Source organism: Vicia villosa, unplaced genomic scaffold (assembly GCF_029867415.1).
Source record: "Vicia villosa cultivar HV-30 ecotype Madison, WI unplaced genomic scaffold, Vvil1.0 ctg.001476F_1_1_1, whole genome shotgun sequence".
NCBI classification, from domain to species: Eukaryota; Viridiplantae; Streptophyta; class Magnoliopsida; order Fabales; family Fabaceae; genus Vicia; species Vicia villosa.
In genome coordinates this window covers 71,500-143,588 of record NW_026705631.1, presented here as the reverse complement: position 1 = coordinate 143,588, position 72,089 = coordinate 71,500, and the positions used below count along the sequence as shown (strand labels likewise).

The following is a 72,089-nucleotide window of genomic DNA, read 5'->3' as shown; positions in this document are numbered from 1 at the left end:
ACTGCCTCATTCTCTGATTGATGAGGGATAACCATTGTGGCATCGTCCTCTTTTGACCTCTTGATGGAATAAGGATAATCATTGCGGTTTTGAAATCCCTCAACCTTTTGAAGGATAACCATTGTTGTATCCTTATGTGCACCTTTTGGTGAGTTTTGAACACTCGATTGAGTTAAATGAACACCACCCTGCCCCAAGGTTAAAATAAGGGTTTTTTTATGATTAGAAAAGAAACTCCTACTTCAAGGCTCAAAGGGGTTGACGAGGGTCTATCTCCCTTATATCTCCGGTGTTTGGGGATTTGAAACAATGCCTGTACATCCTCAGTAGGGTTTTATTCAAAAGCACATATTTAGAGATTTTTCATTTTTATCTTTCATCATTCTCCCTCAGCTTTTTGCATAGGCAAGCAATTAGTAAAGTTGGTATCGTAATGCCAAAACATTTTATGAGTGATAACGAATGGATTACTTCAAGACAAACATAAACAATGTATTATGATTTTCATTCAGAAATTAACAAGTTTTTACATGCTATTGATGCTTAAACACACAAATGAAAAATTACAATGAGAATGCAGTAAGAAACTAAATGAGTGTCGTTGTTGAGGAGACTTGACTCCGTCTGGACTTGTTGAGCTTGAATACTTTCTGCAGTTCCTTCCAAACACTTCAGATTACTTCAAAAGAGAACTCCAACAAAGTCACCCATGAGTTGTAAACTTTTGCCTTGCTTTAGGGATTCGAGCAATGCGAGTGATGCAATGCTCAAGATAAGAGTACGTCTTGCTTATCCCTCGTGCGGGAGCCCCAAGCATAGATGTTGAAGAAGTATTCGCCTTCATAAATGGAGAGAATCTGGTATGGTCATCAAACTCAAGAGAGCTACTTGTGGTGAAGAAGACCCAATATACGAATCTTAACCAACTGAAATTCCGACAAACAGGGAAGCAACTTGAGAATGAGAAGCGTTGTGTAGAACACTCTTGATTACCACATGGAAAGATATTGTGACAAAGTCACCCAGGAATTTGTAATGCTTTAGGGATTCGAGCAATGCGAATGATGCAATGCTCAAGATAAGAGTGCGTCTTGCTTATCCCTCGTGCGGGAGCCCCAAGCAACTTCCATATATGTACAAGAGATGATTACCACTTTGGCTTGCACGTCCAAACTATCCAGAGAGAGAATAAATGACCTTTGCAGCTTTTTGATATCAGGCACTAGGCATAAACCACACAATGTCTAACTCGAAGGAGACACGACTTTTTATGGCTTCCAAACATATCTCCAAGAAGTGGAGCTTTTGTCAATTTCAATAATCGGGAAGCTTGAAGACTTCAATTCCCACATTGTTCTCATGATGTAAAGTCTCCTTGAAAATAATAGGAATCTCAACAGTATTTTAGACATTCTTATTCATAAGACCTCCTTTTGAGTGAGATTGACATTTGCATTTGGCCTTTGAGGAACTTGTCTCAATTCTTCTTGTCAAAGAGAAAAGGCTTGAATAACCTCCATACATTGATTCATGTTAATCCCCATTTCCGTTCTTATCTCAGTCAAAAGCCCACAGAGTTGTTCCAATGTTGACTCTTGAGCACATAGCGGTAAGAAGCCAATTGTCTTGTTGATGTCAAAGTCTGAGTAGAAAAGGCCCCCACAAGCTTCTGATAGAACCATGAAATGCATGATAGTATGAATGCATGTTTCATTTATGAGAGATCCTAAAGTCTTTTCACACACTTTCATTTTTCTTTTTTGGAATCAAAGCTTCTCTTTTTTTTTTTGTATAGAATATCTTTTCTTTTCTTTTTTGCTTTTTCTTTTTTTCGGAATCAAGGCTTTGTTTTATATGGAGTATCTTTTCTTTTCTTTTTTCCTTTTCTATTTCCTTTTTCTTTTTCTCCTTCTTTTTTTGGAAATAGACTTTAGGATCTTTCATAAATGGAGTGGATAAAACAATGATGTTATGCAATGCAGAGACATGGGATCAAGGTCCATATAATCTTAGTAACCACTGTACAATCCTCTGAATAACTGATACAGGTCAAATGTCACAGGATCAAAGGTCCGACACCTTTTTGAATACCAGGAGAACCAATAGTCACCAACAGAACAGAATAGTCACCAACGGTACCTGTCATGTATATCCCACCCCACTCACAGGTGAATCTAGGTCAAGGTAGGTCAATGGCTTCCAGCGTTATCAGTTCTCCTGAAACACCATCATTGTCGCAAATACATGCCAACAACGGTATCTCATTTGAACCTCGACTGGTCGTGGGTCTCATGATCGCAATCAACAGAACCTGACATTCTGTTGGCGTCATGACTATCCACTCTATCCTAGGTATCCTATGTGTCACTCTGGCCTGGGTATTGGGCCTTTTACCTCATAAAACATCCCACCCAACCTGCAAAACAGAACAGAAGACCCCAAGGAACACAGAATATAATCCATATGCATGATGTGCAAACAGAAATAAACATGATATGCAAGCGGGAAAGTAAACAGGATATGCGAAACATAAAATAAATACATAAAATAAATAAATGCACGTATAGACAAAACATAGCACACCCAGTAAATAAACAAACAAACGGATAGGCTAGGATCGACTCACTAAGGATGGACCAGCAACAGGTCTAGCAACTTCCCCAGCAGAGTCGCCAGCTGTCGCACGCTCGCGAAAAAATGAACAAAGTCGCCACCAATATATTTATCCCATAAGGGAAAGGAATACCAGGAAACCTAACAAAGGAAAGAACAGGGTCTTGCGACCAGAGAATCAAGGTACGGGAGTCGGTTACGCAAGGGGAAGGTATTAGCACCCCTCACGCCCATCGTACTCGATGGTATCCACCTATGTTTGTTTCTATCTAAAGGGTGTGTACTATGTCTATGTCTAAATGCGAAATGAATGCAAAATGTAGGGAAAATAAAGAATTGTACTCGCACGGGCCCTACCCCGCTGCCTACGTATCCTTTTCAGGAATCAGAGTTACCGTAGCTCGGCTCACGATTTTCTGTTTGTTTTTGTGTTTTTTAATTGGGCGGAGTCAACGTTCACGTTCTTGCATAAGGGAAGACCTACGATGCGTACGAACGGAAATGACATTGCCCTTAGGTGCCAACGAGGCAAAAGAAAAAGAAATGCTTGATTTGTGTCTTTTAGGGTAGATGAGTGATGAACAGTTCCCAATACCGGGCCACTCACCACTTTCTCTACTTTGCTTTAGTCTGAACCATTGTTAGATGTTTTAAAGTGTTTTTGGTTGTGTATTTTTTAAGGGGAGTTTACTTCACGATTCGAATCACATAAAATGTATAATGATCGAGAAGCAGATTAGGGAATGAATCCCACTCACTTCCATCCCATTATGTAATGTTTGAGAAACAGATTAGAGAATGAATCTCACTCATTTCTCTCCCATTAATTAATGTTTGAGAAACAGATTAGGGAATGAATCCCACTCGTTTCTCTCCCATTAAGTAGCGACCGAGAAACAGATTAGGGAATGAATCCCACTCGCTTCTATGTCACTAAGTGATTGAGAAATAGATTAGGGAATGAATCCCACTCATTTCTCTATCACTTGCTTAATGTGATTCGCATCTTCCTTTTATTAATGTTTTAAAGAGTTGAAAAAGAAAAAGAATGCAATAGGGAACTAGATCTAACATTCTAATCTATGTTATTCTAATCTACAAATGGTCCTAAGGTCGAGGATAACTAACCTATCTCGATTCCTCTTAACAAAGAAGGAAGAGTCTAAGGGAACATGGCAAGCAGTAGCAAGATGTAATCAAAATCAAAGTAAGAAATGAGAGGCTAAGCATGGAAACAAGAGAAAGAAGCTCCAAGTCAGTAGCAAAACAAGGGATTGAATGTCCCAAACCAAATGCAAAAGCATCACGGTACCCTACAAAAACATCCACAAGAAGTCGTCAAAGCATCGCATGCATCGTTACTTACCAATTAGCGGGCAAACATCAATTAATCAAAACAAAAGCAAGTGAACACATGGTCTAAGCTTGAAGTCAGTAGCAAACTCATTCATTTAGTTCCAATACCCTATGTTAATCTATATTAGTCAATTAGCATGAAGCAATACAAAACTCTAACCAAAACTAGACAACACTAGGTTAATACTAGCTAAGCGGTTTCAAATTGTGAATGAAGTTAGAAACATGCAATCAAATGGTACAAGTCAGTAGCAAATAGCCTATACTAGATGCCTAAACAACTACAAAGTCATGCCAAGAAGTTTCACACAAAATTACGGGTCATTTGTACAAGTTACGGTGCAATCGTCAACCAAAAACAAGTTATTTACATGTGATAAAGAAAAATCGGGCAAAATAGGAAAACATGATCTAAAATTTTCAATTTCAGGTCTTAGGACCTCTAGACATCCCTAATTATATGTACAAAAAGTAACCAACATCATTGCATGAATGAAAATCGAATTATAGATCAAATTCACATGGTTAACCACTTAGAAGAACACATCAATCGGGTAAAAGAAACCTAATGAAAATCTAATCAAGACATGGAATTGCACTTTTATTTTTTATACACATGAAGATATAGGAGCCTACTGATATCACACAAAAAATGGGAATTAAATTCTGATCCTAAGGTATTAAACGAAATTACTTTGTAAAACCTAGCGAAACATGAAGAAATATGAACACATCTAAGAAAATGATTTATTAAAATAACAAACTAACTTCTAAAAATATACAAAAAATATCACAATTATGTACACACACAAAACTATCTAAAACATATTTTTAGTTATTTTTTATTGCATGGAAAAAAGGATTTAGTGAGCACAAATTGGAGAAACAAAGCAGTTGAAAACAAAACTAAAAATCTGTCAGCCAGAGGTGGATAGTGAATTAAAGGTGTCAAGAGCAACAGGGCGCATGGCCCACCATAGTTAGGCCCAGGGGCGTTTTTTGTTCATATTTTCAGCAAGGAAAAGATAACGTGGGCCAAAAAAGGGGGGTGCGGTTAGCAGTTGGCCCAAGAGTTGTATTGATCCATTTAAATCTTATTATTCACGTTAATCCTGTTTATGACCCGTTAATCAGATTTTATTTGCAATTAAGAAACAATTATCACTTAATACCAATTAACAGAAAGATAATTAAAATAGAGAAGTTAGGGTTAGCAAGGTGTGACAATCAGACTTACGTGAACCCTCTCTCCTCTCAAATGGCGAACGGTGCGGCGGCCATCACTTCCACCTTTTCCGACGACGTCGAAGCAAACACCACCGTAAACCGTCCAAACGCGTCCTCTCTCATCTCGTCTCTGTTTCAGTTCCCTTGATCTTCTCCGATGAGAACGATTCGACGCCCCGATCAGTTCTCCCTTCCCTCGCATCTATCCGATTCAAACATTCGTTGCGGCGGCCGGAGGAATCAACCTTCTCCGACGAAGACTCGATCTACTCTGACGTGAACTCAAGGACGAAACCAACGCCTCACCTCTGCAACCTTCTTCTATTTCATTTCTCGATTCGTTTCTATTGTGCAATTCCTGATGCGGATGATACTACCTTGTTGATGTTGTTTACAGTGATGAAGATTCACTAGAAATCGGAATGATGTTCGTGAAGATTGAAGAAAAAAACTGAGATTGTGCGGGTAGCAAGAGAGGATTGAAGTTGTGGTTGAATTGACGACTGAAGGTGAGGTTGAAGAACGGTGAAGATTGTTGTTATTCTCTGCAGATTTTCATGATGAAGGTTCAATGAAGACTAAAGAATTCTGTCACGGTTTCGGTTACAGGTTCGTTTCAATTCTTTTCTTTTTCGCATTTTTTCTGAATTTTTGTGATGATTGGAGATGAAGATATGGTGAATGATTGAAGGAGTTGAAGATGAAGAATTTAGAGAGAATGAATCGGTGGAAAGATGAAGATGGTGTGGGTGAGTGAGAGAAGAGTGGAAGAAGATGAAGATGGTGAAGAGGTGTGGTGGAGAATGGAGATGAAGGTGGTGAAAATGAATGTGAAGTTGAAGATTATGGAGGGAATTGAAGATTATGGAGATAAAGAGCACTGTTGAATTGAGAGGGGAAGATTGAAGAGATTCAATGTGAGGAAAGGATGAGGGTTGATGTTGAGGTTATGGAGAAGGTTGAAGATGGATGATTATGAGATTTGAGAATGAAGATGAAGAAGGGTGATGAAGAATCAGAGTGAAGATCGATGAAAAAAAAGAAGTGAAGGTGCTGCTGACTTATATAGATTGAAAGGGCTGAGAATTCAGTTAGAAGTTGGAGGATAGAAATTGGTTCAAAGGTTAGTTATTCTGTTTTTCAGTTATTTCTGCTTGTAACCGATTCTGTTAGCAACTCAGTTAGTTTGTTAACTGTGGTTAGGGTTGGTTAGAGAATCTGTTTTGGTGGTTAAAGGTGGTTATTTCTGTTTTTTTGGTAGTTAGGTGGTTAAGAGGTGGTTTAGGTTTGTAACTGAATTAGTTACTTATTGGTTATTGGTTTGAAAGGTGGTTGGAATTCTGTTATTGAATGGTTTAAAAGTTTGTTAGGAATCTGTTAGGTTAGTTAGGAAAATAGATTGAGAGTTTAGTGAAAAAACATAAAATAATTGTTATAACTGTTAGTGAAAATCAGAATGAGCCAGTAGGGTTAATGGAAGGTGTTTGTGTATGACTGCAGGTCTGTTCTGAAGATGGATGCAGAGCTGAAATTGGTGGCTGAAATAGCATGGCTTTAACTCTGTTACTGCAGGTGTGCTGAAAGTATTCATTTGATTTTCTTATTAATCATGTGGAGGTTGTGTGCTTTTGAGATGGTCAGAAATTAGGAAAGTATTTTGAATCTTCTGCCTCTGTTATTGCTATGGGCTGACCCTTTTCAACGAATGAAGCTGATCCATAATTATGTTGATTCACACATCGCCTTGATCACTCTTTAATTTCTGATGCCAAACTGTTTCGATTTGTGTGCAGGGCTGGCTTTGGTATGAATTCGAATGCGCAACTGTTAGGAATTATTGGTGATTCTGTCTCTGAATTCGTGAACCGAACCGAACTGGATGCAAGCCTTGCATTGTTTGGACAGGTATTAAAGTTGAATGCCTCCTTGCAATCTGATTTCAAACTGTGTGATATATCTGTCTTAGAGTGATAGAGCTATTACAATTCGAGATTCTGTTTGATTCAGGTGTGATGTACATAGAATGTCACGATCCTTTCTGACTCATTTTTGCTTTTCTGAAGTGAATTTTTCTGTGAGTTAGAGATGCTGCAGATCTCCTCTTGTTAATGTGAGTTTGTTTATTGATGACTATGGACTGTATTTCATGGAATAAGCAGGGACAGTTTTGGTGTGTGTAAAGTACAAGATCACATGGCTGAATTGATGTGTTTTATTTCTTATGCAGCTGGCTTGGTATTGGAAAAAGGATGGAAGGCATGGTTAAGAAATCAAGGAATAGTTTTAGGAACTTTGGATCATAATGTATTTTATGTAAAATATGTAAATTTCAAGGTGTTTGTATTTGGCAATGTGTATACTTGAAAGTGAATGACTTTTTTTCTTTTGTAATGGACTTTGACTTTTGAATAATGAATGGTGTGATGGATTTTTGAATTGGAATTTTGCTGCATTTGCAATTTGGACATTTGAAATTGGTCTTGAACTTTTGAAATTGGATGAACGTTTGAACTTGGAAACCTTGAATTCCATTTCATATTTTGAATCATGAATCATGATGAGCTTTGCTTTTGTAATCTGAACTCCAAGCAACTCGCGTCTTAATCCAATCAAACTTGTACATTAAAATCCCATGGCCCCAAGTAATCACTTGAAACGAATATTTCGTGATAACGAATCCAATCTCAATTCAATTTTTGGCATCCACTTGCATCGAAAACAATAAGCAAATACCTTGATAATAGTGAACTCACCATTTCATATTTTACACCATGACAAAGTCTTTCATCAGTTGATGCCCTTCATATAACCATAATGCTTAGGGGCCTTTTTGATGAAGATGAGGATTGAAGCACAGAAGGACACCTTAACATAAGATCCAATTACCCTTTGCTGGTGAACCTTGTAACTTGATTAATAAGAATTTCATGAATCAAACCCTAATTCCTTGATCCCCGTGCTCAAAGAATAATCAGGTGAATCAAGTTTATCTCAAGTAAGAGCCTCAAACCAATAGAACCCTAATCCACTAGAAGACCTCTGATCCCATGCCTCAAATTATTGGTTAATGAATGCATGGGTTATGTTAGATGACCTAGTGGAAGGTATGCAGATGAGACTATGAAATGCATAAGCCTAAGCCAGTTAGAAGTTAAGGGTAGGACAAATTTGGGGTATGACACCGCCCAAGTGATTCCTCCGATGGAAGAGAAAGAGATGACTAAGATTTTCCTTAAGACTCTTGGTCCGTTTTACTATGAGAAGATGATTGCAAGTGCTCCTGTAGACTTCACCGAAATGGTGGTATGGGTGTCAGGTTGGAAGAAGCTGTGCGAGAAGGTCGTCTGGTTCGGAATGACAATTCGTCTGGTGGTGCAAAGAAGTATGGTTCTTCATTCCAGAAGAAGAAGGAATCAGATGCTAATGTTGTTTCTCATGGGAGGAATAGTCGATTCAGAAATCAATCTCAACAAGTGGCGTCAGTAACTCCTGTTGTGAATTCAGTGCCTGTAGCTCCTGTTAATCAATAACCAGCAAGGCAGAATCCGTATCCTCGAGTTAATATTGATCCTATACCTATGACGTACACTGAACTGTATCCTGCTCTAATTCATAAGAAGTTGGTTCAACCAAGGTCACCACCTCCTGTTCCAGAGAAACTCCCTTGGTGGTACAAAGCTGAATCCACTTGCGCTTTTCATCAGAATGCTCCTGGGCATGATTTGGAAAACTGTTGGTCCCTGAAGAATGAAGTTCAGAGATTGGTCCGTTCAGGTATGCTTTCCTTCCGTGATATTGGCCCAAATGTGCAGAACAATCCATTGCCAACTCATGAAGCATCTGTTGTGAATATGGTGTATGAATGTCCTGGGAAGACTCCTCCAGAAGTGAACGCTATTGTTGAAGACGAACCAGAGCCAGAAGTGCCAAACTTTGTGACCCATGGAAAGATGATTAAGAACTGGAACACCATTGACATTCCTGAGTGTGCTCATGCTTCAAAGTAATTTGCTTTTATGTTTTTCAAAAATCCTTTCATTCTGCCCAAGATGAAAGTGAAGTTGTTGGGGCTTTTTCCTGTTTGTTTTAAACATTAAAATCATCAATAAAAGTCATTTTGTTTCTGCATATACATGCTTTTTATCTTTTTGCTTTTTCTGGAAAGTGGTAACACAAAAAACCTTAAAAAATGTTTTCATTTGCCATAATCTGCACGATTACATATTTGCATATATCTTTCCTTTTTCCTGAAATAATAATCACTTGTGCAGATTAATCAATAAAACCGTTGAAAGTAATGACCCTGCACCCTCTCCCAACTTCGAGTGTCCTGTGTATGAGGCGGAAGAAGAGAGTGATGAATGTATTCCTGATGAGATTTCCCGACTGCTTGAGCACGAGGAAGACACCATTCAGCCATATAAAGAGCCGTTAGAAGTCATCAACTTGGGTTCTGAAGAAGATAAAAAGGAAGTCAAGATTGGGGCACTACTTGGTCAAGATGTTAAGAAGAGGATGGTAGAGCTTCTTAAAGAGTATGTTGACATTTTTGTGTGGTCCTACCAAGACATGCCTGGGTTGGACACAGATATTGTGGAGCATCGTTTGCCGTTGAAACCTGAATGCCCTCCTGTCAAGCAAAAGCTAAGAAGACGTCATCCTGAGATGGTGGAAAAGATTAAGAATGAGGTCTTGAAGCAGATAGACGCAGGTTTCCTTGTCACTTCTGTATATCCTCAATGGATTGCCAATATAGTGCCTGTTCCGAAGAAAGACGGAAAAGTTCGTATGTGTGTTGATTATAGAGATTTGAACAAAGCCAGTCCGAAAGATGATTTTCCTCTACCTCACATTGATATGTTGGTAGATAGCACGGCAAAGTTTGAGGTTTTCTCCTTCATGGATGGTTTTTCAGGATATAATAAAATTAAGATGGCACCTGAAGACATGGAAAAGACAACCTTTATTACGCCATGGGGGACATTCTGTTACAAAGTGATGCCTTTTGGGTTGAAGAATGTTGGCGCGACGTATCAGAGGGCCATGACCACTCTTTTCCATGATATGATGCACAAAGAAATTGAGGTTTATGTGGATGACATGATTTCCAAATCCCAGTCAGAGGAGGGGCACATGGAAGACCTGTTAAAGTTGTTTCAGCGTTTGAGAAAGTATCGTCTCCGCCTAAATCCAAACAAATGTACTTTTGGTGTCCGTTCTGGAAAATTATTGGGCTTCATTGTCAGTCAGAGAGGAATTGAAGTAGATCCTGATAAAGTCAAAGCAATTCAGGAAATGCCAGCACCAAAGACTGAGAAACAAGTGAGAGGTTTCCTCGGACGTTTGAATTATATCTCCAGGTTCATTTCCAATATGACTGCTACCTGTGAGCCAATCTTTAAGTTGTTAAAGAAAAATCAGGGATGTGTGTGGAATGAAGATTGTCAGAAAGCTTTTGACAACATCAAAGAATATTTGCTTGAACCTCCCATTTTGCTCCCTCCAGCTGAGGGAAGGCCTTTGATTATGTACCTCACAGTACTTGAAAATTCAATGGGATGTGTGTTGGGTCAGCATGACGAGTCTGGTCGAAAAGAGTATGCAATATACTACCTTAGCAAAAAGTTTACCGAGTGCGAAACAAGATACTCGCCGCTTGAGAAAACTTGCTGCGCTTTGGTGTGGGCTGCTCGCCGACTAAGACAGTATATGTTGAACCACACCACCCTATTGATTTCCAAAATGGATCCAATTAAGTATGTATTTGAGAAACCTGCATTAACTAGAAGGATCGCTCACTGGCAAATGTTGTTATCAGAATATGATATTGAATATCGAGCTCAGAAAGCTGTGAAAGGAAGTGTGTTGGCAGAGTACCTCGCTCACCAACCAATTGAGGATCGTCAATCTATCAGAATGGACTTCCCAGATGAAGATATAATGTATTTGAGATCTCAAGATTGGGATGAACCATTGCCAGAAGAAGGACCAGATCCTGAATCCAAGTGGGGTTTAATTTTTGATGGAGCTTCTAATGTTCATGGCCATGGAATTGGCGCCATTATTGTCACTCCGCATGGGTCACATGTACCTTTCACTGCAAGGATATGTTTTGATTGCACAAATAATATTGCTGAGTATGAAGCTTGCATCATGGGACTTGAAGAGGCCATTAATCTGAGAATTAAGATTCTTGATGTTTATGGAGATTCTGCGCTTGTGATTAATCAGATTAAAGGAGAATGGGAAACTCGTCATCCTGGTTTAATCCCTTACAAAGATTATTCCAGAAGGCTGTTGACGTTCTTTAACAAAGTTGAATTCCACCACATCCCTCGAGATGAGAATCAGATGGCTAATGCATTAGCCACATTGTCCTCCATGTACAAAGTGAACTTTCATAATGAGGAACCTCGGATTACAATCAGGCGTCTTGATAGACCCGCTCATGTATTTGCCGTTGAAGAATCAACAAATGAAAAGCCTTGGTATTTCGATATTAAGCATTTCCTTCAAACTCAAGAATACCCACTTGGGGCATCAAATAAGGATAAGAAAACTTTGAGGAGATTGGCTGGCAGTTTCTTCATCAATGCTGATATTTTGTATAAAAGGAATTATGACATGATTTTTCTCAGATACGTGGATAGACACGAAGCAGACATGTTGATGCATGAAATCCATGAAGGTTCTTTTGGTACTCATGCCAATGGACATTCGATGGCTAAAAAGATGCTTAGAGCAGGTTACTATTGGCTGACAATGGAATCTGATTGCTACAAATTTGTAAAGAAGTGTCACAAATGTCAAGTGTATGCTGACAAGATTCATGTGCCCCCGACACTTCTCAATGTCATTTCCTCTCCATGGCCTTTCTCTATGTGGGGTATCGATATGATTGGCATGATTGAACCCAAGGCTTCGAACGGACATCGATTCATCCTAGTAGCAATTGATTATTTTACCAAGTGGGTAGAAGCTGCTTCATATGCTAATGTGACAAAGCAAGTTGTGGTCAGATTTATCAAGAACAACATCATCTGCAGATATGGGGTACCGAGCAAGATCATCACTGATAATGGCTCGAATCTGAATAATAGCATGATGAGAGAACTGTGTGAAAGTTTCAAGATTGAACATCACAACTCTTCGCCTTATAGGCCAAAGATGAATGGAGCTGTTGAAGCAGCAAATAAGAATATTAAGAAGATTGTGCAAAAGATGGTTATTACGTACAAGGACTGGCATGAGATGCTCCCATTTGCTTTGCATGGGTACCGTACATCTGTTCGTACTTCAACCGGGGCAACCCCCTTTTCTTTGGTTTATGGTATGGAAGCAGTGCTCCCCATTGAGGTTGAGATTCCATCACTGAGAGTTTTAATGGAAACCAAGTTATCTGAGGCTGAGTGGTGTCAGAGCAGGTTTGATCAGTTGAATTTGATAGAAGAAAAGAGAATGACGGCTTTATGCCATGGTCAGTTATACCAGAAAAGAATGAAGAAAGCTTTTGACAAGAAGGTTCGACCTCGTGTATTCAGAGAAGGCGACCTCGTGCTCAAAAGGATCTTGTCTTTCACCTCCGATTCAAGGGGCAAGTGGACTCCTAATTTTGAAGGACCATATGTTGTTAAGAAAGCCTTCTCTGGCGGTGCATTAATTCTTGCAACTATGGATGGAGAAGAGCTCCCACGTCCCGTGAATGCTGATGTAGTCAAGAAATACTTCGCCTAAAAATAATAAAAGAACAGCTCGCTAAGTTTAAAACCTGAAAGGGCGGCTTACGCAAAAAAGAGCGTCTCGGTGGATTGAAAACCCAAAAGGGCGGTCCAGGCAAAAATTAGAGACATAAACAGAATAAAATACCCGGTGGACTGAAAACCCGAAAGGGCGGTCCAGGCAAAAGTTAGGGATTCATGGCAAGTAACTACATCAGACAAGACTTGATCATCAGCAGTCATCTGTTTATCATAAAGAAGTTCAACACATTTCAACGGAAGCCTTTGCTCAGGAATTCCAAGTTGAGAGAGAGGATAGGGTCATTACATTTCAATGTACCTTTTCCACATAATTACCACTTTCCAAACTTTGTAATAATCCATGGGGTCTTGCCTTTTGCAGGCTACCATTCTATTAAAAAAAGTTTGAGCCTTTACCCTTTATTGGCAATCTTTTTCTTTCGGATCTCTCAAAATGTCATTTATTGTTGATAGTAATTTTTGTAACAAAAAGAAAATTGATCTCAACAAAATCTTTTTTGAAATATATAAAAAGGAAGTTTTACTTTGATTCATGAGTGCATTACAAGGAATGGATATGTTGATATATTCATGTGCAAAAGAAGAAGAATGTGTTCCACTCAATGCACCTTTGGCCTGGTTCGAATATGGTGTAGAACTCAGTTGTTTTGTTCTCTCAGCTCCAATGTTCCCTAGTGTTGGGTAGCATTTATTCTGAAGCCATCAAAAGATTGTTATTACAGTTTCTGCTCTGGTGTTCAGCTTGAGACATGCTTGATTATGTTATCTTCGTAATCCATCTCTTGAGTTAAGTTTTGGAAGCATATGCATCATTAACATGCATCAAAAACAGTCATACATTCACATTTGCTATCATGAAGTTTACTGTCAAACAGACTGCTCTTTCATTTAGAGTGTCTTAAGCAGAAAAAGCTCACTTTCCTTGAAAATTCCCATTGAATTTGTTTCTAGGTGGATAATATGTTTCAGTTATTCTGTTCAGATGTCTACGAACAGAAGACTAATGAGTTCCTCCCTCACTTAGTCCAGTCTTTTGGCAGCTTCTTTCCATTTGGTCATGGATTGAATTTTGGTTGTTGGACGATGAATATTGAGATTATGCATTTGTGTTTGCATCCTCAAATCTTTGAAAAAGTTTTATTGATTGCTCTTCACCGTCATTGGTACAAAGGGGCATCTCTTCATACCTTCGGTAGAACATTGGTATTTGTTATCGTCAGTGGTACGGCGGTACATCTCTTTCATCGTCAGTGGTACGTCGATGAATTATCTCTTTTTATATCATCAATGGTACGGTGGTATATCTCTTCATACCTTCAGTGGAACGTTGGTATGCGTTATCGTCAGTGGTACGGCGGTACATCTCTTTCATCGTCAGTGGTATGTCGATGAATTATCTCTTTTATATCATCAGTGGTACGGTGGTATATCTCTTCATGCCTTCAGTGGAACGTTGGTATGTGTTATCGTCAGTGGTACGGCGGTATATCTCTTTCATCGTCAGTGGTATGTCGATGAATTATCTCTTTTATATCATCAGTGGTACGGTGGTATATCTCTTCATACCTTCAGTGGAACGTTGGTATGTGTTATCGTCAGTGGTACGGCGGTACATCTCTTTCATCTTCAGTGGTACGTCGATGAATTATCTCTTTCTATATCATCAGTGGTACGGTGGTATATCTCTTCATGCCTTCAGTGGAACGTTGGTATGTGTTATCGTCAGTGGTACGGCGGTACATCTCTTTCATCGTCAGTGGTACGTCGATGAATTATCTCTTTTTATATCATCAGTGGTACGGTGGTATATCTCTTCATACCTTCAGTGTAACGTTGGTATGTGTTATCGTCAGTGGTACGGCGGTACATCTCTTTCATCGTCAGTGGTACGTCGATGAATTATCTCTTTTTATATCATCAGTGGTACGGTGGTATATCTCTTTCATACCTTCAGTGGAACGTTGGTATGTGTTATCGTCAGTGGTACGGCGGTACATCTCTTTCATCGTCAGTGGTACGTCGATGAATTATCTCTTTTTATATCATCAGTGGTACGGTGGTATATCTCTTTTTACCTTCAGTGGAACGTTGGTATGTGTTATCGTCAGTGGTACGGCGGTACATCTCTTTCATCGTCAGTGGTACGTCGATGAATTATCTCTTTTTATAGCATCAGTGGTATGGTGGTATATCTCTTTTTACCTTTAGTGGAACGTTGGTATATGTTATCGTCAGTGGTACGACGATACATCTCTTCATATCATCAGTGGTACGATGGTGTGTTAACGGAAGATTGGCATTCTGATTCAGGATGCATACTTTCTCATCCCCAATGAAAGAGGATACCCCATTTTCTCACCTCCAGCGAAAGGTGATGCTTTAACCTCTCTGGTGCGAAATGTTTTCCCCAGAGAAGTTTCTTTTCCCACCAAAGTTTCGTCTCTCCAACAAAGTCTTGCCTTCCCCAGTGGAGTTATGCCAGCAAAACATTTGTTTCCCCAGTGGAGTCCCTTTTTCTCCCCGGTGTTGCCATGTTTTATCCTCACCATATGCATTCATTAAACATTGCATAGCATCTTAGGTTCAAAAATTGTGTTTTATATATTTAAGTCTCTTCGATTTCGTCAAAACGAAGATTTCCAATCATCGTATCTCCAAATCGAAGAAACTTAAATAGGAGCATCTGTCATACCCCAATGTTTGACCCTAAGATCCTATATCATTCATATCCCGATCATTAATCAAGAGTTTCACGTAGAAGTTTTGTTTGTGGTGTTGCACTCACCTCATCAATAAGAGGGACCATCAAGCACCAATGATTGTTTATCTTGTATGCATATTGTACTAACCCAAATACCAAAAATATTGCTTTGTTTCTTTGTAGGCTTTTGTTTTGTAGGTACCAAGCCAAGACATGCAATAAACAAGGCATTTTTCATATTTTGGACTGATGAAATCGATTTCCCTACTGGGTAAATCGATTTCCCTGCAGCAATCTTCAACAAAATCACATTCTGGACAGCATGAAATCGATTTCCCTCCTGGGTAAATCGATTTCCCTAGTGTAGTTTGCGCCAAATTCTCTTCTGGAACAGTGTGAAATCGATTTCACTCCTGGGGAAATCGATTTCCTTAAGGCGAAATTCAAAAAAAATATGAGGGAAGCTTGACATCATTTTGGCACCTTTTTATTTGATCATTTTACCAATTTTCCACCTCATCAAAATTAACCCCTTCATTAAACCCACTTAAACCTCATTTTACCATTTTTTACCATTTAAATTCCACTTAAATACCAATTAACCACAAATTAATTACCAAACACCAAAAAGACCAAACTACCACTACTCTTGCTCCAATTCTATAAATAGAGACCTCTACTCTCTCATTTCTCAAGCTTTGAGAGCCAAAAAACCCCTTGCAATTTCTCTTCTCATCCCTACCAAATTCACCAAAGCTCTTTGTTCTTTCATAAAGTTTGTGAGTCACACCTTGAACCTCACAAACTTTGAGCTAAGCCACCTTTCATTTCACTCTTTTTTCTTCAATTGTTGAGAGATCAAGATTTGTGTTGGTGATTCTTGAAGTGGATCTAAGTTTTGTTCAAGAATTGGTAATTTTCATCATCCTTTTTCATCTACCATATGTGATTCTTTTGTGCTTGTATGTGATGCATCTTTGATGCTATATTGATGATACTTGTTGGTTTTGTGATGGAAAATTCGTGCTCCAATTGATATGTGATCATAAGGTGTTTGTATATTTGTTCAAATCAAGTTTCATGCCTTTAAATGATGTTTTTGCTGAAATTTACACTGATGAAATCGATTTCCTTAAGGCTGAAATCGATTTCATGCTGTGCGTAACTTGTTTTTTTTGAAAACTGCACTATGGAAATCGATTTCCCCTGCATGAAATCGATTTCCTGCTGGCAGAATGTGGTTTTTTTGCCTTTTTTATGCTTGTTTTGGTTTCCTTTTTCCTCCACTTCGTTAATATCATTGGATCTAGGATGTTGATAGGTTTGAAATGACCAAATCCATAATATTAGATGAATGATATTAATGATAGTGTGAGTTGATTATCTTTTATGATTTTATTCTTCTTCTCCTTTTTTTCTTTTGATCGATGAAAGTCTTAATACTTTGAGAATTCTTATGGATTCTTAGTAAAGACTAGGTCGTTACCTATTTTCTTTTCGTGCGGTATTGCTTTCGGAGAATGATCTACATATCATTTCTCTCGCATGCATTAGCACATAAAGTTTTGACCGGCCTCGTTGTAGGGTGATTTCTATATAAATCACTTGGCGATCTGCTTAACATAACGCAATATTTCGTGTCCCGAATCAAAAAAAGATCAAATATGGAAGAGAATTGTATGCGGTTGATTTAAGACTTATGGAAATTTATCGTGTAGTCGCTATGATTTTATCAAGCTTCTGATAAAGTTCCATTGAATTTAAATCCGAGAACATCCTTCACTCACCATCGATCTTCCTTACTAACTTTGATAACATACTTGACAAGTTTCAAGATGGTTATCTTTAGCATCTAACAACTAACTTTAATTTCCGCACTTTATTATACCGCTCTTTATATTTCTCGCTTTATCGCTTTATTTTATCATTTCATCATATTTACATTCCGCTATTTTTCCTTTGTCCATTTGGACGTTTATATTCCGCTATTTTCTCTTTGTCCATTTGGACATATGTTTATGTTTCCGCTATTTTCTCTTTGTCCACTTGGACCATACTTTACTTTTATGCTAAAACACTAATAATCAACCAAAATCTAAAAAACACATAAGACTCTCTTTTGGACTATTGGTTACTATCCCTAGCATTTTGGAGATTCGGACTTAGGGACTTAGTGCCTCTGGACCCTTATTTTGTTGTTACTCTGCTGTTATTTCGTCTGTCTGGCATTGGATTGTTGTCTGTTTGTGTGTGCAGGTATTTCCTTGAAAGCCCTTGATGGTTAATTCCAAGGCATTGATATAAGGATTTTACCCGAAAACAGCCGTTACTCTGCCCGATTTTCGTCAGAATTTTAATGTGCTTAATGCAAAGTGGTGCTAAGATAATAAGTTCATCTGGATCCCCAAGTGATAATGTGTTGGTTTGGTATTGATAAGTCCAAAGGATGGGAAATCTACCTTGACTCATAATGTCAAGTGTTGGCTTCTTTTTTGGTTAGATCGTTTCTTTCCTTAGCTTTTATTTTACGCAATAGGATAGTCTCTTCATCTACTCCCATTCTTAAATTTTCAAAATCTTCTCCCTTTTTCAAAAACCTTCTTATGTTTGCAAACCTTTTCAAAACCTTTTTCTTAAAAAATATCTTTCGCCCTTAGTGGCCTTTTCCTCTTTTCTTCAAAAGTTTAGACACTATTAATTGTCGAAACGAGTGGTTATACCCCACGATTTTGAAATTGATTGATATAATGAGATCTTTTCCGCGTGAGAGAGCTAGTGGCATACTCGTTGATTTTATCCGAGTTGGAGCCCTTCTTTCATTTGCGATGCAAAGAACTCATTTGTTCTCATGCTCAAGATCAATGGCTGAGTATTTCTCTCCGACGACAATAAAGTGTTTATTCGTTTTTTAAAACGTTTTCCCCTTTTAAGCGGAACTACATTAGCTCTGACTTCTCCCTTGCACCGAGGAGGTATGTAGGCACAAAGCTTAACGCTTTGCCGAGCTTATTTTAAAAATAAAACAAACCCGTTTTTTAGCACACACACAACACATATTTTCAAAAAGGTTCCTGTGGAGTACCACAGATATGAGGGGTGCTTAAAACCTTCACTTTATATAATCAACACCCGTACCTGAGATCTCTTTCTTATTTTAAAAAAAAAACTTTGGGTTTTTCGTTCTTTTCCCTTTTCCTTTGAAAAAATAAAGCGCGGTGGCGATTTCAAACGAAATATTGAGTCGAGTCAATCCTATGGCTTTGATCTCAGATTTCCCCGCTACACCTTCCAAACCAAGACAAGATCATACACAATTTGTTTCACATAAACCTTTTTGTCTTTTATGACGCTTACTCTGTTGAATAAACCTTAAATGTTATGTTAAGTGAGTTTAATTTAGAAGTCAGTTGAAAGGCCAAGAGTTCTTGTAGTGGAATTGTAATGGAAAGGCCAAGAGGTTAGTGGTCTATTAATAAGAACTTAGTTGCATTTTAATTCCTAGAATAGCAGAACCTTGGGTCTATATAAAGACTTGTTTGTATTCTCATTTTAAACAAGAAAGTAAAAAGTGCAGTTTTAAACTAAGATCTCCACCAGTGGAAGTATAGTGAGAAAAGTGTCCCGTGCAGCTTGGCGAAGTCTGGGAGTTGCACGGCCCGTGCAAGTTGCGCGGACATAATTTCTATTTTTTTGGAATTTTCAAGTACACTTATCCGGAAGGGCATTATTGGCATTTGACTTGGCTGTAATTGACCTAGACTATTTAAGTTAATTTCTAAAATCGCCAGAGGGACTTTTTTGGCAAGGAGAAGACACGATTGAAGATTGGAGAAAACAAGGGTTTGGGAGAGAAGAAGGTTTTCATGAACGGAAGCGATTGAAGATCAACTTTCATCTCAATTCTTGTAATGTCTCTATTTTATATTTTGTTTTCTTTGAACAATATGAGTAACTAAATCCTAATGCTAGGGGGTGTCCCTGATTTGATTCTGTAATGATTTTGAATTCCTGAGTTCATCAATAGATTGTTTTCTTTTTTAATTTAATTGTACAAGGTTTTTATGCTTTCTTTGTCGGACCAACAAGATTGACTTACGGTTAACAACCAGCTGGACAGCGGTTGTTAAGGTTTTTGTACGATTAGACTATAGTAGATATCACCTAGGACTAGGGATACCCTATAGTTACCGGTTAACTCTTGATAACATAAAGGCTTGATTTCATCATAATTCTCTAAGGACTTAGGATTTAGGATGAATGTTCAAAGGTTTTCCCACTAAGGACTTAGGGGAAAATAATCTAAAGGGCGGTAATTAAAGGTTATGAACTTGTTGAAGAGATCTAAATCCAAGGTTATTACAGGAATAATCACACACTATACCCCTAGCATAATACTCATATTTGTCAAAAAGCCAATTTACTTTTCTGCTTATTTTAATTATTGTTTAGTGACAATTTGCAAACAAAACCCCCAATATTAGTTTTTGTTTAATTGATCTATAATTTGAACTCGATATTACTACGCAGTCCTTGAGATCGACATTCGAGGAATTTCCCTATTATTACTACAGAGGCAAAATAGTACACTTGCTATTTTACCGATCAAGTTTTTGGCGCCGTTGCCGGGGACTGCCAAAATAGAGAGTTTTAATTTTAGTTCAATTGAAATTTTGTTGCTCGTCAACTAAAATTTTGTTTTCTATTTTTGCTTATTTGAATTTGATTTTATTATAAAAAAAAAAAGAAAGAAAAAAAAGTCTGATTATTTTTGCTTCATGAATTCTTCTCTACTTTGCTATTGACAAATTGTCTGAGTTTTGTAGCTATGTATTGTTTTGATACATTGCCACCTATATCTCCTGCATGTTGGTCGCCTGATTCAGGAGTCACCTTGGAAGAGGCGACTAAAATTTTTAAATCATATAAGAGAGAGGTAAGAATCCTTATGAATGAATGTAAGGAAGCTAACTTTTATCCAAATAGGTTTATTTGGAGAAAGTTAGAGTTGGAAGAAGAATATGTGGAACCAGAAGAAAAATACATAACATCAGATGAAGAGGATGCAGTAAGAATCGAAGAATTTGAGGTAAAAAAGAAATGTGGGGAAGAAGAAACAAGGAAACGTGAAGATGACCGAGTTTTGGATAAAACCATAAATTTAACAATTTGTGAAGATGTGGACATCCAACAAGAAAATTTTCAACAACAGAGTATCCCCAAGAAATATTTTTATAACAAGGCAGATAAAAGACAAGAAATTGACAAAGTATTGGAAGAAATTTATGCCTTGTTCAATAAAATCAAGCTAAAGAGGATTTGGCAGCAACATCATCAATACTTTAAGTTCATGGGATTGCTACCAAACAAAAGAAAGAAAAAAGATGATGTGTTCTTTGTGTCATATATGCCACCCTAACAAGAGGAATGGACCGTCGAGCCATGCGACGTTAAACGAAGCGCTTAGTGGGAGGCAACCCATGCTTTTAATAACTTAGTTTTCTTTTTGTGTTTGTTTTTTTTCAGGAAATAAAAAAGGGGCCTTTCTGGTGAATGCTAAAAAGGTGCAGTTAGAGTTGCACTACCCTCTGTGAGTCACCCCTCTCAGGCTTGTTCTTAAACATTGGGGCCAATGTTTAGTTCAAGTTTGGAGGAGGATTTACTCTTGCATTTTTCTTTTTATGTTGTTGTTATGATGTGTAAAACTATACATCGAGTTCTTCCTAAATTTGACGGAAATTTTTAATTTTTGAAGAGTTTTGATCTTACAGAGCGATCGGGAATAGTATATAGAGATGAAGGGAGGATTGTTTGAGGACAAGAAGTTCGGAATAATGTGACATGAAGAGGTTTGTTTAAACACCCTTGGTTCCCTAAAAGAAATACGAGTCTAACGTGTAGATTTGCACCATAGTACTTGTCTCCTGAGAAGTACTCCTCGAGTAGTTGTTGATACAGTCTGGCATAATTCAGATTCACTTGCATGATGACTGGTTGAAAAAAAAGGATATAAAGTTAGCACCAAATGATGAAAAGGCGGTAAAAGGCAATCGGCTCGCTAAGTTGGGTAACCCTCACCCGGTTATTCAGCCCAAAGGAGATTGATCCCCAAACGTCGTCCAAAAGGACAATATATAACTACAAAGTTTGAAAATTTCATCGGTAATTAAAAGTAGCAAATGCTGCTACTTGGTACCAGGAAAAGAAAATAAGAAGCCTTGATTCGTCTCATGCAGGTGATGATTATTCTAAGAAGTGCAGTGCCTTAATATGATTGTCTGAATGAAAAAGGAGGAAAATCGGAAAGAGACTTAAGTGCAAAGCATAGTTGGAGAGGTATCCAAAAGGGGAGCTTGAGGTTTAATGTTGTAACAGAAACTCGTCGCGTCATGTGAATGCCGAACCAACTGTCTCTTGAGTAATACAAACGGATATCTCACGTATGAACACCAATATGCTCTGAAGGTCATTAACTCTTGTAATTGTCGCTTGAGGTCAAGCAACGGTTTAAGTTTGGGGGAGTTTGATTAGTAGTTTTCACACATATTTACCATTGTTTTTAAGTATTTTTAAGTTATATTATTTAGTGTTTTATTTCATTATTCGTCATTTTATGCTTTGGTTGTATGTTTTAATGTTTTCAGGCTCATATGAATAAATCGGGAAATAAGGAAGAAAAGTGGAGTTCTGAAGGCTGCACGGCCTGTGCAGACCTGCACGGCCCGTGCAGAATCAAATGACATCTCCCATACAAAAACCAGAGAGTTTGCACGGGCGCCCGTGCAGCTTGGCGAAGTCTGGGAGTTGCACGGCCCGTGCAGGTTGCGCGGACATAATTTCTATTTTTTTGGAATTTTCAAGTACACTTATCCGGAAGGGCATTATTGGCATTTGACTTGGCTGTAATTGACCTAGACTATTTAAGTTAATTTCTAAAATCGCCAGAGGGACTTTTTTGGCAAGGAGAAGACACGATTGAAGATTGGAGAAAACAAGGGTTTGGGAGAGAAGAAGGTTTTCATGAACGGAAGCGATTGAAGATCAACTTTCATCTCAATTCTTGTAATGTCTCTATTTTATATTTTGTTTTCTTTGAACAATATGAGTAACTAAATCCTAATGCTAGGGGGTGTCCCTGATTTGATTCTGTAATGATTTTGAATTCCTGAGTTCATCAATAGATTATTTTCTTTTTTAATTTAATTGTACAAGGTTTTTATGCTTTCTTTGTCGGACCAACAAGATTGATTTACGGTTAACAACCAGCTGGACAGCGGTTGTTAAGGTTTTTGTACGATTAGACTATAGTAGATATCACCTAGGACTAGGGATACCCTATAGTTACCGGTTAACTCTTGATAACATAAAGGCTTGATTTCATCATAATTCTCTAAGGACTTAGGATTTAGGATGAATGTTCAAAGGTTTTCCCACTAAGGACTTAGGGGAAAATAATCTAAAGGGCGGTAATTAAAGGTTATGAACTTGTTGAAGAGATCTAAATCCAAGGTTATTACAGGAATAATCACACACTATACCCCTAGCATAATACTCATATTTGTCAAAAAGCCAATTTACTTTTCTACTTATTTTAATTATTGTTTAGTGACAATTTGCAAACAAAACCCCCAATATTAGTTTTTGTTTAATTGATCTATAATTTGAACTCGATATTACTACGCAGTCCTTGAGATCGACATTCGGGGAATTTCCCTATTATTACTACAGAGGCAAAATAGTACACTTGCTATTTTACCGATCACTACCAAACATGGATTATGAAGGAAAGTTTTGTGAAGATTGTGTGTTTAGCAAACAAACAAGAACCTCATTTCAAAAGAAGGAAGAATATCAAGCTAAACATATTCTCGAACTGATTCATACCGACATATGTGGGCCAATCACTCCGGAATCTTTCAGTGGCAAAAGGTATTTCATTTCCTTTATCGATGATTTCTCACGAAAAACCTGGGATTATTTCTTGTAAGAAAAATCTGAAGCATTCGAGGTGTTCAAAAAGTTCAAAGTGATGGTAGAGAAGGCAACTAATAGACACATCAAAGCAATTCGATCTGACAGAGGTGGTGAGTATATTTCGACATCCTTTATGAATTATTGTGAAGAACAGGGCATAAGGAGATTTCTAACTGCACCATATTCACCTCAACAAAACGGTGTGGCTGAAAGGAAGAATCGAACAGTTCTCGACATGGTTCGATCAATGCTTAAAAGCAAGAACATGTCAAAAGAATTTTGGGCAAAAGCTGTACAATGTGTCATTTATGTTCAGAATCGATGTCCACATTTGAAGTTAGAAGATCAAACACCACAAGAAGCATGGAGCAGACAGAGGCCAACAATTTCTCATCTCAAAGTATTTGGTAGTGTGGCTTATGCACACGTACCATATCAACAAAAAACAAAGCTTGAAGACAAAAGTCAGAAGTACGTATTCATTGGGTATGCTGAGAAGACAAAAGGGTATAGGCTATTTGATCCCATAAGCAAGAAGGTGATAGTGAGTAGAGATGTTCGAATAAACGAAATGAGCAAGTGGGACTGGAACAATTCGATAGAAGTTATCGTCGAAGTTGGAGAAATATCAGTCGCTGTACCAACAAGCAATTCAACCGAACTTGAAGATTCTGACAATGAAGATGAACCTCTACAACCCAAAATGAGAAGTCTTCAAGATTTGTATGATATGAAAGAAGAAGTACACCTTGTATGTCTTTTGGCAGATACTGAAAACGTTAGCCTGGAAGAAGCGTTACGAGACAAAAAATGGAAAACTGACATGAACGAAGAAATTGAGGCCATCGAACGCAACAACACATGGGAACTAGCAGAATTACCAAAAGGAAGTCAACCCATCGGTGTGAAGTGGGTATTCAAGAAAACAATGAATGCTCAAGGAGAAACAGAACGGTATAAAGCGCGGCTTGTTGCGAAGGGATACAAACAGAAAGCTGGAATTGATTATGACGAAGTATTTGCTCCTGTTGCAAGAATGGAGACAATTCGATTACTTATCTCACAAGCTCCTCAATTCAAATGGCCGATATTTCAAATGGATGTCAAGACAGCGTTTCTAAATGGTGTGCTCAAAGAAAAAGTTTACATCTAACAACCACCCGGATACATGAAAGTCGAAAAAGAAGAAAAAGTGCTAAAGTTGAAGAAGGCGCTTTATGGGTTAAAGCAAGCATCATGAGCATGGAATAAACACATCGACGTTCGCTTCCACTTCGTTCGAGAACGTGTGAAGGAAGGAAGTGTCGAATTGAGGCATGTAGCAAGCAAGGATCAAGCAGCAGATATTTTCTCAAAACCATTATCGAAAGAAATTTTTGACAGAGGCAAGAAATTGATAAGCATGATGGATGGTAGAAACATTTAAGTTTACAGGGGAGTTTTGTTGAATAAACCTTAAATGTTATGTTAAGTGAGTTTAATTTAGAAGTCAGTTGAAAGACTAAGAGTTCTTGTAGTGGAATTGTAGTGGAAAGGCCAAGAGGTTAGTGGTCTATTAATAAGAACTTAGTTGCATTTTAATTTCTAGAATAGCAGAACCTTGGGTCTATATAAAGACTTGTTTGTATTCTCATTTTAAACAAGAAAGTAAAAAGTGCAGTTTTAAACTAAAACCTCCACCGGTGGAAGTATGGTGAGAAAAGTGTCCAGTGCAATTTTAAAGCAAGTTTTCCACCCGTGGAAGAATAGTATTAAAAGTGTCTAAAATTGTTACAACTGCAATATAGAAGTGGCAGTCAGTTTTTTACATACTCATGCTACAATTAGATTCCAATGGACCCAAAGATTGTACGAAGATAACCTTACTGACCGAAAGCAATATTTTTTGTTATAAGGTAAGGTCCCTCTCCCTCAAGAACGTTGGAGAGACGTACCGACAAATTATGAATAATATATTCAAAGATCAAAATGGGGGACATGTTCAAAGGTCCCTCGCCCTCTATTTGACCATATAATGTCATCACATGTTCATTGCATACTAAATTACTAATACTAGTTTTTGAATCATTGACTCAGGTGCCAATGATCAAATATGTTCCTCTTTCAAATTTTTAGTTCAATTTATAAAATTAAACATATTACTATGTTTCTTCATGGTAGTAATGCAAGAAACATATTTTTTTCTTCAAATTTGCATCTTATCGATGTTTTATATTCTCTTGATTTCAAATTAAATTTGATATTTGTTTTCAAACTATGTAAAACATTATCATGTACTGTCAAATTTTCCAATAATTATTGTTTTATACAAGACATTAACTGCTTAGCTCATAGTATTCATACTCATGTGACAATATCCTCTAAGTCATGGCTTTGAGAGCAGTTCTCTAGCTCTCATTTCATACACACATGATCATCTTCTAACCATGATCTTCCATTAGATTTCAATTTAACATGGAGACTAGGATGATTTACATTTGAAATTGAATGGAAGTTTGGTCAGCATACATCTATCATGAATTTTCCATTAGGAGTATCAGTTAAGTGCATTTGTGTCTTTAGTTTGTTTTACCTTTTGTTTGGACCTCATATTTAATCTTAATTAAGTTTGATAAATGGAGCAATTGGTTTTCTTTCTATTTTGAGCAAGAGAGATTGCATTTTTGTCCATTTCATCATCTTGGACATTGGAGTAATATGCTACAGAAATTTGATTATCATTATTATCATCATTATGAAATTACATTATGGATAATAAAGGTTACACTATAGTAGTAGTTGTTACCACACTCTAAAGGGTTCAAGGAAATAAACAAGTACTGTATATATAATCCATTACATTTTCTTGAAGCACAAGACTACTAACTAATGATTACATGTCACACAAGATATGAGTCACTGATTGCTCATTCCTCTTCCCTTCATGACATATCTCCTTAAACCTGGTATATGAATATTTGTGATGTAATCTTTCCAATCTATGCCCTTTACATCAAAGCCAAACTCTCTCTTTTCTTCTTCTGACATGATTTCCATCAATCTTTGTATATTACTATTGTCAAACCTGCATCACAAGTTACTTGTTTATTTTGTGACTGTGAAGTTAAGAATGAAGTTAAGTGAGTAACTAACCTTCCACCATAAAATGTGTATGGTTCATAAATTTTGGCCAAGTACTTTGCTTGCTCAACTGATTTTCTACAGATGTTTTCGAGTTTTTGAGACATCTTTCCCTTTGAGGAAGCCATAGATGTAAGGCCACTTTTCTGAATGGCATCTCTCCATAGGTGGCCAGAGAATTCTTCTGAGGAGCTAAACAGCTTCATAAGTGGAACTTGAATTGGGTTACCCTTTGAGTCAATGCATGGTGAGGTGGTGTAATGTTCATAGAGAAGCCTTGTAAGGTCTTGGAAGACTAAAGGGTTAACCACAGATGAAGCTATTTGGTACACATTGATATCTCGTTTCCGGGTTGTTCCGTGTTTTGCCATTGCTGCTAAGGTTGAATTAACAACCATGTCAGCTGGAACCTATATTGAGAACAAGTAGAGTCATATTAGTGTAAGAATTTTTGTTGGTATCATCGACACTTCAGATTGAAGACGTCTTCAGTGTCTGATACGTGTCTGTGTCTGTGTCTGTCATTGAAATTGTGAGACAAACTAATTTAGTGTTACTTACCACATCAAGGACTCCATTAGGATCAACCAAGAAACCTGATAACTGTCCTTTACCATAGCAAAGAACTATTGGATCCATCATCCTAGTAGTTTTACATGAAGAAGAAAATTTGTCAGTTCTATCATACAAATTTGGTTTTTGTTTCATTATAGGAAAGAGATTGTGACTTACCTATTTCCTTCCATCCATCCAGGAAATGGTTCACTCAAAGTGCTCTCAATAACACTTGGTCTAATTACAACGACCGGAATATCATCCCTCAGTTTGTCGATCATCATTTCTCCCATCGCCTTTGTAAACACATAAGTATCTTGCCATCCGAATCTTCTAGCTCTATATAGAAAAACCAAACTAAAATAAGCTCTTGAGTTTCAAGAATATTCACTTTCAACCCTTTGATTTTCGGGAAAAATAGTAATATTGAGTTCACCGGGAGATATGTAAAGTCTGACCAACGATTGTTCTAGTCGGGTAGAGCCTAAGGTGACTAAAATTACCTCTCTAGACCCATCTCCCTCATCTTTTGAGCTAGTTCATTGTCTTCAATGTTACCTTTGTTCTTTAAAACAAGATTGATTTCATTTTCAATGTCCAATGTAGGAAGGTATTTTGGTGGAACACCAGATATAAGTTTCTCTCTTGCAATGCAATCACCAATGCTAAATGGTCTTTCCATTATTCTACCTTGCCTTTGTCCATTCACATAAGCTACACATTTCAACCAATAATTTTGTCATCTTTAGTACATAGATAATTCATTTTGTATAAGTACTTTTTTACCTGTTGAAACATGAAGAAAGAGCTTAAGCTTCTTGCATTTTTTCGCGATCGCCATAAGGCGACACGGCCCTCGAGTATTTATGTTAATAGCAGTATCATATCTGATAAAAACAAAAGGCTACCCAAATGATTAAACTATATAACTCAAGAAAACATATGAGAATAAGCTTTTCTTTTTACCTTTCATCAAAAGTTGTATTTGCTGCAGAATTGACAATAACATCAACTTCATCAGCAATAACATGAGAAAAATCATCATCAAGTCCAAGATTATTTTCACAAATGTCTCCTACAATTGGAACCAGCTTGCTCAACATAAAGGACTGGTATGATTTTCCATGGATTTGTTTAAGGCATCTGAAAAGTTCTGTGTTTATGATCTATAAAACACAAATGAAATTTTAGTGACAGATAATAAGAAAGTTAAGTCATGAACTTTGACAAAATATAACATGAAAAGTACAAAATACTTCATTCTGTAATCTCTCCATTGCAGCTTCCTTATTCTTTGCCTTGATCAAGAGATACATTTTTCCCACATCAGGTTCTGTCCTTAGAATCTTCTCAATAAGTACTGAAAATTAACCAAATTATGACATAGTGTTTCTACAAAATTATGATATAGTGTTTAGCTGTATCAAGCAAGGACACCAGAAATAACACCGACACTAACACTATTTCTACAAAATTATGATATAATGTTTAGGTCTATAAAGCACAGACACCAGAAAAACGATACGGACACTGTTTCTAAAAAATTATGATATAGTGTTTGTTTAGGTCTATGAAGCACGGACACCAGAAATAGGACACTGTTTTTACAAACTTATCATATAGTGTTTGTAAATTCCATGAAATGAAACACGGACATTAGAAACACGACACCACATTAACACTCACACTATTTTTACGAAATTATGATATAGTGTTTAGGTCTATGAAGCGCACACACCAAGACACAGAAACACGCCACGGACTATTTCTACAAAATTATGATACAGTTTAGGTAAATTACCTTTGGCTAGAAATCCAGTAGCACCAGTAACAAAAAACTTCTTCCCTCTAAGAAACTTAACAATGCCAATTCCTTCATCAAGTCCAATCAAAGGAGTTGAAGTTGTTCCACCATAAGAAACCATATCCTTAACCACAATATCTGCATTCTGTGACAAAACCAAACTCCCAGCATCCATTAATGTTGTTGCACCATGATCCGTGCTACTAACCAACGGTGTTCTTTCAGTTATAACAGAAGACAAATTAGAAGACTTAATCACATTCCCACCACCACCACCACCTTGGTGACAGAAAACAACAACATTAGTTGTTGTTTTTCTACAAACATTGTTTTCATGCAGTTTAAGGAGCTTAGTGAGAAAAGTTGAGGAATGACTTATGGACAGGATTCCCATGACTCTTAAGCAGGGAAAAATAGTTTGAGAGAAAACCAAAGCTAGTAAAAAGAAAAAGGTTATGATGGTGAAGTTAAAATTTAGTTGACTTGTAATCTTGCTAATTTTGTTTATGAAATAATAAAGAAAAAAAGTATATAAAAAAAAAAAAACAAGTAAACAAACTTGAATCTATAAGTGTTGTTTGGTGCAAAGAGAGAATATGTATGAATGAGAAAAGAAAGAATTGTTGGGTGGATTTAAAGGTGAATGAGATGAGTGTTAGGTGCTGTTTTTTTGCCTTATTTTGTTGTAACTATGATGTAAAAAATTAAAGCTAGCTAAGAATTTGGGAGCTATCTTTTTTTCAAGTGTTTGATTATTATTATTTTGTAGATGTTATTTTTGTATGTTGTATTAATGTATTCTTTTGTTAGAAAATTTGTAGGGGAAGAAAAGGGTGTGTGTATGTGTGTGATAATGGTTATGGTTAGATTTAGTCACCATTGATGAAAGAAACTATAGCAAGCTAGAATTTATTAATTTATCTAAAGGGATAAAAATAATTAAGTGATTGAACTAAACTTGGCTTGTTGGGTTGTCTCAAGAGGTATCTTGTTGAAGAAAAATATACAAGTATATTGGATAAATTATTTGTAATTAATGGATGAGATTAATGTGATAAGAGTGTAAAACTAATCATATGTGCCAAAAGTCGAAACATATTAATTAAAATATTGTTAATTATTATTGTTAGTTTGATGTATCTAAATATTTTTATTTGAATATTTACTTAAAATTTAAGATTTTGATACACGATAAAAAAAAATATTGAACCTCTAAGTATATTTTAATTTGGGAAGTTTCTTTGAAATGAAATAGTTTTAATATATTTATATTTGTAAATATTATTTAACTATAATATTTTAGTTATTTTGAACTCGGACATAACATCACAAATCTTTCAAAGTATATGAGAAAAATTATCATCAATTATTTCAACAAACAATAAAGAATATAAAAGGATATCATCTCGGATATAGTAACCTTAACAAATGTAGTCATGAAAAGATTGTAGAGGAATTTTTAAATTCATTTGATTTGAAAATACTAAATTTATCTTTATGTTGTGTATGGATAAGGTAATTTAAAATTTAAAGAGAGTTTAAATTCTTCTGTTTGGATAGAGTATTAGTTAAAGTTTTTGGGTCATATTTAAAAATAACAATCAATTTACAAATTTTGAAAATTTGAAGGAATTAATTTATAAAATTTGAAAATTATTAAGGATTAATTTACAATTTCTAAAAATTTTATGGTCACTTTGAATTTTTTTTTTTAAATATGAAAGACCAATTTGTGAAATTCAAAAGATTAATAATAATCAATTTGACATTCATATTATATAAAGTAGAAAATAAATTTTAAATTTCTTTTAAATATTATTTGAAATTCATTAAATTTAATTTGGACAAAATATTTTATAGATTATCATCATTTTAATAAATTTTTTATATTTTTTTATCAATAGAATAAATCTTACCCAAATCATTTTAATTTCTTTCAAAATCAACATGTGAGAAGATCAAAACTGATGGTCTGGTTCAAAATGAACATGCTTATTAACACTTAATAACTTATGGTAGGTTTTATCATAGTAGATTAAGCTCCTAACTATAGTTAAACAAATCTCTCTTTAAAGAGAGAAGTAGATGTAGCAACCGTTTTGTGAACTAGTGTAGTTAAACCATTTTCTAATACATCTAAAGATCGAATTTCTGACCAGTTGCCTAAAGGACCTAACCTAAAAGGTCTAAATCTAATACCACTTGAACCAATCTTTTGAAGGCCACTTTCTAAACTTATGTACCTCAAATTCAAATATGCATTTCTAAACACATTTTATAGTATACACCCACTCTGATTTTTTTCTAAATTTTGTTTGGAGATGCATTTTTATATGAAAATTAGGTAAATTCGTAAATGCACTTTCGAAATAACCATAATTTCAACAATTGATAAGTTTTACGAAGATGCATTTCCGAGTGAATTTTAATTGAGATATACTGCACCAAACCTCTACATTCCTTCTTCCTCAATTGTTAAAATTTCAAAACACAAACAAAACACCAAAAGAGCCTAGGAGAAATTTTCAACTATGTCATTTTCAAGCTAGGACACTACTTCTACCTCATTTCATTCAATCCAAGGGCACACATTTCACTTAATTCAAGCTTTCTCGACTACTCACATTTGGTAAGTTTCTCCCCCCACTTCTTTTTTTTAGATTCGATGCATGCAATAGTTAATAGGTTTTTAAGGTACTTTAGAATATAATTACATTTGTAATAGGTAGTTTATTGAAACATGCATTCACATTGTTTGAAGATTAGGGCATAGGCCATGTTGGATTTATGCATTTTCTGCCATTTTTTGTGTTTCTGGTTTATGGAGATGCATCTCCAAAATTTTCCAGATTTTGATTTTCCCAATTTATAGAGATGCATTTCCATAATGTCTCTACACACTTAAACCTATTTGATTTGCCATGTCTGTCATCTGGTTTTGACTTGTTTAACTATGATATGATTTTGTAGTTTTATAGATACAATAGTTGAACACCCAGACACATTAAGGCACAGTCGAGTGGCCCAACATGCATCGGTTTGCAGGGAAAAGGCCAGACACTCACGACAACCACTTGGTGCGACTTCATTTGATCCAAAAGCGTCGACTTTCATAGCTCACATGTCTCTGAAGTCGCCTTCTATGAGGCATGTTCCCCATACTTCCCATGTAGCCCCTGAAGTTCAATAGGATAAACCCGTTGCTATTACTCCCATTCTTGATATTTTTCAAGAGGCCGTTATGACACCTCCCTACCCTTGATGGAATCTCATGCCTCCTACCTCTTCCAATCAGTGGAAGATTACTAAACCACTACAAAATCTCTAGAGTTAAGGCATTGGACATGATGGTGACCTATTTGAAAGTTGTCAGCCCAAATAGAGATTGATCTCACGAGAGGCATTTATGCTAGATTTTCATATTGGGAGAAGTTGTACAAATATCACTTGGATGCGGCAGTGGGAGCCGAAGATGATGAACATGTTTTGCACCACATAGAATGTGCATTAAGGTCATACCTTATGTACTTTGTTGGCATAACCATATTTGTGGACAAAAATGCAACCTACATCAATGTAGTCAACTTGACATTCTTCATTGACTTAGAGTTGATCCACGAGTACAATTGGGGGTGCATATTTGGTTTATTTGTACTCGAAGCTAGGTGAAGCTTGTCTTTGGAAGACAAGACAGATGATATGAAGCTGCACGCTGCTTACGGTAATATATTTGCACCTTCACTATTACTAATATGTCATAACACTTTTGCAACTCCATTACCAATATTTTATTTGAATTATTTTCAGACATGGATCATTTGTCACTTTCCTCGCATATCAGGATGGGAACTTGATGATAACTGCATTGAAGAATGACCAATTGTTTGCTCTTATATCTCGTCCAGAGATAATCAGGCCATAAAGTCATTCCATGTGTTTATTGATCGTAGTGTAGTAGAAGACATATGCTACTTCCTATAAGACGATGATTATTAAACGCGTTCCTTGGATGACATAACCTTCTTCTCCTGATGGTTGGCTTGTGGGTCGCACCTGATGTATCAACATCTGTCTAAGTGGGTCATGTGCTAGTTCGAGTTTTTTCAGTTTATTCCAAGATATCCCTCAGTGCTTGCTCCTCCAACAATCTGTCGTAGAGATCCTGATGTCATACTCAATGATTTCTATAATCATCTTGTATCAAATATAATGCATGTAGTGTTCCAGTTCCTAATGTATGGGATGTTGCATTCAACAATATCTAATGGTTCTATAACATGTGCCATTCTTACATGACATAAGATGCTCTGAGATAACCACTAATGTCAACTCGTCAGGAGATATTGGAAGAGGAACAAGTTAGGGACGATCATGCCTGGGAAATGTTGACGGTCTGCCAACGTATTGCGGCGCTTGCAACAGATGTCCTAGAGAGAGGAACGTGATGCGTTGCAATACAGGAGGCATGGGAGAAATAGTGGGGTTAGATATACACATTAGTTCATTTTTATTTGTATTTTGGTAAGAGTTGTATTATTTATATTTTCTGAACAAATTATGCACTGTGGTAATGTTTTTGATTAATTGAATAATGTTTGGATTCGTATTATTGTTGAATTTATATATGACATCCCTGAATTACATTGGTATGATAAGCACAGTGTTATCCTTAGTATAAATGGCTTAAAATATATTTTGACCTAAAAAAATATCAATTTTAGGACAAATTTACTGCCTAGGACTAATGTTCTAATCTATGAGGATTTTCTGGAGATGCACTTACGAACACACCCTCCAAAATTATGAAGATGTATCCTTGAACTAATTTTTGACAAATATGAAATTGGACGACTCACTTATGAAACGTTGGTGTGTATTTATTGTACATTTTTATAATATGAAAAGGACAAATTCGACTATCTAATGTGTTCACCCTCACCCGAAGTAAATAAAGTAATGTCCATTTTTGTTGGTTAATTGGCCAGATTTATTACTCATGTAGATCCCAATTTTAATAGATATGTCTTTAGACTTTTACAAACTCAATCTAAATATAATCTAGATATGTGTACTCGTCTCTCAAAAAGTAGATATTCACCCTTTAATAAACTATGAAAAATCAATAAATAAAAACAAATATTGATTAAAATTTCATTTGAAAATCTATTTAAATATCTAATTGATTGTAAAACATGACAAATAAAAATATTAAATTAATTAAAAATACAACATATGAGCGTATTAAATACAATGCATATAATATTATATAGAAATTATACAGAACAACATACTGATATATATTTTTAAACATAGAACAACATGTATCCATAAAACTTAGTGCATATCTTACCTTATTTATTTTATTGTTGATTAAAACATAATCTAGTATTCAGTCTTATCTTCATTTCAGAAATCCAAAGATAATTTCCGCTTAACATATTAGGGAGTATAAAAAAACAAATGAAAGGAGTTAAGTCGAATAAAGTATTAGATTAAAAGTTACACAGTAGAAACATGAAGCGTTTGTAGTCCAACGGTTAGGATAATTGCCTTCCAATCAATAGACCCGGGTTCGACTCCCGGCAAACGCACAGTTTATTTTTCATGGCATTTAACTCTACAGCTGCCAAAGCATAACCCTAACAACTTCAAATTGATGAAATATGGTCTTTTCAACGAGACTGTATAAATGTTATAACATTTCATGCTTCCATCAAATTGCTAGAATTAGACATTGCACTAAGCTTATTTCTTCTATCAAAGAGGGCAATAACCTGATCCGATCATTTGATGACGCATGAATGGTGTTTTGACTATGCTTCGCTTTGAAGAGTTGTTCATAGCTTGAATAAGGATGATGCCTCTGGGCCAGATGGCTCTGGAACCTTTTTCTATCAATCTTATTGAGAAATTATCAAACAGGGTGTCTATAATGCTGTTTTGCAATTTTTTTTCGTCAGGTTGGATGCCTCCAAGTTGGAATGCTAATACTATTTTGTTGAGTCCTTAAGTCTCTAATGTTGATTGTGTTGAGAAATACAAACCCATAGCCTTAGCCAACTTTAAGTTCCAGATAATTTCAAAAATCCTGGTTGATATATTTTCTCATATCATGCTTAACCTTATTTAAATTGAGTAGAGAGGTTTTCATCAAAGGTAGAAATATTGGAGATTGCTTGTGTATGATTTCAAAAGCCATTAATGTTCTACATAATAAAGCTTATGGTGAGAATGTTGTAGTTAAAATTGACATTAGGAAAGCCTTCAACACACTGGATTGGCAATTCTTGTTGAAAGTCCTGAGCAAGTTTGGCTTCAATGGTCTGTTTTGTTTTTGGATTAGATCTATCCTTCATTCTGCGATGCTTTCTATCTCCCCATCAATGGATCTCAAGAGGGATACTTCTCTTGTAAGAGAGGGGTGAGACATAGTGACCCTCTCTCCCCATTGCTTTTTTGTCTTCCAGAAGATGTGCTTAGCAGAAGCATTTCCAAAATTGTTCAAGGTGCACTCAAGCTCATCAAAGTGGGACCTATTCCAATCATAAGTTTGACTTTCCATATTTGTAAAGGGTTATAAAACTATTACTCCCTCCGTCCCACAATGAGTGACCCATTTGGAATAGAATGATGTCCCAAAATGAATGAGCCATTTCAATTTCCAATACATTTTTACCAATTTTACCCTCTAATTAATAAAATTTTCATCATTCTCAATACATAATAAGGGTACTATAGTAAAAATACTATCATCTCTCCTACTTTTAACAACTTTTCTTAATCTGTGTGAAATGGTGTGCTGGGTCACTCATTATGGGACGGAGGGAGTACCACGCATGAATCTAGGTTCAATTGTGAAAAATGAGCACAATCGCACAACATGAAGTATTGCCCATATTTCTATTGGTTTGTATATATGCTTCGATGCTTGTAAAAGAGGGTTTAAGAAAGGTTGCAGACCTATGATTGAATTGGATGATTGTTTTCTAAAGGGTTATGTTGGTGGACAATTGTTAATCGTTGTTGGAGGAAATACAAACAACCACATTTTTGGCATTGCCCATGTCGTAGTTGATATATATAGAAAATAAAGACAACTAAAAATAGCTTTTGAAATTGTTGCACGATGATTTAGTTGACTAAACCCAACATGGTTGGCGATTTGTATTTGATATGCAAAAGGTATGGTTTATGTCAATTTATTATAATTCATGATAAACTTCAATTGATCATAACTTGTACTAATAATAATTCTACGCCATTTAACTACAAACACTAATTCCAATTTCCAACTCTTCAAGAGGCTAGGCCTAGAGTAAAATGCAGGTTTTGTGTGATGCATTTATGGAAGAATTTCATAAAGTTATTCAAAGATAAATTGTTTGGATTTGTGCAAAAAATACCACACGCAACAATTCAACCCTGTGATGAAAAAATCAAAGGCAATGAACAAGAGTGTGTGGGATTATTTCACTAAGATGTCACAATGGCCACAATGGCTCATTGGAGCTTACGACTTGAAAATTAGTGAGATGCCTTGTAAACATGCAATTGCAACAATGGCTCATTGGAGCTTACAACTTGAAAATTTTGTCCATAATTGGCTTAAAATGTCAACTTATGAAGATTGTATTTGACCTTGTAAACTAAAGAATCATTATTCCAATGCAGTGTCGTTGATGTGGGGCATCATATGCGTCCTCAATTTGGACTTGAGCATCAAAATGAACCAGTTGAGATCAATTCGTCTCAAATTGCACCTACATCACAACTAGTAAGTATGTGAATTTACTCGGATGTAGTTCATTCTTATCGTGCCATATTCAACAACAAAAATTACTGCTTAATTTTATTATGTAGGAAAATGAAAGTCCAATGACACATGAATCACTGCAAGAATGACATAAGAAGCTGTTGCACCAATGCAAGTTACTGCAACAATGACAGAGCAAGCTGCTCCACCAGTGACAGTAAGTTGTTGCACCAACCCCATAACCTACACTTGGTAACTCCACTAATGTTTCTGAGGTAGGATTGTTTAGGAGGAAAAATTTAAACTTAGACTAGTAGTTGCTGTAAAAAAATTGCAATATGTCCATCGCTTGTAGATCTAATGGAAGCATACAACTGCACAAATGAGACAATGTCAATGAGATTCATACCAAACCAGGATTAAATTTCTTATTTAAGTGGTTTTCTGGTTTAAATTATTGCTTTATTGGTGTATTGGTTTAGTTTATGGATGTAATGGGTAAAAGAGATAGTTTAAGGATTAAATCAAGTGATTATTCATTGAATTATTGTGTTTGGCAGAAAGTTGGTCATGGTATCTACTATCTAAAATTCTAAATATCCAAAATTTGAGCAGGTTTACATCATAGCCTGTTTCCAACCACGTGGTATTTTGAAACCTAGGAGAATCTTTTAGAGAAAAAAACTAATCACCATGCAAGCATCTACTACAATTACATTGAAAACCAAAACCTTGAAACAATAGTTCTCGCCGAGCATCGCGGTCCATACTGGCATCAATATAGCAGATTCTCAGTTCTTCACCTGCAATATACCAAGGAGAATTGTAGCTGATCAATTAAATTCCAAAATGAAGGTACCAAAGGAAGCAGGTTTGTCGCCATAAACATTTCCTTCTCGATAAATGTGAGAGCAGAAGAAACACATTTGAGTAGATAGCATCATGCAGTTAGGCCAACTATTACACAATCTCAAAAGGATAAGTGAATGGTTTTCAAACGCAAAGACCACAAGAGAGGAGTCGTACTCAACCAAAGATTATGTCAACCTTCTCAAGTGTGATTTCAATAGCCAAAGTGACACCGATTAGATTGTCATAGAGAGCATTGCGGACCCAATGATGGGCAGCTAAGAAGCACGGACACCTCTAAGAGTAGGCGTGTCGCGGTGTCCGACACGCTTCGGTGTCCGACACTTGTATGACACCCGTACGACACATGTCGGAAAAGTCAAATAAGTGTCGGAAAAGTCAGACAAGTGTCCCCTAAAAAATGGTTTTTTTCTTTGCTTCGACACTTTTAATCAGTGTCCGACACTCGTATGACATTCATACCACATATGTCCGACAACTCAGACAAATGTTTCAAACAAATATTTGTTTTTTTTCTTTGCTTCAATACACATTTATATATTTTTTTGGACAAATCTCAGACACATCTAAAAGGGTTAAACATGTATTGAAACAATGTTCTTAATAAAGAATTAAAAGACATTAATTTTGATCAATATATGGATAAATGAAACTCAAATATTAGCTTATATGTAGCAGTGTCGGTGTCCTATGTTTTCAACATTATCGGTGTCGGAGTGTCCGTGTCGTGTCGTGTCGTGTCCCGGTGTCCGTGTCAGAGTATGTGCTTCATAGATGGGCAGCAAAGCACCCGAGGGATTTGGCTACATGGACCAAACAACACTACATGCTCCGTTAAAAACAATAAAATTATTTAGAAAAGGTTTTAGAAGGTACTCTCTAAGTGTTTCTATCAATGATTGATGTTATAAAGGATGAGTTGGGCAAAAGGTTTGCATCGAGTGTTGATTTGATTGCCTAATACCTAAGACATGCATCCTTTTTTATCCATGTTATGGACCAGGTTTTGGTAATAAAACGTGATATAGGCAAAAATATTCTTCCACTAAGTTGTCAGAAACTGTCACATGCAAATGCATCAAAATGAGTAGAACATTTTCAGAAATCATAAAATGCAATATATCTTGGACAAGCAAATCCACAAAACTAAAGGGGAAAACATTTAATCAAATAAAATGCAATTTAGAACAAACCTTCATCAATGTCCCGGAGAGCCTTCAGTTTTGCCTTTGCGTTATCTATCCATATAATGTGTGCATTAGGATCTGCAATACCAATAAGAGAGATTTTTTATTTCTCATGTTTAAAAAAGACGAGTAGAGAGGTCATCTGTGTGTAACTTTTCAGTTACCACTTCTCCTAAACATGGAATCCAAATATTAGCTAGAATTGAGATTTTCCAGTTAAGTCATCTGTGATTTATGAATAATTTAAGAGTATGTTTGGATATTGAATTTCGGAGGGCTAAGTTTATCTTTTGATATATATTTGAGAATTTTAAAAAAATGAAAGAATAGCATGACGGATGATCATATAACATTTCAATCACACTGCTCATGTTGGAAAATTTGATCAAACAATAAACAGGAGGGAAAAGGCAAAAACGACATATAAGCTCATGTTAATGACAGGTAGAGAAAAGTAAAAGAAAAATATACTGACCACAATCATGATTATAGAAAGAAGGGAGTATATAGACAGCATTTCCAACCGCAGCTTCAGCTTCTACAGATGCAAATGCTGAAGAAAGAAGATCTTCATATGATCCACCACCAGCCAACTCAATGCGAAATGCATTGATTCGAATCCGCGCCAAAACACCAATGTACCATTGCTTGGTTAAAACTTAAAATGTCAAGATAAGTAATCTATCAACTTATATCGGCGTTCTCTTTAAGCATGTGACCATGTGTGTGATGTAATGTGTATCTACATACAAAAATGTTCCTAAGAATAGGATACAAGCAATCTGTTCATCTGCAATAAGTGCCTTTGTGAAGGCATTCTTTAGCAGGGCGAACCCCTTTTCCATCTGAAAAATGAAGCTAAGCATAAACAGATTGCGGTAACAAAACACAGATGCCAAAACTTTATCACCTTGAAAATCACTTTTAGTTTTCATTATTTATAGAAGAAACCTGTCAATTAGCTATTGTCGTTAACCACAAACTTGTAAACTTTCACCTCTAAAATCATCTCAGGTGTCAAATTGGCAGGTTGAAGTATGTCAAGACTGTCACTTCTGGAAACTCCTGATATGATCATGCACGCCAACCGCTTTACCAGAAAGGGATATTTTAAACCTTGGTTCCTTTGAAAAGAGGTCAGGTATTTATCACTGATATATTTTCAGTGCAATAAAACTCTATATGATAAACCAAGTGAAAAATGACAATATTACATAAATTGGTACGCTACATCCAGTTTAAAACCACCAAAGAGCAAAACTAGTCCCATTAACACTGAGAAAATGTGAAGGTGTGTATATATCCTTATTCATGTGAGAGGTTTAAAGAATGTGGAAAAGCATGGCAATCGATAAATAACTCTCATACCGGCAATAGCTATCAAAATCTGTCCAATCCGCTTTCATCTCCACATCGTAGTATTCCTATATAATATCAAAATACCCAAAATAAGTACATATCAGCAGGGAAAAGAGAATACATGTTTGTTTCCATTTTACATGCATAGATGCGAACATTCAAGTTGAAAACCCATGCAGAACAAGTAGAAAATAGTCGAAAACCACAGCTCCACAAGTCAGATATCAAATGATCATTGCACATTGATATCATAAATAGTGTGGACAGTTGGGCTATGTTTGGATAGTTTAAAACTAACGGAGTGTAACGGAACTTAAACTCATTCCATTGTTGGGATATTTTATTACGGAGCGAAACTAATAACTCATTCCACTGTTTGAAAATAATTTAATATTTTACTTCAAAAACATTAATATTTTTAATTATATATTTATTTTCTCTAACATGGCCTTTAACAAGAACTCAATACTGGTTATTATAATGTGAAACTACAAAGATTTAATACACAAGTTTTGATCAACACCATAATTGATAACCATGAAAATTCATAAAGAAAATCAAGTCTCGCTCAAAATAAAAGACAGATATCAGTCCATTGTAGATAACAATATCAAGTCTTGCTAAAAAAAACAAATATAGGTCTATTATAGATAATGATCATCTTCTTTAAGGCTTCCAAAAACCTGCAAAATTACATAAAATAAATTACTCAAAATTTCATTCGTTAAATATACAAAAATGCATAAAAGTGATAAATAAATATGTTACCTTTAACAAAAAGGATAATATGGAACAATGAGAGGAATTCTATTAAAAGCTTTCAATACATCAACATTCTTCACAAGTTACAGGAGGCAAAGAACTTGCTTCAACGCCAATCTTGAACGATTGAACCCAAATATTTCCACCATTAGCATTCTTACTCTGTTTGACCAACTCCATTGTATTTATTTCAAACACATCAACTAGTTTTTTGAACATTATAGAAATTTCATTCATATTTATATCATCTTTAATAACCTACTTTCCTGGTTTCTTGGTTTCTTAGTTCTAGATGATGATACATCTTGAAAATTGGTAACACAAGACCTTTTAAAGGAATTGTTGAAATGTTGGAGAATTTTTTCTAACATTTATATCTTTTTGCTCTCATTTCAGCAATTCAAAAAATTTGGAGAATTGTTGGAGAATTTTTTCCAATGTTAGCATTTGAAACCATGGAAGAAATAGATCACCTCATTGAAACCAATAAACTTATTTTGGAGGGATTTGACAATGAAGAACATCATTCCAACAATTCTCTTAATTTCTTGAATTGTTGAAATGAGAACAAAAAAAACTGCAAATGTAGTGAAAAAATCTCCAACATTCCAACAATTCTCCTAAAAAGTCTTAAGTGTCAATTTTCAAGGAGTGTCATCATCTAGAACTAAGAAACAAGTAAAACATTTATTGAAGATAATATAAGCATGATTGAAATTTCTAAAACCTCAAAAAAAAATAGAAATAGTTGATGTGTTTGAAGTTGGTCAAATAGAGTAAGAATGCTAATAGCGGAGATATTTGGACTTAATTGGTCGAGATTGGCGTTGAACCAAGTTCTTTATCTCTTGTATACATGTAAAATGTTAATGCATCGAAAGCTTTTAATGGAATTTCAATTGATAAATGCAAGGAAATGTTGCATCACATTGTTCCATACTATCCTTTTTATTAATAAAAACATATTTATTCATCACTTTATGCATTTTTTGTATCTTTAACAAATGAAATTTTGAATAATTTATTTTATGTAATTCTGTAGGTTTTGTGGAAGCCTTAAAAAGAGTTTTATCATCTATAAATGTTTAGCAAGTCTTAATATCTTTATCTACAATAGACTTGATTACTGAATATTCAATTCTTATTGGTAAATAGAGAGGAAGAAAAAATGCACCTTACTGCGGTGGTGGCATTGGTGAGAGCAAAAGGGGGAGCATTGAGGAAGGGAGGCGGGGAGTCTGGTGAGGCAAGAGTAACAGACGGGATGGAGGGCGGAGGGTGAGGGATGACAGACGGCGGGTTCCGCGGTGTGGATGAGATCGCCGGTAGGGATTGGGCGAGTTGCGAAGACGGCGCGACCGGTTGAGTCAGTGAGAGAAACTTGAATTGGAGGTGGATTCGGCGGTGAGGTGGTGGAGAAGGAGAATTTGAAAAGGTGAAATGGTTTAGTGAAGCGTGAGGAAGAAGAAGAAGCCAAGCGGAGTCGAAGTAGAAGGAAAGGTGAAGCTGCCATTTTCTTCATCCCATTACTCATGGAAATTAGTCCTTACTCATACACCCAACACTTCAGTTCCATCGCAACAAAATTAATTTAATTTTTTTTGTCCAAATGACCTCATTGTTTACCTTATATATAAGTAAGATAGTTGCAAATATACATCATTGACCTTCCAAATAAATCAAATATTAGACCTAAGTCAAGGGCATTTTTGTCCAAATGATCTCACTAATTGGATGGCTGGTATATTAAGTAATTTTTGAGCCATCAAACCACTTCTTTAACTTAAAATATTAATTTTAACTCGGGGTCCAATTTGATCTCTTAACTTTAAAAAATATTACATTGATTCTTTTACTTTCAAAATGGTGTCATAGTTGTTCTTTCGATTATGGTCGTTAGTCAAAGCTATTAAATACATTCTATGTGGCATTTTTCGTGGTGACGTGGATATAACAAATAATATAGGGTTAAATATCTATAGAGTCTTCATAAATATGGCAACATTCAAGTTTAGTCCTTAAAAAAAAATTTTCAAAAGAATGATCCTCCTAAAATTTTCCGTCCACAACTTTAATTCCTACCGCCTATTTGGTCTAACGGAAGCTAACGTGGTAGCATGCCACGTCATTTAAAGTCAACATTGTGTTAATATGGCCTACGGCCACGCTAAATTCTTCCACAGCTCAAAAATTGTGGCTAAATATAAGCTTTGGCCGAGGTTTTCAAACCGTGGAAATATGTTTTGAAATATTGAACCCAGATTGTGAAACGACGGCCTTTTCTTAATTTTCCACTTTACAAAATGATATTTATATTTCTACCACAGTTAATAACCGCGGCTTATAAGTTTCACTTCAAACTGTGGTCGAAGCCCACAATTTTATACCCCGCCAAACTTTCCCTCTTTTATTTTTCAGTTTCCCTCTTTTTAATTATTTTCTTTTCTAATTATTTTTTATTAAAAAAAAGGAAAATAAAATTGAAAAACCAATTCCTAACACCGTTTCAGTTTCTCTCTTCTTTTACTCTCATATCATCGCTTCCCTCATCTCTTACCTTCACCTTCAATTTCAAACAAAGAAAACCTTCAGCCATCGCGCCGCCATGCCTCCGACGGCAGTCGCGGCCGCTCTAAACACAAAAACCAACGCAGAGATGATGAATCTCCACAGCGGCGATGAAGAAGACGATGGCGGCGGCACCGCACCTAGGTCTAATCTCCCATTTGTTTACATTTTCGAAATCCTCTCTCCCTTCTTCTTTCTAACCCGAGTGCGATTATTGCAGGAAATGGGTGGAAGGAGCCGGATCTGAAAGGGGTCGAGTGGAAATCCTAACAGAGAATCTCCAAAAAATCAAGGATTCTGCGATGTGAAGAACGAATCGAGCAACAAAAACCTTCAATCGGCGGAAGTGACGGTGGTGAGCGGCGGTGGAAAGCTTTTCAGGTGAGCTCTTCTTTCTTTTCGTTTTAGGGTTTATTCTTTGGGTCTGCAAAGACTATGAACGAACATGGATAGATTTTAGGGTTTTTTGGAAATTTTTGTCAAAAAGCTGCATTGGAATGTTTGTGAATAGCTATAGGTTCTAAAAAACATTTTCTGCTCGGTGCTTAGTTTGCTTGTTTTTGTAGGATGCTGCTGAGGTATTTGTTCATCTACTGTGCTCTTTCAGAGAAGAATCTGGAGGTTGTTATGCTCCAAAGATAAGTTCTTTAGCATACATTTTTGCTTCTAATAATAGAATTCTTACTCCAATACAGAGGGATTGGCAGAGTGAGCCAGAGAGATGGCACCGCCTCTATTTTGGACCCTTTGACGGGATTCTTTGTAGCAGCTTAACTTGTCAAAGTTGTTTGTCCCAGGTATAGGAGACTTTCTTCAGTGCAATCTAACAAACTTTTCCTCGTGTAGTTGATTGCATGCTCACTCTCTGGTTCTTGTTTGTAATTTTAGTCCGCCTTCATAAGAAAACTATGACACTCAAATCTGCATCTTTTGCTGATATGTATAATGTTTGAAATCATTCTATAACTGGCCATCAGGAGGACAGAGGACTATTGTAAGCTTGATGTTTTTACTGACTTCCTGTTTTGGTTATTATTGTTGTATTTGGAGGTAAAAAGTAGTAGTGTAACATTACAGCCACTTGCTGAAACATCTTGGAAGAATTAATGCCGGACATTTGAAAATGGTCAGAAATACGAATATAGGAATTTGGCTATAGGTTGGCTTGACTTGGGTTGGGTTCCTCCATTTCCTCTCTTCGTTAAACCCTTTTCTCTCTTCCACCGTTTCTTCCTCTCTTCATCTACGGGTCTCCTCCATTAAACCCTAATCTTCTCTGTTTCTCCCTAAACTTTCTCTGCAGTAAACCTAATCATATCGAAACGAAGAACCGCACGTCGCCGGGCAGGTCTTGTTTCTGTGCACCAGAGGTCCGGTCCTATTATTGTGCACAGCCGCTTGCATTGTTGTGCACCGCCGATTGCTGCAAGTGTTGTTGTTTTGTTACGGTTGTATTGATGTGTGTGTTAATGTATTGTAGGGACCCGCTTGTGTTGCTGCCGTCGTGTTGCTGTGTTTCTGTCATCTTCGTTTCTTCTTTTTCTGGTAAGTGTTTAGCCGCGACTCTGTATGTATATGAGTGTGAATGAAATTTGTGTGACTCTATATGTATGTACCGGTGATTGAATATTACTTTCGAATTCATGGTTTGTATGTTGGTTTCAACAATTGAATGTTGTATATATTAGATGCTGTGTCTGAAAATTGAAAAGAAAAAGAGATATAACTAAGAATGTGATTAGATTTAGCCTGTCGAGATGTCAAGAAAACAAGAGTTGGAATTGTTAGTTATATTAATAACAGAATTAAAATTGCATTTTACAAACTCTGATAACTGTTCTCATCTTCTCAATCTTTAGAGGTTGAATTTGAATGGTGTGTGTTAACAGAACATCTTCAACAATTATACAAATACTCATGTACACAGAACTTTTCCAGCAGAACAAGCTCCCTCTGCAGAAACTTGTATCAAATTCAACACACTATCCTTGTCAAAGAGTATACAAGTGAGACGATATGTTTGTTGTATTAAAAACATAATTTGTAGGCTTTGAATATTAAGTGTTTTCAGTTAGATCTAACAAGTGAATTGCAGTTAAATATGGATATATCCCTTTCTCATTCTTTTCATGTTGTTAATGTCCTATGAATGAGACTTTTCAAGAACTTCTTAGAGTGTATTTATTTATTTATTTGTTGGTAGGTACCTTAACAGAAACATTTGACTACAAATTAGGTGGAAGGTTGGGATGAATTAAAGTGTATTAGAAAGATATTCATATGTTTAATCTAGACTTCACATTACAATTAGTTTAGATGAGATATTGTATTACTTTAATGTGGTCCAACCATTCCCTAAATTTTGCTACAATACTACGTGTATCTTTTAACCATTAATAGTGTTATCAAAAAGATGTGAATGAGGTGGAAATACAGTTTTGACATGTATATGTATTTTATAAATTACAATTCTTTGGCACCAATAAAGAAATGAGTTCCTTTATAGTCCAGTATCACATCAAAGGTTTAAAATGAGATTAATATCTAAAGATATGCATCCATATCTAAATAAATGAGTTCCTGTAGTGAGCAGGGTATTGGAAATGGCATTGCTCTCGGTGCTGTTGTAACTACTCCTGAGATTGCAAAGGCTTTGACTCAAAGAAATTACTTTAACACCTTTGGTGGAAACCCTGTTTGTACAGCTGCAGGATTGGCTGTTTTAAAAGTAATAGAGAAGGAAAAGCTTCAAGAAAATGCATTTGTAGTGGGATCCCATTTGCAGCACAACCGAAGTGATGTTCAATTTCAAGTCCTTCTCACTAGTTTTCTGTTATGGGTTTTAGGAGGTGATGTTGCTGGTTTCTTAGACTGATGTGGTTATATTTTATTGTATGTTGTATAGATGACTGACATTCTGCTTTTAGTTTTAAGGCTTGTTTGGAATGGCCGATTTGAACATATTTGCCCGACTATTTGAAAGAGACATGCAATTGCGGATTGTGAGGCTGAACTTGCAGCCATCTGTTCAGCAATGGGAGAGCGTCCGATGCATATTAGACAGGTTGGCTGTTTTAATAATCTTATCTGCGGATTTTTAGGTGGTTTTTACTATGGGAAAATCAAGTTTCCTCCAGAATATCCATATAAACCTCTTGGAATCAGGTGCTCTATTGCTGTTAGATGATGACCTTGAGAAGGTAAAATTGATTGTTCTTTGCTTGATTTCTCTTCATGATATTTATCTGGTTCAGTGCTTGACTGCTTGTTAACTTGTTATTTCCATATTTCTCGTTAATTGGTTTTGAAACACTTTCGTTATATTTATATAGGCTGGTGAGTTTGAGATTGATGGGGATGAGGATGATAATGATGAAGAAGATGTAGAGGATGTAGAAGCAGAAGCCATATATGCAAGGTATTTATATATTTAGTTTGCCACAAACGAACAAAAAATATATTTGAATGTTGATTTCAAGCTTGCAACTTAATCAATGCTTTAAACTGCTTCACTCCAGTTTAACTACCTCTACATGCCTTTAAAAAAGTTGAAAGCTATCCATATGGGTTGTTTTTGATCAAATGTGGTGTTATGGCAATGGAAAATGCCAATGTTCTTTTTTTTCTCAGTTTGTTTGGAATAAAACTTAAACAACATGCTGTAAGTTGATCTAGTTGGAATTCGATTCCTCGAAAGTGTCTAATTTTTAAGGCACTCTAGTCAAGTATGTTTGGAGCAGAACCAGAACCGCAGTTACGAAAACACTAGTACATTATAGTTAACAAATTCAATGACTCAAATTACCATAATCTGGTGTAAGAGTTATTGTCTTCTATGTAACATTGCTTTCATAGCTAACTCTAACTAGTCTAGTTAGACAGGAGTCAGCAGCCAATGAAATCGAAAGCTATCCTCCACTGTCAAAGGATCCATCAGCATATCCTAAAAAATCAAGAAAATAGAATGATGATTGAAGTAACTATCAAGTTAAGGATCCAACGTATCCTAATTCTGATTGGTGTTTATATCCTAATTTTGAAATTTGAATTAGTTGCATATTTAGAATTGAATTATATCATATTTCTGATTGGTGTTTATATCCTATTTCTGATTGGTGTTTATATCCTAATTCTGAAATTTGAATTATATCCTAATTTAGAATTATTTGCATATTTATATCCTAATTTTGAAATTTGAATTGAATTGGTGCATATATCCCATTATGATAACTTAATGTGAATCTTGCCTTTTGAAAGAATGAGCATCCTCATGGAATATGTGTCTGTCATGAAGACTATTTTGTCCAATATAAGATTTATATTATATGCAAGTCGCTGCAATTTGATAGGTGACGAATTTCCCTTTGCTGCAGATTTGTAGTGATTTAATTTTCTTTTAATGCTACCTCAAATAGACAACTTATTTTGGTAGGATAATCAAATCATAGAATGCTGAATGATGTTTGGAATGATGTTTATTGCAGGGTGGAGACGAAGAAGATTGTGATGAAGATATGGAAGAAGCTTGTGATGATCATGAAGATGTGGAAGAAGGTTGTGCTCAAGATGTGGAAGAAGGTTGTGCCAAAGATGGTGGAGAAGATCAAGAAGAATAGTTGTGTTTTATATTATCTAGCTAGCTATGTCTTAGAACTTTTTTGGTTATTTTGGGATGACTCTGAGAGAGAAACTTGTGTTTAATTTTGCTCTTGTTTTGAATCCCATGGTTGTTTTGAATTTTGAATTTGGGATGACATCAAAACTTAGTATCCAACTATTATTAGTGGCACTACAAAAAAAACTTACTTTTGACCTTAATGTTAATTTATTTGTAATTAATTAAATTCTAATCATCAATATTATTGTTAATTTTATATATATATATATATATATATATATATATATAATGACATATTTATGTAATGATATAGAAATAAACCGTGGCAAGATAAATGGTTTAGAAAGTATAACTATAACAACGGTTTTAAATAGGTGGTCATAACCAAACCGTGGCTATATCTTGAACTAATACTGTGTCGTAAACGTTAAAATGAAATCGTTGCTTTACCATATAGCCACAGTTTTGCAGTCATGGCAAATACAAACCGCGGCCTTAATCAAGCTACCTAAACCGTGGCTTAAAAAAGCTACGGTTGTAAAAAAGGCGTGGTCTATACCAAAAAACCGTGGACTTTACTTTAGGCCACGACCGCATACTCCACAGTTGGATTTCTGTGGCCAAACCGTGGCCTAAGCGTTACGCCACGGTTATTTTGCATATAGCCTCGGTTTTCTGGGTGTGGCAGGAGACCTTTTTTTCTGTAGAGACTGCAAAAAAAATGTGTTATATTGCGGGGGTTAGAAACCTCCTTAATCACTTAAAAATTTAACAATTCTTAACACCATACTGTGAGCAAATATTGTCTTTGTTAATTTCAATTATAGACTATGAATACTGTTATTGATATTTTTATGCTAACATAGTATGTTCCAACATCATGAACTACATCACTTGCTTCACCTTTTTGTTAGAACAAGATTTATTCTGATCAATATTCTTAGTTTTGATAATAACAATGTATATGAATTTTGTATGAGATAATGTGGTGCTCTAATCCTATGCAATTTTCATTTCAGGAATCACATAAAGAGTATGTACAAAATCAGCGCAAGAAGCACTGACTCAGAAGGTTCAGCATGCAACATCAGAACATGCTCTGGCAAGACATCAGAAAATGGTCAAGCAGAATCAGAACATGGTCTATTGAAGCATCAGAAGAACTTGAGATCAGAAGCAGAAGCACTGAAGTTCTCATGGTATCACGCTAGAAGCACTTCAAGGTCAGAAGACAAGAAGATGCTCTGCACCAAGCTGTTTGACTCTGATGAAATTCAAACGTTGTTCACACAAACATCAGATCAGAAGCAAGTACAGGATAGCAGGCTACTCTGACTGACAAAAGGAACGTTAGAAGCTATTAACGGCAATGTCAGTAGATGCAGCAAAAGCAAGTCTCGAGGTAGTTGACAAAAAGTGAAACATTAAATGCAATGCTGTACGGATCACGCAACGCATTAAATGCTCCCAACGGTCATCTTCTCAAGTGCCTATATATAGAAGTTCTGATGAGAAGCTGAAAACAACACTTTGCGCAAACATACAGAAATGCTGTCAAATTCAAAAGCTCTCAAACTTCATCTTCAACCTCACTTCATTACTGTTGTAATATCTTAGTGAGATTAAGCTTAAACTTAAGAGAAAAATCACAGTTGTGATAATAGCTTATTAAGAAGTATTGTAACTCTTATAAGAATTTGTTTACATTAATTTTGTAAGAACTAGAGGAGATCAAGTTGTGATCAGATTCTCTAGAAAGTCTTAGAGGGTATCTAAGCATTATGTTCCTAGAGTGATCAGGTTGTGATCAGGATACTCTATTAGACTTAGAGGTTATCTAAGTGGAAAACCATTGTAATCTTGTGTGATTAGTGGATTAAATCCTCAGGTGAGGTAAATCACTCCAAGGGGGTGGACTGGAGTAGTTTAGTTAACAACAAACCAGGATAAAAATCATTGTGCAAATTATTTTTATCTTACAAGTTTTAAAGCTACACTTATTCAAACCCCCCCTTCTAAGTGTTTTTCTATCCTTCAATTGGCATCAGAGCGCCGGTTCTAAGGTGCAAGCACTTAACCGTGTTTAGAAAAGATTCAGGAAGAGAAAAACGCTTAAGTCAAGATGGCTGGTGAAGATCCAACACCTACATCTACATCTGGCTCTGCTGAGCAACATAAGGGAAATGGTAACAATGGTTATACTAGACCACCAGTATTTGTTGGTGAAAACTTTGAATATTGGAAAGATAAACTTGAAAGTTACTTTCTTGGTCTAGATGGTGACTTATGGGATCTTCTGGTGGATGGTTACAAACATCCAGTTAAAGCTAATGGTGTAAAGCTTTCAAGACAAGAAATGAGTGATGATCAAAAGAAGCAATTCAAAAATCATCACAAGTGTAGGACTGTTTTGCTGAATGCTATCTCTCATGCTGAATATGAGAAGATATCTAACACGGAAACTGCCTATGATATATATGAATCATTGAAAATGACTCATGAAGCCTTCAAGATGGAGGATGATGAAAACATTTAAAGAATGTTTTCAAGATTTTAAACGTTAACTGCTGGATTAAGAGTTCTTGACAAGGGATACACCAAGGCTGATCATGTCAAGAAGATCATCAGAAGCTTGCCAAGAAGATGGGGTCCAATGGTGACTGCATTCAAGATTGCCAAGAATCTGAATGAAGTTTCTCTTGAAGAATTGATCAGTGCTCAGAGGAGTCATGAAATAGAGCTGGATGCTAATGAACCTCAGAAGAAAGGTAAGTCTATTGCATTAAAATCTAATTATAAAAAATGCACTAACGCTTTTCAGGCTGAACAAGAAGATTCTGAAGAATTAGAATCAGAAGAAGAAGATGAACTGTCCATGATCTCCAGAAGGGTAAACCAACTCTGGAAGAGCAAGCAAAGGAAGTTCAAGAAGAAGGTCACATGCTATGAATGCAATGAGCCTAGCCACTACAAGAATGAGTGTCCAAAACTTCAGAAGGAGAATCCCAAGAAGAAGTTTCATAAGAAGAAAGGTCTTATGGCAACATGGGATGATTCAGAATCAGAATCATACTCTGAAGGCGAGCAGGCAAACATTGCACTGATGGCCACAGTTGATGATGGATCGGAATCTACATTAGAATCAGATTCTGAAGAGGTATTTTCTGAACTATCTAGAGAAGAGTTAGTTTCCAGTTTAACAGAACTTCTGGAACTCAAGGCTCATCTTAGTATCAAATACAAAAAGCTGAAAAAGCTATTTGATTCTGAAACTAAGAAGCTGGAAGTGGAAAATTCCGAACTGAAGGAAAAAGTTTTAAAATTATCCAAAAATATTGGATCTCCTTCTGAATCAGAAAAATCCATTCCTAGTCTTAATCATATTCTGAAAGAATATGACTCGAGCTTCAGAAAGTTTTTATCTAGAAGTATTGGCAGAAGTCATCTTGCTTCTATGATATATGGTGTTTCTGGAAACAAAAGGATTGGCGTTGGCTATGAGGGTGATACCCCACACAAATTTGAACCTGTAGATGATATGAAAATCACATACAAGCCATTGTATGATCAGTTCAAATATGGCCACTCACATGATATTAGGCTCACTTCACATGCCAAAAGCTTTCATGCTACACACACCAAGAAGCATGTGACACAACCTAGAAAATATCATGCTGCCAAACCTAAAGAATATCATGTTGTTCCTCCTGTTGTTTATTATGCTAAACCCAAGTTCAATCAGAACTTGAGGAAAACTAACAAGAAAGGACCCAAGAAGTTATGGGTACCTAAGGAGAAGATAATTTCTGTTGCAGATATCCTTGGCAGCAAAGAAGACAAAGCACAAAATATCATGGTACCTGGACTCTGGGTGCTCGCGACACATGACGGGAAGAAGGTCTATGTTCCAAGACCTGGTGCTTAAGCCTGGTGGAGAAGTCAAGTTTGGAGGAGATCAGAAGGGCAAGATAATTGGCTCTGGAACCATAAGTATTGGTAACTCTCCTTCCATATCTAACGTACTTCTTGTAGAAGGATTAGCGCATAACTTATTGTCCATAAGTCAATTAAGTGACAATGGTTATGACATAATCTTCAATCAAAAGTCTTGCAAGGCTGTAAGTCAGAAGGATGGCTCAATCCTATTTACAGGCAAGAGAAAGAACAACATTTAAAAGATTGATCTTTCTGATCTTGAGAAGGATAAGGTGACTTGCCTTATGTCTGTTTCTGAAGAGCAATGGGTCTGGCACAGAAGATTAGGACATGCTAGTTTGAGAAAGATCTCTCAGATTAACAAACTAAATCTGGTCAGAGGTCTCCCAAATCTGAAATACAAATCAGATGCTCTTTGTGAAGCATGTCAGAAGGGCAAGTTCTCCAAACCTGCATTCAAATCTAAGAATTTTGTCTCTTCCTCTAGGCCGTTAGAACTTCTGCACATTGATCTGTTTGGCCCAGTCAAAACAGCATCTGTCAGAGGGAAGAAATATGGATTAGTCATCGTAGATGATTATAGCCGCTGGACATGGGTAAAATTATTAAAACACAAGGATGAGTCTCATTCAGTGTTCTTTGAATTCTGCACTCAGATTCAATCTAAGAAGGAGTGCAAAATCATAAAGGTCAGAAGTGATCATGGTGGCGAATTTGAGAACAGATTCTTTGAGGAGTTCTTCAAAGAAAATGGCATTGTCCATGATTTCTCTTGCCCTAGAACTCCACAGCAAAATGGAGTTGTAGAGCGAAAGAATAGGACTCTACAAGAAATGGCCAGAACCATGATCAATGAAACCAATATGGTTGAGCACTTCTGGGCAGAAGCAATAAATACTGCATGTTATATTCAGAATAGAATCTCTATAAGACTTATTCTAAATAAGACTCCTTATGAATTGTGGAAGAACAGAAAGCCCAACATTTCATATTTTCATCCTTTTAGATGTGTGTGTTTCATTCTGAATACTAAAGATCATCTTGGTAAGTTTGATTCTAAGGCACAAAAATTTTTCCTTCTTGGGTTTTCTGAACGCTCTAAAGGCTACAGAGTATACAATACTGAAACATTGGTTGTAGAAGAATCAATCAATATCAGATTTGATGATAAGCTTGGTCTTGAAAAGCCAAAGCAGTTTGAGAATTTTGCAGATATAGATATTGATATATCAGAAGCTGTAGAACCAAGAAGCAAAGTATCAGAAGCTGAAGATCTCAGAAGCAAAGGATCAGAAGATCAAGTTGCTGCATCTTTAGAGAATCTCAGAATTTCTGAAGAGCCAGCATTTAGAAGATCTTCTAGACTCACCTCTGCTCACTCAGAAGATCTGATTCTTGGAAAGAAAGATGATCCTATCAGAACTATATCATTTCTAAAGAATGATAGTCAGAATCAATTATCAGAATTAGAAGATGAGAAGTTCTATTCTTCAACAGAAGCAAATACAATGCAACACAGCTGTCATCAAGTGTTTTCTGATGGTGAACACGTGTTTACACGGTTGGTAAAAGCGTGAGTGAAACTGATGGGACGCCGCCCTAGGTAACTGTGTAAATCATTTCAGTTACCACGTTCTCTCACCTAACGTCACTCATCATTTAATACATTTGATTTCAAGTGATTCTGTAACTGTTCATTCTCATAATTTTATTGCATTCTTTTTCAAATCCGCCTCTATAAATACATTTCAAATCATAACGTTTATCTTTTTTGCTCCCACTCTCTCTCTTCTTGCATGCATTTCTGCAACCTCTTTGCTCTTTTCTCTAACCCTAAACGCAAACCCAGAAAAGCTTCAAGTAATCTCAGTTTTGTTTCAATGGCTGCTTCATCTTCTCTCAACGTTGGTTCCTCTGTTCCTCTACATCTTCAAGAAGAAGAAGAACAAATTGTCCCCGTTATCTCTTGCTCCATTCCCAGAAATGAGTTAGAAGTAATTTGTGAATTAACGGTGGACTTTGATAGTCTTGAAGAACATGAGTTCCATCTAAAAGAGGATATGTTGTTTCAAGGATGGACTTCTCTATTCTCTGAGTTCTGTGGACCTGTTTACCCAGAACTAGTAAAAGAATTTTGGGTGCATGCTGTCGTTGCTCCTAAATCAATCTTATCGTTTGTTCATGGAAGATTTGTTGTTGTTACTGAGAACATCCTAAGAATGATGTTTGATCTAAGAAATCCTGATGGTGTCTATGAAATGGATCAATGAGCAGATTGGGAAGCTGTTCTGGCTACTCTTTATACAGATGTGAAGAAAACAAAGCGTGTCAAGGACATGAAGGATCTCTACAATATCTGGACCAAGATTCTTCTAGGGTGTTTCTATCACAGGAAATCAACCCATTCTGCAGACTTTGTCAACAAAGAGCAGCAATATATTCTGTACTGCATAGCCACTCAGAAGAAGGTTGATATTATCTACATAATATTCAATCATATGTGGAATGCTGTAAGGGATTCCAGAAACGCTTTCAGAATAAAGAAGGGTAATATTATTCCTTTTGGAAGAATAATTACAAATCTTCTGATTCATCCCAAGATTGTTGAAGACTTGGAATCTCAAGGAGTTATCAAGGATCTTGTTGCTGATACAGGAAGTTGCTTGAATGCTCACACCTTGAGAAAGATGAATCTCATTCAAGCTGTTAGAGTCAATCCTCAACCTCTCCTAGGAGAAAGAAGCAGAAGAGATCATGTTCTTGCTGAGTTTGAATCTTTCTTCAGAAGTGAGCTGCCAGAAGTTAGGACTAAATATCTTAACTCTCTCAAGGAAGATAAAGACAAAGATGTTCCTGCTAAAGTTAGTCGGAAGAAAACTTCTACTTCCAGGCCAGCAGTTTCAGAAGATGTTTCAGAAGCTGCACCAGAAGTTGTTGCCAAGAAAGAAAGAAGGACAAAACGTAAGTTTGATCATCTTTCTATTAACCAGGAGAAGGAAGTCCAAGAAGAAGCTGCTGCTGTTGTTGTTGAGAATGTTGCTGAAGAAGAAGTTATTGCTGAAGAAGTTCAGGCTATTGTAGTTGAAAATAAAAATAGTGATCAAGAAGGTACTGAGAGAAAGAAGAAGAAGAAGATAAAGATGAAGAATAAGAACGTGGAAGATGGTAAGGAAGTGGAAAAGAAGAAGAAAAGAAAAAGAAAATTAATCATAGAAGACTCGGAGGAAGAAGAAGCGATTCCAGAAGCTGTGAATCAGCAAGAAGAAGTAAATCAAGAACCAGCAACTCAAGAAGTTGAAGGTCAAGAAGCTGTGGATAGAGAGAAAGAAAGACTGGAATCTGCCAGAAGAAGAGAAATTTCTCTTGGAAAGGCAAAGATCGTGGAAGAGAAGAAGAACAAGAAGCAGAAAAGACTTGAGGCTGAGTTTGAAGCTATTCAGAATATGTCTAAAGGTATACATCTTTCTGAACCTGCTCCTGTTTCTGTTTTATGTTCAAAATTTACACCAACAAATGTTGCTCACACCCCTGAACCAGAAAATCAACCAGAAACAGCCCCATCGGTATCACCTCAAATCACCCATGTTCTCACACCTCCTTCTCCTCCCCAAACCAATGTTCTTACCCATTCTCCTTCACCTATCACAAACGTTCTCATTCCTCCCTCTCCACCCAAAACCAATGTTACTTCTGACCACTCCCTTGAAACCCTTGTTCTTGATATCCAACCCCTTCAAACTCTCTTTCCACCTCACATAAATATATCCACTTCTCAACCTCCCCCTCATGCAAACTATGAACCCATTCCTTCTACCTCTCAAAATAATCCTTCTGTATCTGACCTTCCAGATTCTGCATCACATGAGCAATTGCTCCGTGACTGCAACTACACACCCAAGCCTCGTCCTGAACCTGAGCTGATAGTGTTAGATTCTAAGAATGAAGCTGAATCATCTCTCTGTCTTGATAGAGAACCTCAACCCTATTTTGTTCTGAAACCATATTCTGCCAAAACCAAAATAAAATCTCGCTGAGCATACAATATTGGTGTAATTTTTGAAATAGTAAAACTGAATGTCAGAAGAGGTTTTGAGGCTCTAAGAGCAGCTCATCATGCTGGAATAAATGATGTTGCCATGCGAAATCTCTGGAGGATCTTCAGAAGAAAAGCAGACGCTGAGTTTCAAGACTTTCAGGAGATTTGTGAAGAACTTGCTCCACGACCTTGTGGAATTCTGAGGCCTTATGAAGATTTTTGGTTCAGTCCTCTTGGTGGGAGATATTGTCTTGAAGAGAAGGAATTCATTGATGAACTTGCAGAAGCACAGGTTTCTGACGAGCTAGAAGATAACCCTTGTAGGGAGATTGTTGTTTGGAGGCCTAAGTATCCAGTTCTGACTAGAGACTTCAAGTGGTTGTTTGATCTTCTAAGGGAGAACCTTTCTGAGAAGTCCCCCAATATGGTCATTCCAGAAGTTGTCTATCCTCCAGAAGTTGATGCTCCTACTCCTCCTAGGAATCTTGCTGCCATTCTTCAAGCCCTTGAGAATGGAGATTCTGATCTTCCTGCTCCTGAGTATGAAGAAGATGCTTCTAGGGAAGAAGCTGATGCTGAGAGTATTCTTGCTGAAGAAAATCATGTTGATGATCTCACAATGGATGCTTCTGTTGAGAATGTTGTTCCTTTGAACAGAAGTTGTGAAGCTTCTTCTGGAGAACCCTCTCTTATGGTGAAGACTTTTGAGGCTATTCAAAAGAATCAAGTTGATCTAGCTTCTCGCATGGACATGCAAGAAGATACCAACAATGAGTTTCGCTCATTTATGGAGAAGCAGGTTGAGAGCAATGCTGGGATTCATGACCTTCTGGCAAAGATAGTTTCTCAACTAGGCCAGTCGTAGTCTTGTGTGTCTTAGTTGTCTCTTTCTTTTTGCATCTGTTTTGTGCATCTATCTTTTCATCCCTTGTATCTTCTGATTAATTCTGATGAATGAAATCTTTTATTTTCTTTCTCTCATAATTATTTGTTTTTCATCTGAATCTTTTATGCTTTTTGATGTTATGACAAAAAGGGGGAGAAAAATGTGATAAATGATCTGATTTATATTATTAGTTGCTGGGAGTAAGTCTCCACATTTCTAACAGAATTTGCAAGTTCTATGTCTTTAAGTGTTTTGCAGGATTGAAGACAATTCTAAAAAGCTCAACATGATAAGCAAAGACATGGGGAAAAGCAATTCTGTATAGAAACATGCTCATGGAACTTGAAGCAAGCTGAGTGCTGTGAAGTTCAAGATCAGAAGCAAGAAGGAAGAATGTTATGATATTCTCGTGGCAGAATATGCTCTAACACATTCTTATTCCTTATATGTTATGATGCATTTTTATGTGATTCTGATACATATTATATGCTCTGATACATATTTTGTTTTTTGTGTGCTCTGATACATACTATATGTTCTGATACATATTTTATGTTCTGATTCATTCATGCTTTGACTTTTGTCGTTTAGTTTGTTCTGAAACATGTCAGGATGTAGAGATGCTCTGATGATGCTCTGGTACATTCAACAAGGTTCTGATACAATCTAGCATGCAATGATTCAAGAGGAAATTCAAAGCTCTGAAGCTGTCCTATGGAAGCTAGATGCAGAAGCTCTGAATGTTCTGAAGTTCTAAGCTTATGTGAACGTCTCAACTGAAATGGAAAATACTCAGGGAAGTCCTTTAATTTTAAATTTCTTCCATTATTTATTTCAGGGGGAGATTATTCATCTCAGGGGGAGATTGTTAATCTCAGGGGGAGACATATTCACACACTATGGTTATATGTTTTTTCTATAACTGTGTATTTGTCTTTAGCCATCTGATATTCTGATTGCAAATTCATATCATTTATATATGTTTTTGTCATCATCAAAAAGGGAGAGATTGTTAGAACAAGATTTGTTCTGATCAATATTCTTAGTTTTGATGATAACAATGTATATGAATTTTGTATGAGATAATGTGGTACTCTAATCCTATGCAATTTCCATTTCAGGAATCACATAAAGAGTATGCACAAAATCAGCGCAAGAAGCACTGACTCAGAAGGTTCAGCATGCAACATCAGAACATGCTCTGGCAAGACATCAGAAGATGGTCAAGAAGAATCAGAACATGGTCTATTGAAGCATCAGAAGAACTTGAGATCAGAAGCAGAAGCACTGAAGTTCTCATGGTATCACGCTAGAAGCACTTCAAGGTCAGAAGACAAGAAGATGCTCTGCACCAAGCTGTTTGACTCTGATGAAATTCAAACATTGTTCACACAAACATCAGATCAGAAGCAAGTACAGGATATCAGGCTACTCTGACTGACAAAAGGAACGTTAGAAGCTATTAACGGCAATGTCAGTAGATGCAGCAAAAGCAAGGCTCGAGGTAGTTGACAAAAAAGTGAAACATTAAATGCAATGCTGTACGGATCATGCAACGCATTAAATGCTCCCAGCGGTCATCTTCTCAAGTGCCTATATATAGAAGTTCTGATGAGAAGCTGAAAACAACACTTTGCGCAAACATACAGAAACGCTGTCAAATTCAAAAGCTCTCAAACTTCATCTTCAACCTCACTTCATTACTGTTGTAATATCTTAGTGAGATTAAGCTTAAACTTAAGAGAAAAATCACAGTTGTGATAATAGCTTATTAAGAAGCATTGTAACTCTTATAAGAATTTGTTTACATTAATTTGTAAGAACTAGAGGAGATCAAGTTGTGATCGGATTCTCTAGAAAGTCTTATAGGGTATCTAAGCATTGTGTTCCTAGAGTGATCAGGTTGTGATCATGATACTCTAGAAGACTTAGAGGTTATCTAAGTGGAAAACCATTGTAATCTTGTGTGATTAGTGGATTAAATCCTCAGGTGAGGTAAATCACTCCAAGGGGGTGGACTGGAGTAGTTTAGTTAACAACGAACCAGGATAAAAATCATTGTGCAAATTATTTTTATCTTACAAGTTTTAAAGCTACACTTATTCAAACCCCCCCCCCCCTTTCTAAGTGTTTTTCTATCCTTCACTTTTTTTTTCAAGAATGTCTACATCACTTTCACGATCAACTCATTATAATTTAATTTCAACCTCTTCATGACTTTTATCTCAATTCCACTAATTATCTTCTTCAAATTTTGCACCTCTGCACAAAATATTTTCATGCATGTAAAGCTCTGATATCATTGTATAATTCAGTCAGTCAAATAGTTAGCTCTCTACGTTGTTTTCTTTGCAGCATTTTCTTCCGTAGAATGTGTACATAGTTTTCATTTGGTCATTTTCATACTTACTAAACAAAGAACTAGCTGAGTATAAAAAAAGGCATGCTAATGAAATATTTGTTGATTTTGTCAATGATACATAATAAGACAAAGTCCTTCAACGCACTTTAAAAAGCTTATTTGCCTTATGGCTACGACTAATAGTTTAACAATTAAGACCCATTTCTCCAGCTTATCACCTTTGTAATCTGCATGAACTTTTTCTTAAACCCCCTTTCTTTGAAAACTCCAAATTAAAAATGTAGCACTATTTAGGTTCATGAAATGATTTAGCTTTGATGTTTCTTCTTATCTAAAGACTTATAAATTCATCTGTAGGCCATTAAGTTAATTTGATTATGGTTTAAAATAGAGAAGGGAAGGACCTAATTTATCTTTCACATTCACATATAGTATAAAACAGCTCTAAGCAGTTACCACTTACCATAACATGCATGACAACTCGATGTAAATTACAAATACATAACAGTGAAACACAAACAATTAAAGATTTCAACATTTTTAACAAAGATATTAGAAATCTTTGACCGTTAAGCATCCCATGACATATTACATCAGCTCAAGTCGCACCCTTGCTCATCATACCATCCTCCAAAACCTTATTGATTCCAACAGTCCAATGCTTCATAATACAAGATAAATATTCATTCTTCTTGTTTATGTCCTCTTCTTAAGCTTGCTCATTCTTAGGCATACGCATCATTCTCTTTGTTTTATTTCTTTACTTTAATTTGTAGACGTATGAGAGCTTGAATGCTTAATCCTTCTTATGTAATGTTAACAAATTGTTTATTGAGTACTCTTATTTTATTTGGTTCGATGGTCAATTACTCAATCCTTTGACTCAACATTCTATCGCAAAAACTACAAAAAAGTATATCTATAAAATTAGAGAGATAATGACTGATAGATCAGATATTATTTAGAAACTATTTATTATATTTTAAGTTTAATGGGTAAATAGGAAAGACAGAAGCAATACTCTACCACAATCAATAACACCATAAGCAATACAAGCATTTAACACAAAAGGGTACGTAAATTTATCAGTCAGTTTCATCTTTTCATCATTTGGAAGAATGCAATTTTTCCAACTTTTGGCTCCTGTACAGTTAGTTGTCACAAATGAAACCATATCTTACATGGGACTTGTTTACTATGTTTTCTTTGCTGAATTAGACATGAACTTGGAAACGATTACAAGTGTGAGAAAGAAAGCTACGAAAACCATTAACTTTTTTTTAAAGTTTTTTCAATTATTTAGGGGGTTTGTAACCCCCATAATCTCTCTCGTTTTTTTAGTGTTGACTTTTGTGACGTGGCATGCAACGTGACGTGCCACGCCAGCTTCCGTTAGAGAAAACAGACAACAAGGATCAAAATTATGGACACAAAACTTTATGAGGACTATTTTTTGAAGGAAATTTTTATAGGGACTAAAATTGAATGTTGGGTTATTTATAAGGATGAAAAACATATTTAACCCAATAATATATGATGAAAAGTGTATTGTCTTGTTCATCAACCCATCAAACACTCACGAATAAGCCCTAAAACGTCTGTTGCTGCTAGGGGTGGGAATAGGCTGGGTCGAGTTAGGCTTTGCCAAGCCTGAGTCTGACCTGCTAAAAAATTCAAAGCATAAGTCTGGCATGTAGCCTATCGTAGGTTTTTTTGGCTTGATCCTGACCTTTTCGAAGGCCTGATTGGCCTATTAGCCTGCTTAAAAGCCTATTTCATTTGAACATTTGTAAATAAGTCATTCAACTCAATTTTATATAGACTAACAAATTAAAAGATCTGTGAGATTAAATGTTTATTTGCATTGGCTTATTTAAGTTTACCTAGTAGCATAAATTTTGTAATACTATTTGTTTGAGAGAACTTATGGAAGCAAGAGATTGTTCATAAGATTTCTTTTCATCTTATTTTCATAATTTCTTCAAGATAACTAAGATTTATTTTTATATTTTAATTCAAAGTACAAAATACAATATAATAATAATAATAATAAAATTATCCATATTTATTTAAATAGGCCGGTCTCATAGGCTCAAAAGGCTTTTTATATGGCTTGTGGCCTAGCCTTTTTAGATAAATAGGCTTATAAAAAACCTAGGCCTTTTCTATTTACATAAAAAGTCTAGTATGGCCTAGGCCTATGTAGGCTGGGCCATAGGCCCTTGTTAGTCGGCCTACCCTATTCCCACCCCTAGTTGCTGCAGTGGCGAATCGAAGTGAAATCAAAGATTAAACACGTTATTGAAGGCACATAGGTTGGCTTTATCAAAGAAGTGACTAATTGAAGACGCGTTTATCAAAAGGTTAGTAATTTTTTATTTGTTTTAGGTTAAATTTTTTAGGGCAAATATTTGTTATGTAAATGTTTTATTCATGTAAGCGTTTTAGGGAAAATATTTGTTCTGTTTTAGGGAAAATTTTAGGAGATTATGTTTGTGTTCTCTAATTTTAGGGGTTAGGGCAAAAAGATTCAGTTTTAGGACTTACGAATGTGTTAGGGTAATGTGTGTTTTTGTTAAGTAAATGTTTTAGTGCAAACTCTAATTACGAAAGTGATATGAATAGGTATAATGGATGAATACTTAAAACTCAGAATTCATCACAGTGGTGAATTCATTGATGAAGGACTAAGTGTGTATGAAGGAGGACTACTAGATGTTGACAAATGGAGTTATTTTGAGTTAGTTGGTGTATTGAAGGAGTTAGGTTATAGGGACTTTGAGACAATATATTTCAAAGATCCTACATTTGTGATGAATGCACTTGTTGATGACAAAGGTGCTTTAGAAATTGCAGATCTTTACAGCGTGCATCAAAGTGTTGATATCTACATTCAACACACATTGTCTCAACCTGATTATTATGACGGTGTTGTTGATAATGTTGGTGAGGGGATTGATGAGATTGTAGATGAGGTGGAAGAGTTGCTTAATAAACTACATGATGACATTGTGGATAAGTTGAATGAAGCTAATGTTGAAGTTGTGGATGAAGGTAATGTTGGATTGGAGGAATGTGATGTTGGAGTTAAACAAGCCAAAGTTGGGTTGGAGGAAGGTAATGTTGGCGTTCAAGCCACTGTTGGAGTTGAACAAGTTAATGCTGGATAGGAAGGTAATGTTGGAGTTGAACAGGCCAATGTTGGAGTGGAGGAAGATGATAGTGGAGTGCATGATGAATTAAGTTCTAATGATAGTGAAAATAAAAATTACAATTATGATAGTTCTCTTGAAGTGGCTTTTGAGGATGAGTTTGATGGGCATGATGACATTGAGGAAGATGAACTTGCTAAACTAATTGGGTATGAAAGTGAGGGTAATGAAAAAGGCAATAAACAGACAGAAAAGTGTGAAGAAGATAAAGGGAGTGATAATGATAGTGAGGACATGTAAAGTTGATGTGATAGTGATAATAGTAGTGGAGTTTCATGAAAGAAGTACCAAACTTTCAAGCTGCAAAAGGACATGTAAAATTACAAGTGGGAGGTGGAAATGCTTTTTAGTTTAAAGGCTGATTTTAAAGAAGCAATAACATCCTATGTTGTGCAAAATGGTAGAGACCTTGGGTTCATAAAAAAGGACAAAGTAAGGGTAAGGGTTAGATGTAAAGTTGGTTGTGACTAGGAAGCTTCTTGTAGCAAGTTCCCAAATGAAGACTCTTGACAACTAAGGATAGTAACTGACAAACATACTTGTAGAAGAGAGTATAATGTGGATTTATGAACAAGACAATAAACTTTTCATCATATATTATTTGTTATATCCACATCACCATGAAAAATGCCATTTGGAATGTATTTTCTAGCTTTGTCTAACAGCCATAGACGGAAGGACAAATGTGACGTCATTTTGAAAGTTAAAGGACCAACATGACACTTTTTAAAGTTAAAGGACCAAACTGGACCCCTGCGTAAGTTAAGGGATGTAAAAAGGTATTTTGCCTACCTTTTCAGATTTTGAAATGACTAATCATCAAAACAATTTGCATCCTCTCTCTCCAACTAGTTTTTATCATTAAAGCTTTTTTAAAAAAAAAATATCTCTCATTTATTTTTTCCATCTTTTAGGTTTTGTTATTCTCCTCCATCATTTTTTATAGATATATCTATTGTGCAAATATAACCTTCATTTGATTTTGATAATGACAATTTTCTAACAGTTTAAAAGATGACAATTCTATAAGTCAAATGATATTTGGAGTTAATGATTCAATTTTTTTTGGGTGATAATTGTAAAATAAGGAGTTGATTGAAACTATCCAATTGTTCCTAATGATAGCATCCAAACAAGATACCATGAGTTTGATAGGTCAAAATTATGAAGTTTCAATTGAAAGTGGTAGACATTGTTGAATCAAGAAAGGGACTTGAAGAATGGAATTTATGATTTTTTAAGCTTGAAGAATTGAAGCTTTGAAAGTTTGAAAACTCGTCTAACCATGCGCTTAGGGTTTTTCTTAGTCTTGATCAGTTTATTGTAAAAGGAGTAAGTGTAAATTTTGATGTACTATGACAAGGCACACACACAATATGTTTTTCAAAACTTTTTTCTATTTTGTTAAAATATCTTATGGCCATTTAGGGCATACACTTAATTAGTTATAAGCTTAATTAATCGATTAGGAAGGTATTTTATATTGATTAATCAATTAAGGGCTTCTTCTAATCAATTAAACCTATTTGTAAAGTTTCTTAATCATTTAAATAAATGACATTAAAATTCAAAATTTTCTTATTTGGGTTGGTTAATCTTATTATCACCTAGGACTAACTGATTAAATCATTAAAAAGGCTCATGGATTGTTTTCTTTTTAGGATAATTTTTTTTATATAAAGAAGGTTTCTCATTATTTTGTTGCACACCAGTTTTCTGAATATAAACTTTTCTACTATTCTTTTTACTCACTTTCATCTCAAATTTTTTTACTAGAGTTATCTTAGTTCCAAAAGAGTAAAAAATCCTTCTGAGAGTTGTGGTTTACTGGTGTTGTGCTAAATATTATTTTATTCAAGAGGGTGATTCTCTTGTGCAATATCTTTGTAAAATATTTGAAGGTTGCAAGATACACCTGAAAAAGGTTTGGCGGGAAGTTCTTTAGCTAAACTTGTGTAAGCGCTCTGGCTGTTGTTAGAGGTTTATGGGTTTATTTTGTGCAAAATCTCAAGTTGTAGTTGAAGGTTTGTTGATTAATCATGTGCAAAAGCCCAAGTTGTAGTTGAAGATTTTTGGGCTACTCCGGAAAAAGTTCAAAGTTAATTTTAGTGGAAACCTCAAAGGAAAATTCTTGGGGACTGAAGTAATCCAAATAGTTTAGGACGAACTAGGATAAATCTCTGGTATAATATTTCTATCCCTTATCTCCTTTACTTTCAGTCTATTATTTTCTTTTCATTGTGTTTTCCTCTTATTTCCATTTTTCCGTTGCTATTCCTCTGATAGTTTGTTTATACAAACATAATTTTTTCTAAATCAAAGGGTTTTATAATTTACTTTCATATTTTGAATATCACAATTCACTTCCCCCTCTCTTACGTTTGGAGTCACTTGGTCAAAAGTGGCATCAGAGTCTAACTACTTTTACAAGAATAATCTTCTCAAGCGGTAGTATGATGACTTCAAATACTTCTTTTAACAAGAGGCTTTTTATGAACACACATTCATCAATGACGGAAGGTTTATAATATGAAAATCAACAATAAATTTTTTTATTGAATTTATTGATATTGAAGAATTGATATCAGAAATCTAGTTTAACACTTGACTCTAAAGATACAAAAGATGTTCATGACCTACAAAATAAAAAAAAGATCTTAAAGAATTAATCCAATTGCTTGAAGAAAAAATTCAAATACATTTGAATAATCGTATGAAGAATCTTCATTAAAATTCAGAAGAATCACCATTAAAAGGATCGCATGAAGAATTTACAACATCATACGAAAAATATGTGGCAACATATGAAGAATCTTCATCATCTAAAGAATTATCTAAAAGATTAGAATTATCATCCATAGAATCATCCAAAATATCACTTGAAAATTCACAAGGAGTATATTCTAAAGAATCAACAAAGGAATCACGTGAAGACATCTTAAATCCATTAATGTTAAAGGATCCAAAAGAGTTGGGTACCAAAAATTAAAAAAAAAAAACTTGATTTGTTATTACATGGGTGCTTTGCATCATTAGTAAATCAATATCATATTAGAAAAAGTTGTACAAAGCATTTATCCAAATTCTTCTTAAATAAAGATGATCTTGTTGGGTGAGAATAGGAAGTAGAGAAACAGTCTAAGGGGTGAATAAACCCTTATTAAAATTCGATTGATTTTACAAAAATAGAATATCAGATGTTTTAAAAAATGCACAGAAGTTCTAAAGTAAAAGTAGAGATCTTATGCTTGTATTAGAATTCGATCACGTTGACAAATAAACAATTCACAAAACTCACAGATTGTTCAAATAACGATTAATTGAGTAACTGTAGATTACACGAGATGTATCGTGTACAATGATTCAATTAACACTTAATTCTAATGTCACTAGTTTTCCAAAATTTAATCACCACTAAAGCTCAATTAGGCACCAATTCTAACAAAACATAACTTTATGTAATAAATCGCTATCAACTGAGTTGAACGATAAACTATGCTAAGAGCTGATAACCTAAGCATGCAATATCCTACAAAACTTAAAATGCAAGAGTCAGTTAAAGTGAGAGAGAGAGAGAGAGAGAGAGAGAGAGAGAGAGAGAGTACACTAGGAAATATAGTGATTCAATGCTATCATCCTCGCATGAGCCTACTCCACTCTTTAGTGATTTCCCATTGGAACCTTTTATCTTCCATTATCTTTTGACAAATATTGCAAGAGTCATACAATCACTAATCCATGATAATGCTGACAAAAATAAATCTCTTATCTGGATTTTGACTTATATACAGCTTAATTTGAATCTCTTCTGCAAAAATTTTACTCGATTCCCGCTTCTTGAATCTTCCAGCTCCACCAATCTGCTCACAGTCTTCATATGTGGCAATCACCCCTTGATCCTTCCGGTTTTTTTAGCGATGAACTGTCAGAAGATTGAGAAAAACTCAACTTTGTCTGTAGCCATTCACACAGTCACTACCAAAGTCACCTATAGAGAAGAACCTCCTTCTTTTCACTAGAATTTGTTAGCACCAATGAAATTATCTAAAGATGAAAAATGTGTTAGTATGGATCAAAGTCAGTACAGAAGCATGATTGGTAGCTTGTTATACCTTTTAGCCTGTGGACCTGGCCTCACATTTGATGTAGGTGTTTGTTCAAGATATCATGCTAAGCCTAAAATAATTCATATCGACCAAGTAAAGAGGATTCTAAAGTACATCAATGGTACTAGTGACTATGGCATGTTATATTCTCATAGTTCTAACTATATATTGGTAGGGTATTATGATGCAGACTGGGCAAGTAGTGCTGATGATAGAAAAAGCACTTCAGGAGGTTATTTCTTTTTAGGAAATAATCTTATATCCCGGTTCAGTAAGAAGAAAAATTGTGTCTCTATCGACTACTGGAGCTAAGTATATTGAAGCTGGAAGTAGATGTTCACAACTGATGTTGGTGAAACAAATTTTGAAAGAATATAATGTCGAGCATGATCTCATGACATTATACCGTGACAATGTGAATGATATCAACATTTCAAAGAATCCTATTCAACATAGCCGGACAAAGAACATTGACATTCGTCATCATTTAATAAGATATCTTGTTGAAGATAAGGTGACTACTCTGGAGCATGTAGCCACTGAGAAACAACTTGCTAATATTTTCACCAAAGCTTTGGATGCAAATTAGTTTGAAAAGCTTAGGGGTGAACTAGGCATCTGCCTTTTTAAGTAACTATAAGTTCCATCTGATATTGTGTGCTTTAAATTTTATTTGTACGTTTACTCTATTTTTGTCTATTTATGGCTAAAAAGGGGAAGTAAAGTGTTATTGTTTTGTTTGGTTGTAGGAGTAATGAGTGAGTGTTGTCATGAAAAAATTCTTGACATATTGTTAGAATTGTACTACTTCTCAAGAAGAGTAGTCTTTGAGGTTGCTTGCAATTATGCAACTATTTTGGGGGAGCCTGATTGTCTGTCATGCTTGATCTGTGTTGTGCTTAGGAGAATTGTTTCTGCTGCTAATTGCTAATATGGATATGTGCATGAACTGAGGGAGAATTTTGGTTCCATGTGATAGGGGAACATTGTGCTTGGATACTGAGATGTCAGACAGAATGTCATGACATTTAGTCTCTGGTTTTGTGCGTGAGGCTGGGTTTCTCTGTATAAGGTTGTTGCATATAACTTTGAATGTTTTTTTGCCTCTGATTGTGTGAACTGATATAGTTCATATTGTTTGTTCATTGTTATTTTAAAAATGAATATTTGAAATAATGTTAATTGTGTATCTCTCCTAGTTTGTTTTTGGATGTTTTGTGCCAATATTGTTTTAGCCAAAATATTTCCTAAGGGGGAGATTGTAAGTCTTGGCCTGTTGGCTGCATTTTGGGAAAACAAGATGTTCAGAAAGATGTTGGACAAGATGTCATAAATATATTTCTACGACATTGAAATCTGTGATGTTTCTACTTCTAGAAGATCAATTACAAATGTTCCAGAAGATCTGTTTTGTTATTTGTGGATCAAGCAACACATTCAAGATTGGATTCTCTAAATATTTGGTTCAAAGCCGAAGAGATATCAGAATATTTGATTTGCTTGATTGGTGTTAAAACCTTTTTCCTTACATTTGAAGATTTGATTATATTTTATATGATTTGATTTGTAAAAGGTTATATCCAGATTGAATATTCAAACCCAATGGATGTATTGGCTTATAAAAGGAGGAGACTAAACCTAAGGCAACACACGAAGAAAATAAGGATAAATATTATTGCAAGAGTCTTAGGGTTTTGGGAGACTTTTTAGAGTCATGTTTTTTGTTTTTGTGTGTCACTCATGTATCTTTTGATGCATAAAGTTTGACTGATTGTTCATTGTCAATCACTCATGAGGTTTTAAGCAAGAGTGTTTTGTGTGCAATTGGAAGTATGTCTTCTATCAATTGTTTTGTTGTCTACATTCACAGGGGTGTAATTGAGGGAAGTGAGAGGGGGATCTCATATCTAAGGGTGTTCTAGGTAGAAGTTGCACAAGGTAAGGATTAGGTGATAAGTTGTAAACTAGGTTGTTTAGCTTTGAACTAATACTATCATAGTGAATTTCCTTCCTGCCTTGGTAGCCCCCAGAGTAGGTGAGTTGCACTGAACTAGGTTAACAATTGATTGTATCTTTTATCTTATGTTATTCAATTATGCATAATTTATTTTTTTTGGTAAAAGCTTTTTGTTAGTAGATGATATCTTAAAATCTATCTTGACATTGTGTTATGGTGTTGAGACATCAGTCTATAATTTTGTTTAAAAGTTCCAGAATTTCAGTTTTCCCTAGAGTTCTCATATGACTCGCGATATAGGTGAACCGTGTTTGCATTTGACTTATGTTCTCTTCATGTTTCATTATGAAGAGTTCATATTCACCGGTTAATATGTAGAACATTGCCCTCTTTACCTTAGTAGTATCTTCATGGGTAATTTGGTGGATGTCTTGCATTTATTTAGTAGCTTCATAGTGAGAAACTCACAAGAATTCATCAAGAACGAGATCGGTAGTGATGATATTTTTTGCTTTCAATCCATGTTCCACATTCTCTTTGTTCTATTTTAACAATCCTTTTTAGGTTTGTCAACTACAATACCATCGACATTGTGTGTAAGGTCACATGGTCCTTCTTTCAAAACCTCCTAAAAACCACAATCTGTCTCTTCTATAAAAAAATTCATTTTTTTCTTTCCACAGAATATACCCTTCTCCAATGAAGGATGATGGCTTTTTAATGAATAGCTTGAAGACATGTTTCCTCCTGAGGCGATTGGTCTTTAACATGAGTTAGGCTTTGATATCACTTGTTAGAAAAGTGACTTCAAGCACAAGATGAAGGGTGAATTATGATATTTACAATTTGTGTTTAATTGTATAATTTTCTTGAATAAGACCTTATTAGTACTTTTGGTTTAGTGAATTGGAGCGAAAATAAAATAATGAAAGTAAATTGCAGAAATTAAAAGGATAAGGGTAGAGATATTGCACCATAGATTTATATAAGTTTGACCAAATGTTGGTCTAATCATGTCCCCAAGAGGTCTTCTTGAGAGTTTGAATATAAACTTTGTGCTTTTGAAGGTTATGTCCACGAACCTTTATACAAGTTTATCTTGATATTTTGCAGGCTTATCCCCAACCACAAATAACTTTTACCATATGCTAAACTAGAACCTTCTTAGATAATTTCAAACTGATCTCACTAACCAAAAACAAAACTTTTTTCGGCAAAATTCAATAAACCACAACAAAGATTTTAAGACTGGTTTATCTCACGAACCAAACTCGATCCTCTCAAGATTATCACACACTCAAGAGTTAAACAAACAATACAACCACTTACAAAATTATTCCTCATAGACAAATATTCACTTACAAGCACTAAGCCAATATCAAGTGAAAGAAATATTTTTCAGAAAGAGAGATAAAGAAATTAGAAAGATAAATAAATTAGAGAGATAAATTCTTTAAAAAAACGTAAATCGTTGGAAAGTGGTGCGTAATGAAGTGGAAGCGAGCATCCTTTATATAGGATTTGGAAAAACTAAAAACGGAAATAATCCATGGGCCGAATTAATGAGCCAATCGATTGGCATAAAGCTCCAATTGATTGGCCAACTCATTTCTAATCGATTAGCAAGCCCAAAAAGGAAATATTGGATATAGAGTCGTTGCAAGTCACTAATGTGCTATCATAAATTCCCTGTTAATCGATTATCTATTCTCCAATCGATAATGCTCCAGTTGGTTGGATGACTCATAAAAGTTATGACAACCGATTGGAACAACTTACCAATCGATTGGTTAATTAAAAAATAGTTTGAAAAAGGTTTTGACAACTTTTTAATCACTTGATTTGACTTAGAGAATAAGTTTTACGATAAAAAAATTTAAAAAAAAATTTTTTTTTGGTGTGTGTGTGATATTCTTTAGTACTTATATGCCATTTCTTTAGTTTTACAATACTCTCGTCATTCTGACAGAAAAACAGACATGACCTAGCGAGTTTTCACACTTTATCCAAGGCTTTAAAATTCTTTGCTAGATTGCTTCTGATCATATAAGTACTTTGGTCTTTAGTCTCTTTTTGTTGATGAGGTATGAGATACTTTGGTTGGAACATCATCATCAAGGTTGAAAATTTATTGCCATTGAATTTAATTGTCATTGTCATCATCAAATCTTCAGATTGATCTTCTGCGGGATTTTCACCTTTATACTTGCAAGCACATAGATCCACAAAGAAGACTTTATAAATAGGTAATTCTTCCTTAATTCTTATTCATTCATCACAATCTTCTTGTATTATTGTGTTCTTTGTGCTACTTGAATGTTCTCATCATCACCATAACTAAAATGGCACCAAAAAGAGTTTGCATCGCCGATAGTTCTTCTGCTCTAGCCAATGTTTTTAATGATTTTTTGTTGCTAGAGTAAGAGATCAAGTTCATCAAGCACTTTTTTTGACTGCCAACTCATCCTTGTTCATTATGTGGATGATAGCTTCTTTGAAAAATTCAAGCTCTTCAACGCCTTTGATTAAGCCAAGTTAAGGAGTTGCATCTACAAAAAGCCACGGGAATTTTTTTGAAGCCAGTAAAGATATTATGTGCTCATCTCTATTTCAAGGATGGTAGGATCACAACCAATGTATGTAAAACTCAATTTCTCTTTCTTTAGAGAAATTCTCTAATGTTTGTGATTTATCTACTTTTGCCTCTCTCTACACCTCTGAGGCTCCTAGCTTTATAGAGGATTTTGTTGTTCTCTCTTCGTCTCAAACACTTCTTATCAACTCATTGGCAAGTCACATGTTTTTTCTTATTACGGGATTTGTAACTCTGAATGTTCATCCCATTCATTATGTAGTTACTTATGTGTTGGTCCCTAGAAATTTTAATCTTGGGCACTGCACTTCCTAAAAAAATAATTGTCAATTGGATAGCAACAATGTGTTGCTAGACAAGACTCTTTATTTATAATATTAAATAAGTGATTTAATATTATTGTCAAAGTTGTGAGAACCTAGAGGATCACATACATATAAACAAACAAAAAATGATTAAGTTTCATTTATAATTCGGTGAAACATTCTTACGATGCATAAACGCTTATTCATGTATAAATGGTGTGCATAAGTGATATTATAAATAGAATTCTTATATTAAAGAGACAGTTATTTATTCATGCATTCTCAAACCCTAACCACACTAGGATTATGAGTTTATGTTCTCTCTAAGACTTATGTTAGTTCACACTTAGTATGTAGACAGAGAAATCACTCGTTGCAGATTTTGTTCGTGTGAGCCAATTAAAGGCGCGTCAATTATGTTGAACTCGTGATCAATTTGTTTTGACATCAAGTATTTTGCACTACAAAATAA

General features: G+C 35.6%; 3 protein-coding genes and 1 non-coding gene across 4 annotated transcripts; 2 read left to right on the top strand and 2 right to left on the bottom strand.

The window, feature by feature from the left end:
• Positions 1-26,326: 26,326 nt before the first annotated feature.
• On the bottom strand, positions 26,327-29,990 carry LOC131635389 (fatty acyl-CoA reductase 2, chloroplastic-like). The gene is made up of 9 exons (XM_058906012.1): positions 29,105-29,990; positions 28,560-28,663; positions 28,270-28,469; positions 28,090-28,190; positions 27,807-28,017; positions 27,481-27,642; positions 27,310-27,391; positions 26,761-27,158; positions 26,327-26,692 (listed from the first exon to the last, which is right to left on the bottom strand). The coding sequence occupies exons 1-9, from the start codon at positions 29,499-29,501 to the stop codon at positions 26,524-26,526; spliced, it is 1,824 nt and encodes a 607-aa protein (XP_058761995.1). The 5' UTR covers positions 29,502-29,990; the 3' UTR covers positions 26,327-26,523.
• Positions 29,991-34,626: 4,636 nt separating this feature from the next.
• On the top strand, positions 34,627-34,698 carry TRNAG-UCC (transfer RNA glycine (anticodon UCC)). The gene has a single exon. It is a non-coding gene; the product is annotated as a tRNA-Gly (tRNA).
• A 1,790-nt stretch (positions 34,699-36,488) lies between these two features.
• LOC131635392 (histone-lysine N-methyltransferase ATXR4) lies at positions 36,489-42,619 on the bottom strand. The gene is made up of 7 exons (XM_058906014.1): positions 42,213-42,619; positions 40,286-40,341; positions 39,915-40,041; positions 39,693-39,762; positions 39,393-39,575; positions 38,924-38,995; positions 36,489-37,663 (listed from the first exon to the last, which is right to left on the bottom strand). Exons 1-7 carry the CDS (start codon positions 42,570-42,572, stop codon positions 37,545-37,547), a joined length of 987 nt encoding a protein of 328 aa, XP_058761997.1. The 5' UTR covers positions 42,573-42,619; the 3' UTR covers positions 36,489-37,544.
• Positions 42,620-44,919: 2,300 nt separating this feature from the next.
• LOC131635394 (uncharacterized) lies at positions 44,920-48,424 on the top strand. The gene is made up of 6 exons (XM_058906017.1): positions 44,920-44,976; positions 45,087-45,151; positions 46,312-46,455; positions 46,541-46,670; positions 47,489-47,593; positions 48,091-48,424. The coding sequence occupies exons 4-6, from the start codon at positions 46,552-46,554 to the stop codon at positions 48,305-48,307; spliced, it is 441 nt and encodes a 146-aa protein (XP_058762000.1). The 5' UTR covers positions 44,920-44,976; positions 45,087-45,151; positions 46,312-46,455; positions 46,541-46,551; the 3' UTR covers positions 48,308-48,424.
• Positions 48,425-72,089: the final 23,665 nt, after the last annotated feature.

Excerpts from the sequence above, each read along its gene's own strand:
- LOC131635389 (XM_058906012.1), bottom strand. The coding sequence starts at position 29,501 with ATGGGAATCCTGTCCATAAGTCATTCCTCAACTTTTCTCACTAAGCTC. Across the intron at positions 28,191-28,269 it reads AATACAACTTTTGATGAAAG|ATATGATACTGCTATTAACA; the intron begins GTAAAAAGAAAA and ends TGTTTTTATCAG. Across the intron at positions 28,018-28,089 it reads CTTTCTTCATGTTTCAACAG|CTTATGTGAATGGACAAAGG; the intron begins GTAAAAAAGTAC and ends TGAAATGTGTAG.
- LOC131635392 (XM_058906014.1), bottom strand. The coding sequence starts at position 42,572 with ATGAGTAATGGGATGAAGAAAATGGCAGCTTCACCTTTCCTTCTACTT. Across the intron at positions 40,342-42,212 it reads AATGCCACCACCGCAGTAAG|GAATACTACGATGTGGAGAT; the intron begins GTGCATTTTTTC and ends GATATTATATAG. Across the intron at positions 37,664-38,923 it reads TCTCCGGGACATTGATGAAG|GTGAAGAACTGAGAATCTGC; the intron begins GTTTGTTCTAAA and ends GGTATATTGCAG.
- LOC131635394 (XM_058906017.1), top strand. The coding sequence starts at position 46,552 with ATGGCCGATTTGAACATATTTGCCCGACTATTTGAAAGAGACATGCAA. Across the intron at positions 46,671-47,488 it reads GTCCGATGCATATTAGACAG|GAGTCAGCAGCCAATGAAAT; the intron begins GTTGGCTGTTTT and ends CTAGTTAGACAG. Across the intron at positions 47,594-48,090 it reads ATGATTGAAGTAACTATCAA|GGTGGAGACGAAGAAGATTG; the intron begins GTTAAGGATCCA and ends TGTTTATTGCAG.